The sequence below is a fragment of the Myotis myotis genome, unplaced genomic scaffold, assembly GCF_014108235.1.
Source record: "Myotis myotis isolate mMyoMyo1 unplaced genomic scaffold, mMyoMyo1.p scaffold_m19_p_6, whole genome shotgun sequence".
Lineage (NCBI taxonomy): Eukaryota > Metazoa > Chordata > Mammalia > Chiroptera > Vespertilionidae > Myotis > Myotis myotis.
The window spans coordinates 12861475-12933563 of record NW_023416368.1 but is presented as its reverse complement, the minus strand read 5'-3'; the positions used below and the strand labels follow the sequence as shown (position 1 = coordinate 12933563).

General features: G+C 36.7%; 1 protein-coding gene across 2 annotated transcripts; it reads left to right on the top strand.

Annotated features, from left to right (window-relative positions):
* The first annotated feature begins 17072 nt into the window (after positions 1-17072).
* On the top strand, positions 17073-67155 carry GABRA1 (gamma-aminobutyric acid type A receptor subunit alpha1). Of its 2 annotated transcripts, none has more exons than XM_036315498.1 (10): positions 17073-17798; positions 20191-20282; positions 24229-24341; positions 36471-36538; positions 43819-44039; positions 46062-46144; positions 48259-48402; positions 55123-55275; positions 59800-60002; positions 64795-67155. In XM_036315498.1, the coding sequence occupies exons 2-10, from the start codon at positions 20206-20208 to the stop codon at positions 65104-65106; spliced, it is 1374 nt and encodes a 457-aa protein (XP_036171391.1). In that variant the 5' UTR covers positions 17073-17798; positions 20191-20205; the 3' UTR covers positions 65107-67155. The 2 variants fall into 2 exon arrangements, with proteins under 2 accessions (XP_036171391.1, XP_036171392.1); XM_036315499.1 differs by lacking the exon at positions 17073-17798 and adding an exon at positions 17814-17924.
* Positions 67156-72089: the final 4934 nt, after the last annotated feature.

Genomic DNA, 72089 nt, shown 5'->3' with positions numbered 1-72089 from the left:
TTCATTCTGTGATGGAGCTCGTAACAAATTACTCGTATGTCAAATCAAAAAGTGAACAAGTGAGACACGTGATGCTGGGCTGATGTGGCGTTCATTGTGACATTCGCTGCGCCAATTAGCGATGGGGTATCTGAAGCTGGCTCATAACCCAAATTTTAGCTTGCAACTCAAAGCAAAAAATCGGCTGAGAGACGGCTCGTATCTCGAAAAACTCGTTAGTCGGGACACTCATAAGTCAAGCCCCACTGTATTAGTGTTTGAGTAGTAAGAGTAGTAATAGTGGTAGTTAATTGCAAATATACTTAGTTTTGTTCTCCAAAAGTTCCCAGGTAAAGGAATTTTTTTCTAGAAATCCATACACCTGAATTCTAGAGTGCAAATGTGTTCCTTATATTTAGAATACTCATAGCAGCAATAAACATTGTATTTTTAAAAAAAATTAATGTGGCAAGTGATCCAATTTAACGTCACAAAGGAAAAGAGACAGCATTTATCCCAGCTGACTATAGTCTATATTTTCCAATATGATCCGGCCCCTGCACTAACTGCTAAATTTATCCAGTATCACATTTCCCCTCACTCATTATATTCCAGCAACACTGCTTTTATTCCTCTCGTTCAAGCCTCTGCCTTTTCTCATTCTCTCTCTCCCTCTCCCCTCCTCCTCGCTCCTTCTTTCTCCTCCTCTAGTTCTCACTCTCTTTTTCTCCATCCTCCTGAAATGTTCTTTCCCCAAAACTACATGGCAGACCTCATACCATGTGTCAGTCCTTTAGGAAGGCCTTCCCTGACCTCCCCAATTAAAGATGCTTCCCCTAATCACATCATCCTTTCCATTCTGCTTCATAACATATATAACCATCTGAGAATGTATTTATTCACTTATTTATATTTGTCTCTGCTCATGAACAGGCATGGAGCCAGAAGGAAGGAACTTGTCACTCACAGTCAGTACTACATTCCTCGTACCTAGAACAATTCCCTGTCACATGGAAGGTGCTCAGTATATAAATAAAGGAATTAATGCTAAGTAAACCTTTATTAAACATGAAGGAGGAAAAGCACAGGCTACTGTTTACTCTTTTACCCCTCTAGAGCTCTTTTATATGCTCTATCTCTTTATTTCTCTAAGTTCTGTCAAAATCTATGAAGTGCCTAATACTTTACCTTACTTGCAAGCTAAGACTTTATTCTGCTGCAGTTTCATGGATGCTGGCAGACTTAAGACTCCTGGGCCAAACACAAAGGACTTTATTATTCAAGGCATAGCAAGCAGCATGAGTATTACGTTTGCATTGGAGCTGTGCACCCCGATTTCCACAGGGCCAGATGACACCCACATATGGAGTGGGTGCATCACAGGAGAGGAAGCCTGAACTCAGGGAACCCACATCTCTTATTGTGAGAAGCATGCCCACACTTCACAGCAGAACGAAACGCTATCTCCACCTTCCAAGGCTGTAAGGATACCTGCTCTTTCTCTGAAGACAGATGCTCTTTCTATCTTTTAAGGCTGTTTACTATAGAAATATCCCTAAAAAATAATCTGGAACAAAGCAATCATTGTCTCTGCTGATAAAATGGGCAGGAATGCTAGAAAGTAACAGTGAATCACCCTAGCCAGTTTTGTTCAGTGGATAGAGCATCAGCCTGCGGACTACAGGGTCCCGAGTTTGATTCCAGTCAAGGTCATGTACCTTGGTTGCAGACTCTTCCGTGGACTGGACCCTGGTCAAGGTGAGTGCAGGAGGCAATTAATTGATGTGTTTCTCTCTCATCGATGTTCCTGTCTTTCCCTCTTTCTAAAGATCAATAGAAAAATATCCTTGGGTGAGGATTAACTACCCCCCACTCCCCAAAAACAACAACAGTGAATTGTCTCCCAATAAGTCCTTCTAACTTACACTTCACCCCAATGTCTATTTTGTTCTTCTAGATTCTGCCTTAGATAAGACTTGTTCAACCCATTTGCTTGAACCGATGCTCCTGGATCTCAGGGAGCTCACAGTCTAATATTAGTGAGTAAGGAAGCCCCTGAGTGCAGCCTCCTAAATAGTTGCAGTGACGGCTACTGTTCCTCGGGCTCTCTCTCTAACCAGAGCAGGTAGCAGGTAGTCAAGCAATGCTTTCCAATGAGACTGGAGAGCTGGGTAACCTTTGAAGGACTTGGAAATAGTAAACCCAGCAGGGGAAGTGAAGGCATAATTGCACTGAGAAGAATCCCCTCATGTGAACCACTATTATTGGTATTGGTAATAATCATAATATCCCTGATCGGCATGGCTCTAATACTCTGAAGTTAGAAATGTACCTGTCATAGTTTGGAATGCAATGTCTGTATTTGTAGGAGCAAGATTAGGGGAGAAATTTTTTAAATTTAGTAAAAGCTTGCCCTGACCGGTTTGGCTCAGTGGATAGGGCGTCGGCCTGCGGACTCGAGGGTCCCGGGTTCGATTCCAGTCAAGGGCATGTACCTTGGTTGCGGGCACATCCCCAGTGGGGAGGTGCAGGAGGCAGCTGATAGATGTTTCTCTCTCATCGATGTTTCTAACTCTCTGTCCCTCTCCCTTCCTCTCTGTAAAAAAATCAATAAAATATATTTTTTAAAAATAAATAAATCCAATAAAAGTTTAGGCACCAATACATGAGCTGTCAAGTTCTTGAAAATGTTCAGTAAGATCTTTTGCCTTATACATAAGGGAACATATGGGCTGGCATATAGAGAAATAATTTTTTTGCTGAAGTACTGCAATAAGAGACATAGCCGTTAGTATTCAAAAAGGAGCGGAGAAGGTGACAGAGACATGCACAATTTGCAAAATGCAACATGGCCATTTTTAATCTATGTTTAGACTAGCGGAGCCAAGGAGAAGAAATCGGACGTGCTGGCTGATTTAACGTCAGTGCTCCTATGCCTTGGGTCTTTCTGAAGCTTTCTGACTGCAGGGTGCAGTCTTGAAGGCAAGATCACCTGAAGCTTGCAATGCCTGCTCATGCATCAGCATCACTTTTTCTAGAGACTTGAATTCATCCATTACATCCTAAACTGTGCAGTGCATACAGAGGGGCCTGAATTCCTGGATGTGTGACATTTACACAGTTATTTTGTGAATTCTCAAGTGACAGTGACACAGTGGTATTCCTTATATAAAAATGTTTTAATACCAGTGTCTTAAGTAATGCTACCTACAGTGACATTCCTCTTGTATTATTGACTTCAAACCTCACTATGAGAAAGAATATTGATTTCAATCTATAGATCCTACTGGGTCTCAGAAAGCATTTATTATGGTAGTGATAACAAATATTAATATGAATAGAAATAATAGCAATAACATTTTTAAAATGTTCATTGAGCGTTTATCATGTGCCAGGCATGGTGCTAAGCATTTTCTCTAATTTAGGTTTCATAAGAAAAAAAATGTGAAGTAGCTCTTATTCCCAATTTTCAGGTGAATAATCAGAGATATAGAAATTCAGGTAACTTGTGTCAGCTGAACTAGGTCCTGACCCATGTTTCCCTGAAACTGCTCTGCTAGGACATCGATGTCGTCAAGTTTCTTTTGAACAAAACCTCTCTGTCATCTTTATGGTCATCCCAAACTTGACATTTAGACCCTACCTCCAACCTCTCCTCTCACTTTATCTCACTACCCTCCTCTTTACAACCAGCCTGGAGGCTGATGCATGACATACTTCATATGATTGTCTGCTTAATCTTCACTTACTCTTCTGAAATGCAAACTTATTTAAGGTATGGGAGAAATAAGAATGCTAAACTCATCTGCCGTAACTCGATAATAAAATGCAATGATCAGAGTTTTTAAATTTAGAAGTGTTTCAACAAAATCCTGCAGATATATTTATCAAAGATTGAGCCTGATCTTTTCATCCTTTAGACTGAAAGCTGTGCTTTTAACTTATGGAAAATAGATGCCCAAATTGCAATGTATATTCAGACATGGAAAAATTGTTGTCTTTCCTCGTCCAAATGATGCAAATTATACTTTTTTCTTGATCAGAAGGGTTAACTGTGCTTTTTTTTTAATGCCTCCATATACAGTGAATGTATGATGGCATATTTTTTAGAGATGAAGACAGGGGAACTTGAGACATTTAAATTTAGTCCCTGTTTGTTTGTTTTTAAATCCTTACCCAAGGATATGTTTTTATTGACTAGAGAGAGTGAGAGAAACATTGATGTGAGACAAAAACATTGATCGGTTACCTCTGTATGTGCCCAAACCTGGGATCAAACCCACAACCTGGCTATGTACCCTGATTGGAAATTGAGCCTGAAACCTTTTGGTGGATGGGATGAAGTTCCAGCCAACTGAGCCACTTGGTGAGGGCTTAAATTTACTCCCCGTTTTAAAACTTATTCTCCTAGCTGAGGCCATGTGGAAGGAAACACAAACACAAACACACAGACACCAACCACAAGCTTCCAAATGAGAGAAAAGATCGTGCTTGATAGGGTCTTATAGCTGTTTGCTTACACAACTGTTGTATAAAACTGAAAAACAAAACTTAAGAGCAGATTCACTTAAAAATAGGCTATGAGAATTATATGATTGGTGAAGAGTTCCAAAGTCTATAGACAGAAAAGTAGGTGAGAAACTTTGGCTCCCATCAATGAGGTGCTAACATACTTAAACATATGCTCCCTAGGGTTTTTACCAAGCACAAAATGAATTCTGCCTGAAAGCACACACACACACACACACACACACGCACGCACACACACACACACACATAAAAAAAAGTGGCTGTAAGTCTTCACTCTGGATAATACTGTGAAAATGATCTGGTATTTGTAGCATGCACCAGGGAGTCTTTCATACTCAACCATGTCTGCTCAGTTGATTGAAAGCCTCTATTTTTCAATCATTTGTTATTGAGTTTATGGCAAACCTATATGCCCCTTGTTGGGAGCAGTGCCTAAGATTCTGAACTGAGTGTCTCATTTCTGAAGGGAAGTGTTACTCCTGGAGGACTTTATAATTAGGAAGATGGGGAAGGTGAGTATGAGCTTCTAGCACTATGCTGCCACTTCCTCCTCGACTTCCGAGAGAAGTGAATGAAATCTCAGCAATTCTGAGACTCCAGCTCTACCTGGGTGATAATTATAACAACAAACCTGGCTCTGTAAACCGAGAGTCAGACTTCTGAGGTTTTAGCTGAACTCCAGTGTCACTGATTCTTTTCTTCTATATCCAGGAATCAAAATAAAATCCTTTGCTTTTTTTTTTCTCTTTGTTACTGTTTTATAAACACTTTTACAAAAGAGGTGCAAACTCACTAAAAAATTATATTATATGGAAAGGATGAAATAGAAAGGTGTGATCTATGTTTAGGGGTGACTGGTTAATAAAATTATATAGGTTTCAAGTGTACAATTCTGTATTACATCATCTGTATCTTGTATTGTGGGCCCACTACCCAAAGTCAAATCTTCTTCCATTACCATATATTTGACTTCCATTATCCTTTACTGCCCCAACCCCCAAATAACAAAACATCATTTATGATTTTCATTATATTTCATAAATGAGTGAGATCATGTGATATTTGTCTTTCTCTGACTGGCTTATTTCGCTTAGCATAATGCTCTCCTGACTAACCAATGGACACAGACACCAGGAGGGTGAGGGCATGAGTGGGGGTGGGGTGGAGCAATGGGGGGATAAGGACATATGTAATACCTTAATCAATAAAGGAAAAAAACACACAAGAAAAACAGACAAACAAAACCTCACAGACACAGACAATAGTATGGTGGTTACCAGAGAGATCATACTGTTTACATGTTTGCTTTCTGATTGAGCAATACATTGCAAGTACCTTCTTGTGTCAATGGATATATTTTTAAAACACTACATACACATAATTATATGTGTAAGTATACCAAAATTTATTCAAATACTCTTCTAGTTTTGAACTTTTAAGATGCTTCTAATTTTAGAGGCATTTACAGATAGTTGATTCTACATTAAAACTTCAACTATATATACCCTTCCCTATTTGCATTAAAATATCTACAGAATGAACTCCTACAAATAGAATTACAAATTGAAATTTTGTATATATTTATCATTTGATATATACTAACAGATTGTTACCAATTTTATTACCAGAACCTGAGCTGAACATTAAATAAAATAAACTAACAAAATAGAAACAGAGGCATGGATACATGGAACAGATTGACAGTTGTCAGAGATGAAGGAGGATGGGGGACCTGATGAAAGAAGGTGAAGGGATTAAACAAAAAGACAGAGATAACAGTGTACTGATAGACAGAGGGAAAGAAGTGTGGCATTAGGTGGAGGTGGGCAAAGGGGGAGAAAATGGGGATGGAAAGAGACTTTGCTTGGGGCCATGGTGCACTGTGCAGAAGATGTTTTATTGAGTTGTACACTTGCAACCTATACATTCAATAAAAAGAAAATTCTTTATTTGATTACCATGACATTACATTGTCTTAGTTAGCATTTACTTGATCACAATTAGAGTTTAATGCCTGCTCTCATGTTTCTATTAGCAGAACCTCCTTATAAATGTACCATTTCATCCTCTTTACCCATTTTTCTGTGAGCTGTTTGTCTTTTAGTATTGAAATAGTTGATATATAGCAGTTTTAAAAGATTTCTTTCTTTACCAGGAATCCATTTTTATTTATATGTGGAAGTTCACTTCTAATTTTAAGGGTTTTTATTCATTTGTTTAGTTCTCTTTTAATGTACGACTCAATGTCCTGTTCCATGTATTAAATAAAAGTTACTTCACAATGATTTGGAATTCCACCTTTTCTTGTAAAATTTCTTATAGATGCATGGATCTGTTTCTGGGCTCTTCGTTGCTTTTATATCTGTACAGGTATTTCTGGACCAGAACTACTGAGTCTATTTATTATAGTTTCTTCATGTATATTTTTACATCTGGTAGAACAATCCTCATGCCTAGGTTCCCTCACCCCCATTTTTTTATGTCTTTGTTCACATTTCTTCCTTCAGAGGGACATCTGAATTGACGTAACCAGTTCTAAAAAATTAATCTGAGCACATTATTCACCATATTTATAAAGATTTTATATGAAATAAATTTTTGAAATTCCAAAGCAGAAATAAATACAGATATGAATTCTGCAAATGGGCATAGGAAAGTGAAACCCAAGGCTTGAGCATGGTGTGTCCCTGATAGAGTTAGAGAATGCTGTTAAATGAGAGAATCTCAAATTTGGATTTTGAATTGGAAATTGGACAGAAATAATGATCTGAACAAAGCATGGTTACTGAGGCCTCCTCAAATAACAGTGACAAGAACAAATAACTCCTTAATATTGTCCAAGAGTCATGTCTTTAGATTTCATAAAAAATTTTATTTTTCCATATTTGATGTGCTCAGCTGTGAAGAGTATACTTGACTTTATTTCTTAATCAATGTGTTTCAAAATGTAAGTGATTTTAGCAACTTTAGCCTAAGAATGATATTTCAAAGTGAAGAATGATAAAAAAAATTTGGGACTACAATTTCAAATCTTACACTTTCTCCTACCTCTGCCCATGCATTATAGTTCAGAAGTTACTGTAAGGTTTAAACAAATTTAGTCCTGAAATGTGTTTTTTTTTCTTCCCTTCTTACATTTTCCTGGTGCCTCATAAGCTCTTCTATTTTTATTTTTATTTTCTTTTGTTCTTATATGTCGCTCTGGGCCAAATTACACATTGATTTTAGGAGATGTGAGGAGAGGAGGCCACATTTTGTAATGGATTTTTTTTCATAATTTATGGGGCGTTCCAGAAACACATATATATATATATATATATATATATATATATATATATATATATATATATATGTATAATACTTATATAGGAGATAGATGCTGTTCTGTCTGAGAATAGGGCTTGTATTTGTGTCCCCCTTAAGCCAAGGCTTTCTGAACCTTGACTGACCTTCCCCAAACATGTTCTTTTTAAGCCACAGGGCAATTCTCCTGAATTTGCTGACTTGCTTGGGAGCCTGACAAAACTTTCTCCAGGCGCTGAAATCATGATTTAAACATATGGCTGTCAGACTAACTTAGGACAGTTCAATTCCTGAAATAGCTAGTTTTCCTAGAGGTATGGAGTCTCTCAAGGTCACCCAAAAAGTAACTATAGTATCTTAACATGGATCACAGCGCTAATAATGAAGGATGAGAACAGAACATTAGTATAGTTAAGCTGCTTTTCAGACACTGTTTCTAAATTATGGCTGTATTCCACTTTGATAGTGCAGAAGAAATGTAAGCACACTCAAATTGTTCTACTAAAGATTCATAAAACAAAACAGAATGTTTTGTATGATTTTCAATTTAATAAGAGCTGACATTTGTGTTTAATTTGCATTTCAGAACATTGGTATGATTCACTTGGTTCATCATGGAATGAACTTCCCTGCTACGGTATTCCCACACGAGTAAATAAAAGAAAAAGCACTGTATGAAAATGGATCTCCACAAGGCTTTTCCCTGATTTGTTCTCTGTCCAGGAAAAGTGGCTTTTCAATTTCAGAATTTGCTGAAACCGTAATAATGGCTTGTCTTTCAATGCTCCTCTTTAGAGTTTCTGAACTGCTTCCTTCTTTAGCAATATCTACTCCAATTGTCAGAAAGGGGTAAGACATAGCAAGAGTAGGTATTTTCCTTAAACTCTTATTTATTCATTAATTTTCATCCCATTTATTTTATATCCCACTTTGTCTGATCTTGTCCCAGCATCAAGAAGGGTTCAGGAATCTGGAGAAAGGCCGTGCGTAGATTTAATAGGAATCCAGAGGCTAATAAAGAATCAGAAGATGAAATATAATTTTGAAAGGCATTGGGGGTGAGAGGAGCTTAGCTAAAGGAGCTAAGATCCAAGATCTTAAGTTTAAGGTCTTAGGTTCTCTCTTTGTCCCCAGGACCCCATGCTTTTTATTAACACAACTTGTCCTGAGGCAAGGCAGAGATATACACTTCAAAGGGTTAGGGTTTAGTACAGAGTCCATTGTCAGAATGGGGGAATTAGCCTTCGGCTGTTCAGGTGTTTGGCCAGTAGGAGGCAATAACATATAGATTAAGATGCCTTTTAGCTGACTGGCAGCCACAATCAGTTTCCTATTCAGGTTTGGGGAAATGCCTTTAGCCATTCCCAACAGGTGATTACATGTGTGACTCAACCCTGTTGAGTCCCCAAGTCTCATCAACCTTTTGATGAAACTCTTGAAATTATGACATGCTGGAATTGGTCTATGGCAGTCTAATTTCAATATTAAGCTATCCTATATTTTCATTAAACATACTGTCTTAATGCCAAAATAGCTGAGCAGAAGTTGGATGGAGACAGAATTTCTTGCCTCTTATCATAGGGTTATGATTGAGCCTTGCAGTAGCTTCAGCCTTAAACATTTTATGTTTTATGTCCTACAACCTGCTAAGTTGAATTTCTATGAAATAATGAATTCACTTTCTTTGCAAAGGCCAAAGTTTTATTGATTAAGGCTATAACTATATGATCAAAAGAACCAAATGGTCAGCCTGATATATGATAAATTTTGGCTAAGTGAGTTGGTTCAACTGCAAAGCCACAACATAATTGGTTGTGATGTACAAAAACTTAATTTTAAAATTTGGAAAGCTAAGAAATGTTCTAGGAAAAGTTGTATGTTTTCATAGACCGTTACAACGTAAAGATTATATTAATAATTACCATAGTTATCAATTGATGGATATATTTTAATATATTATCTACTATGCAAGTAATAGCTCATTAATATCCTATGTAAAATTAAATTATTAGTCCTCTATGAAAAAATAATGAAACTGAAGCTCAGGACAGTGAGGTGGCCAAACAGTAAGTAATTGCCAGAAAAAGAAAATATCTGACTCCAAATTCTGTTTCTTAAATGTGTTACTCTGATTACCTATACCAGTGATGGCGAACCTTTTGAGCTCGGCAAATCAGCATTTGAAAAACCCTAACTTAACTCTGGTGCCATGTCACATATCGAATTTTTTGATATTTGCAACCATAGTAAAACTAAGACTTATATTTTTGATATTTATTTTATATATTTAAATGCCATTTAACAAAGAAAAATCAACCAAAAAAAATGAGTTCGCATGTCACCTCTGAAACGTGTGCCATAGGTTCGCCATCACTGACCTATACTAATCATTAAAAATTTTCTAATTCATAATAACTGCATTTCATTATGTAACTACTGTGACCAGAACTGTTTTCATCAGTCTCTCATGACAGTGCTTCTCCCACCCTACATGGGAGAGATTTACATTCATTGCCTTATAATCACAAGTTTTTGAAGCCACAAGATCTATGCCTAGGTTCAAATCAAGGCTGATTTATAAGCCGTGTGTCTCTGAGAAAATCTCTTATTTGTTTTGAACCTAGGTTCTCTATCTGTAAACAGCATTATTTTGAGAATGCAATTGCAAAAGTTATATAAAACACACACACACACTACAGTGTCTGGTATATTATAGGTGTCAAACAGGAGATAATCCCTTTTGTATGGGGAAGAAACAGTATTTTGGAGTTCATTCTCTCATCTCCTTAAATGAAAATTTAAAACTGTCTACTTTATGTTTAAATTCTAACACCAAATATGAGTAGTGACAAACAGTAAGCCCACTCAATTGCCTTCAAAATTACACTTCACATCTTCCCAAGGCAACTAAGCACTGTCATCTTAGAAGCATCAAAGTGTAGGACACCTAAATATATCTTTGTCATCTTGATTCTGTATGTTAAGTTGGTTCTGTGCTATATAGTTTTTTACATTGTACCAATTTACCCATCCATTGCAGTGCTTTCCGGCCCAGACCTTAAGTTCTCATGGGAGAAAGTCTATATTTCGAAGATTGGTACGGGCTTCTAGTTTCATAAATAAAATTACTCAAAAGTGATCATCACTCATCTTTAAAATTCTTCAGTTCCTCCCTACCCGTGCCTAATCTCACAGATGTAATTAAAATGGAGGCTGTAAAATTTTCTCTAATAAAAGTCTTAGTGAATGTTATTAAAATCAAAATTGGAAATGGGTTAGGTTGAGAGATTTTTTTTTAGCTTTAAATTATAGTTAAAAAATTGAATTAGTTCTATTTCCTATATTTAACACAAGGAAATTAGTCATATTTAAATATATTTATAAATAATCATAATAAAAATGCATTCACATCCACAAACTCATTTTCATTTTATTCCACAGAACACAATTATTGTAAACACCAAGAATTGGGAACTATTGAACAGATGGGGCATTAGTGTCTTAATTCTTGATCTTTGTTCTAGTAAATCCTTCCATTTCATATCCTTTCCACAAATACTACAGCCATTCAGGGAAGGCTGAATGATATTTTAAATGCTGCTTTACTGTTTGTGTCACTTTTTGTGTTTTACAAATTCAAACAAATATGTAAATGCAGCTGCCCAACAGGATAATGAGGCCACATTAAAATCCTCAATACAGTGGGGCCTTGACTTATGAGTGTCCCAACTAACGAGTTTTTCGAGATATGAGCCGTCTCTTGGCCGATTTTTTGCTTTGAGTTGCGAGCTAAAATTCGGGTTACGAGCCAGCTTCAGATACCCCACCGCTACTTGGCGCAGCAAACGTCACAGTGAACGCCACAACATCAGCCCAGCACCACGTGTCTCACTCGTTCACAATTGATTTGACATACGAGTAATTTGAGTTACAAGCTCCATCACGGAACGAATTAAACTCGTAAGTCAAGGCCCCACTGTATTCTAAACAAGGCATAGGCCTAATCATGCCAGAAGGCTCTGTATAAACTAAATGTAGTTTCTGAGTATCAACATGCCTATTTATTATTATTATTATTTCTGATAAGTAATCTCTCTAAGTTGAGTCCCCAACTCAGATCTTTATTTTTCAGTCTACATGTTAAACAATAAATGATACTGATTTAATATCTATTCATTATGTTCACCTTAATAAAGAAAAACAGGGGTAGATAAGGATTCTAATGGTTTAAAGGAGTTTAAACAGAGACTATGTATATATACATAGTATGTGTACACACACACACACACACACACACACACACACATATCCTGAATGTCTTCATTTCTCCACAAAAATAGAGTACATGCTTCCTCTGTTAACTTATATAGGATATAACATCTACAAATATTGAATCTAAAATTTTAACATTTTAATTAACAATATCTGCTTCCTTATGCCCTCCTGACTTACATTATACTCTTCAAGTTGCTAATGGTATCTACAGTCATTTTGGAAATTATTGATATTGTTATATTTTTATTGATTTCAGAGAAAAAGAGAGAGGACAAGAGATAGAAACATCAATGATGAGAGAAAATCACTGGTTGGCTGCCCCTGCATGCCTCCTACTGGGGCTCAAGCCTGCAACCCAAGGATGTGTTCTGGCCAGGAATCAAACCAGTGACCTCTTGGTTTATGGCTCAATGCTCAACCACTGATCCACACTGGCTGGGTAAAATTATTGATATTTTATATTTTATTTGATATTCTAAAATATACAATATCTTTCAACTATCAGCATATTATAATTCCTCTTAACTCTAAATAAATCTGTATTTTCCTGCTTGGGTTGATGGGTCTCGACAAAGTGAGAAGACTTTGAAGGAAATTGGGTGAATCTGGGTTACACAAGAGTTGCTAATAAATGAAAACTGCCACAGAAGAAAATTAAATAGTGTCCTATTTATATGACTATATGATTTTATATATATATATATATATTGGTTGGGTCCTTAGATCTTATGGAAAAATAATGTAAAATGTACTTTGGGCGAGTCCATGGCTGGCTGTAGTAGCTGTGGTGTGAACACATGCTGTGGTTGGATCTACCATGGAACAGAGGCTCCTCAAATCTCCCTGGTTTGGGGTATGTGTAAAATACTCAATGCCTAGGGCAGGTGTAGTGAAAAGTGTTCTTTTTCTTTGAATACCTTATAAATAAAAACACAGGCCTAGGATTAAAGTGGTGTGGGAGTTAGCTTGTCATAGAACCTTGTCTGATAACTGAATATTTTATGTTTCAGTTAAATCTTATGTAAAATATGGACAATATAATCACTATTATGAGTTACATGAGCATACTATTGACAATGCACCAAAATGCTAAAAAATAATGACTCTATGTTCAGATAAAAGAGAAGGAAAATGGCATTCATTGGATACCTCTAAGGAGTTATGCAAAAGGATTACTTTTTCCCATATTATGCCATAACCAGCTAAGGAGGTACTGTTACCTCATTTTAAATCTTCAGAAAATGAGCTTCAGAAAATGTCAGTAACATACTAGTACAGCTATTAGGTGTCAGTGACTTCAGACATATGTCCATAGATGAGCATTCACTGTGCCTGGCTAATCTGGGTGCTACCTCTGCAAAGATCACAGGAAAAACCACACAGTCTCTGTGCTCTGTCAGAGTGGTTGAGGCTAACTATGTCTAAGCCCCTTCAGAGGGCCAAACATTTAGGACTTAAGTATTTGGGGGAAAATCTAATTTTGTTTTCACGATACCATGCCTCTCATGATGCCGAGATGTTAAACTAGCCTTCCAGCCTGGACAAAAGAATTTGTCTAAGTAATCCAGATGAAAAAAGTGTCCAAGTTAAGGTTCAAAATTACTTAACTACTTACGTCATAGTCCTTTCCTTTCCCCAAACCAAACCTTTATTTCAATACCAATTATAGAGAGGGCTAGCCCTTTGGATATGCTAGAATAGTTCATTAACAAGAAGGTTTTTATTTTATAGTGGGAAATTAGAAAAAAAGGGCTAGTTTAGTGAATGTAAATATTCTATATAAAATCTAACTACATATACACAAATGTTGGGAAGTCATGTTTAATTGTAACCTGCATGCTTACAGTTGCAAACTGATAACCACGTTTCATAGTATGCTAACATTAAAATATAATTTCAGAGTATATAGCTGAGCCATGCAATTACATTGAAAATGGCCACTTCATTCTAGATTTCAGCTGAAGCTTATTTGATATTTTATCATTTTTACTTGTATCTTCTTTTCCCTCACTCCAATATATTTTGATAAAAAGCCATGCTGAATTAATGAGAACACTCTTACTATTTTTTTCTCATTTGGGTTCACATTTAGTTGAAAAAAGTAAAAACATCCCTGTTGAAAAGAATCAGTGCCACTTCTTCAATTAGGTCAGGGCTCCCTGCCATTTAAAATTGACAGAAAAAGCAAAATGTACCAGACTGCAACACTAGAAATAGAGCTATTAGGCCTCCCCAGGATCCCTGGTCCTAGGTCTGACCTCATATCCCTTCCACCCAGAACTAGTGCCTGTTTGGAAGGCCTGTGCAGCTGGCCCCATAAAGCAGGAGGAAAAGAGCAGAAGCCTCCGAAATAGTAAAGTAAGCCTATCACATTGCAGTTGGATGTACAAGGTCATTGAAATAAAAAGTCTCGGTGTGAAAAAATGTTTTTGAAAATACTCAGAGGAATATTTTATGTGACAGACATGAAGATGGTCAATGATAGACATAAGATAAATAAGGTAGATTTTTAACTTGAGCTCACTACCACAGAGTAAGGAAATAAAGTAACATAGACATGTGGTTAAGAGAATAAGTCTTGAAGTCAGAAGATCTGGGTTTGCATTCCAACATGAACATGCACCAGCTGTGGGACCTTGGCCACGTCTCATGCTCTCCATAATTCAAAATTTATTGAATAATTTGTAAAATGGGGATATTAAGAGTCTCTCTCACAGTCATGTTTTCAGAATTAAATGGCATGATGTATGCAAACTGATTAGCATATTATTTGGCACCAAGTAAACATTTTAAGAATATTGAACATTATGGTTATTGTTATTTCAAAACTTCAATCAAATTCACACACACTTTAAAGAGATTCATTCCGCTAGGTAAAAAGTAAAAATAATTTCAACAATTATCTAAAGGGTTAAATTAATAAGACAATATAAAGTAAATTATTTCCTTTCATTAATTTCTTATATTTTATTCTCTCTGGTATTATGTGCAAATGGTAATAATACCTTAGATGGGAAATAATAAACACAATCATAACTTATAGTTGCAATTGCTGTTTTTCAAATGGTCAAATTTTAAACACCCACAAGTTATTAAATTTACTTATTACAAATATATATATCCCAAAACAAATTACACATTAATCATCTAGTAAAAACTACCTTTGAGTTTTTGAAATAGAAAATAATAGTATGGACATTTTCATTTTCATATGTGTGTGACATTTTAAGATATACCCAATAGTTATTTATAAATACTTGTTTGAAAATATATTGAATTGCTATGCAATTGATTCCTGTTGGACAGTTACATGACTCTTACAGTCTGAAGCAAGATGTGATTGAATTTGTTCTGAGAGATTACTGTTCAAATGATCAAGTTTCAGTGGCTGTGTTCATAAAAACATAATCAGTATAGTGATTTGGTTGCATTCATTAGGTATAGGAAATAAAGTTATTCTCAATTTTCAGAGGAGAGTAAAAGAAGCTGCAACAATTCAACTAAGAGAAAAATACACTAAAAGATCACATTTTTAGGACTATCAGTCTTTGTTGAGTCAAAACAAAACTATGGAATTGCATTATATATTATCAGGTAGAAAACCCAATGTTTTCTTATTGCTAACCTCAGGATTCAAACCTTACTAAAGTGAGTTTTAGTCTCAGAACTGCTCAATAAATAACTAAATTAATGGACAAACAAATTAAATAAAAATTGAGTCATTTAACATAGGGCAGTTATGATGTTTCTTTAATGGGTATCTTTAAGAATATATTAACATTTGTTATGTCTCAACAGAGTAGGCAACTCCTGCCCAGAAATAGGGTATCATAAGCTGGTCTTCAATTCTCCCTTCCTCAAAGATATATTTCTGCAGTAATTTCCCGTTAACATTTCCCTTTGAAAACTCAGAAGATAACCAAACCCAACTGTGAATGTGGTTATATTCCTTGTCAGCTCAATCACCTGTCTTAAGTTTTCATCATGGAAGATGATTGTTGTTGCAGCACAAAACCAAGGAACACTTGTAGAATCAAAACCTATGCGTGGTATGGACTGGTGTTTCCTTTGCTTAGCCAAGCCCTGCCCCTATCAGAAGTATCTCCTCTGCTAGAAGTCCTCTTGGGGGAAAATGGCTAGGAGCTCACAAAAGTTACAAGTTCAGAGTTTATTTACCAGACGCCTTATGTGATGGCACTCATCTTTTCTACCTAGTTCTGGCCAAAGTGCTGAAGGAACAGCTCCTAGAGCTTTGGGTCCTTTCAGTAAGCATCCCAGGAAGACAGCACCCATCTCCTCTCTACTACAAACACCCATTCACAAAATCCAAGGAGAGAACTACAGCCTTCTCTGACTCCTTGGAAATTTAGTTAGACTGCTATTGAAACACACCCTCCTTCCCTAAATGCATAATTACTCGTGGGTGGAGAGCCACCAACCAGGGCGGGTAGCAGAAGAGGGCAGGGGTAAACAGCAGAAGCGGGCTTGGTCCTGACTTCTAAACATCTTTTTGTTCATCTCTCCTCCCCCTCTCCCGTTTGTTTTCCTAATCCCTAGAATGATGGAATTGGAGGCAAAGGGAAGATTCTGGGAATGGAGATAGGAATCTCAAACCTAGACAGGATCCGGGCGATGCATTTAAAGTTAAATACTCCTCGTCCTAGGGACCCAGCACAGTTCACATGTAAGAAGCCCGTGTTTGCTCCAATGACAAAGTAAACAAACACTTGCTTCCAAAGGTTAGAAACCTGGTCGGAGCGTGTTCTCGCTGTCCTCTAAGCTACAGATGGAGGTGGGTTGGAAAGCGCTCACAACCTGTGTAAGTGCGAACGATTCTCCAAGCCCCGTAGCCAGTTCCCCGCTGTCCAGAACTCTCCCGGCCATTCCTCCCCATTCGTGACTCTGCAAGACGGGCGCTCAGACATGTGTGTGGGAGTGCGTGTGCGGGAGATGGAGGCGCGGGCAGTGTGCGCCACATGTGCAGCCCGGCATCTCCCTGTTCCGCGGCTCGCATTCATTCATCTGCATGCACTGCTGACAATTTTGATCAAAGGCGAACAGTTGCCCTGATCAGCTTTGTTTTTAAAGGGCGCACATCAACATCGCGTGCTCCTAAATTGAAAGTGGGGAGGAAAAATATTCTGAATGTGGATCCTAGGTCTCTCCCCCTGTCTACCCTTCCCTCCCCCACCTGGACTCCCCTCAAACCGGGGAAGCTCGCAGCCATCGGGTGGTGGAAGGATCTGAGTCTGTAGCTCGGGGAAGGAGATTAGGGCCAAAGCGGTGCAAGTTAAATTGTGCTGCATATAAAAAAAAAAAAAAAAAAAAAAAATGGGCGGATTGGTCTCCAGATCCAGAGACTGGTACCACCTTCCTTTCTAAAATAAAATCTCTCTGGCATGAAGTCACTGCCTATTTCACATCCGGTTTGCCCTGGGACGTATTACTACTGTCTCGGTAAAGAGAAATCTTTTGTTGTAGAGCCGCGGATTGGATTTGGGGGAGCCAATCTGGGTGTGAAATCCTCGGCAGAGGAGCACGCAGAGTCCATGATGGCTCAGACCGAGTGAGTGAGAGGCTGGGCGCAGACGCCCCTCCGCTCGCCTCCGGACTCGCCCCTGACTCCCGCTGCTCCGGCTCCGCACGGTTTTCTCTCGCAGACACTTCGCCCGCCCGGGTCTGGAGCGATCGGTGCCCACAGGGGGCCCGAGGTAAGTGCTGCTTCCGACCACGACACGCAGAGCTCGGACCGCGGCTTTGCCTGGCGGGGGAGACTGGGCTGCTACCGACAGGCGCGGGAGCGAGGGGGACCAGGACCGAGCCCGCTCCCCCGGCAGGTAGAATAAAGGCATGTTTTTCTTTGGAGCTGAAAACCGCAGCGATATAGGGGCATTTTTTTTTTTTTTTACTCTGTTTCTCTTCTTTTCTTTCCCCCTTTCTTAAGCAGATTAGAATTTATTCCACAGGGTGGGTGGTGACCTGTTGTTTTGGTCGCGTTGTTGTTGTTGTTGTTGTTGGTTTTTTCCTTCCCACCCCCTTCTCCCCAAGAGGGAGTTGGGATGAGGTGGGGAGGGGCTTCGGTGGGCACAGCCTAAAGTTAAGAAGGCTGGGACCAAAATCCGGTCTCAATGGTCCATCCTAGCCGGGGAAGCCATCCTCTCATTCCAGCTGCAAAAATGCCTCTTCTCCCCTGTCCGTGGACACGCTGCTGAAATGCCCTCTGGCGTAGGGGTCTCTGGTATTCCTAACCCAAAACACTCAACTTATCGCTGGACAGACATGGGTGACATGGAATGTGGGTGTTTGGAGTGTGTGTTTGGTGGGGGGAGGTGGACGGTGGAGAAGGGGGAAGGAGGCAGCTTAACGCTGCTTTTAAACTATTATGCTTGTATTTGCAAGAAACTTTCTCACTGAACAACTCAAGTGCCATGGTAGGTTTGTTTTCCTCTCTCCAAAATGTTAGAGCACAGAAAGCTATGGTACTTTGCCTTGGGGTTTTGTTTGGACTCATTTACCCTTTCAGGAATTTTTTTAAAAATAAAAACCAACAAGTATTCATAGGGTAAGAGAAACTGTTTTTCCTTCAGAACAGATGCCAAAGATTCATAAAAGGGTGAATTATAATCGTGTAATTTAGATGCAATATTTTAACATAATACAATTTATCTAATATTTCCTGTCATATACAACTCATCTGTGTCAGAGCCAGGCAGTAAATTAAGTAAAAAAACTATGAAGCTCACAGTTCTTATCTCTAGACCATTTCACTCTAAACACATTATGTTGTATTGCTTACATGCCTGTTTGTAATGGTTTTTGCTGATATAAATGATCCCAGTGAGTGTGGAAAGCATTTGGTAGCTGTATTTAAAGGCATACTGCATTAAATTATAGAGTGCTTAGTGAAAAATGGGTTTTAAAAGATATGTTATACATTTAGGAAAGTGCTAACAAATACCTTGAACATTTCTCATATTATGACTGGGATGAATTATAGCACATTAAATCAAGTGTTGCCATATCTGCTCTTTAACTAGGTAGTGCAGTGATTTTTAAAAATTGACTCCACAAATAGCCTATACTTAAAAAAAAATATCTAAGCCTTCCGTACTCCATTTCTCTAGCATCCCACTACGAAGTCTAAATTCAACAATCAGATGGTGATTGATTACACTTTACCTACGAGAGAAAAAAGAGTTCCTTATTTATGCAAAGCAAAGCACTCAGCTTCCATCTGTTGGAGATGAAACATTTTCTAGCAGCAACCTGGCAGAATACGAGAGGGCTTGAAAGATATGTGTGGGCATGTTTGCGTGCACTGATGTGAGTGTGGTATGTGTGTGCGAGGGAGATCAGCACATGGTTTGACTGTAAAGTGTGTCCCTTAGCCTCGCCGAAGCATTGTGAGCATATTTAACAAGGCAATCACAGGCAGGAAATACAAGCACGACTTTGACATTCAACAGTGTGTTTCGTATGTTGGTTTTTTTGTGTTTTTTTTTTTTTTTTTTTTTTTTTTTTTTTTTTTTTAAAAGATAAGTACAGTTGCTTCTGAAATCAAGGCACATCCAGAATGCAAAGATGAATTCAGTCATGAAGACTTTTAACCTTCCCCATTCCGGTCCCCAAATATTCTCTCTCTGTGACAGACACCAGCTTAAACATTTCAATGCATAGTTCAGTTGCGGGAATGCGAATCAGAAAGGTCAGATTTCTCAGATGATAAACAAAACAAAACAAAACAAAACAAAACAAAACAAAACAAGAAGAGAGTAATGCAAACTCTAGAGGAAGTATAAAACCTAGAGAGAAAAAACAACCCACAGTTCTTATATTGGAAGCAATATTGGAACCTGAAAGCATTTCAACTTGTATTCTTTTACAGGAGAAATTAAGAGACTGATATATTTCTGAATGGAGAAATGGAAGGGACAGTGGAGAATGGAAGGTCCAGGTTTCCATTGCTTCCAATGAGGTGTCATAGCCCAGTGAGGTCATTTCCTGACTTCAAAGCATTCATCTGAACTGCCTCAGTCAGCCCTAGTGGTTATAACCTGATGTTTCTTACAAGAGACATTGATCTCTACTTGTTCTACTTTCCAGCTGCACCAGCCCGCGATGAAGAAGAACAGCCTGCGTCTCCTTGACTGTCTTTGGGCCTGGACACTCCTTCTGGGCACACTGACTGGGAGAAGGTGGGGACGCTTTATTTTCCATCTGCATGAGAATTTCCGTAACTTTTCATTTTATTCTTTTAGTGCAGCGGTTCTCAACCTGTGGGTCGCGACCCTTTTGGGGGTCAAACGACCCTTTCACAGGGGTCACCTAAGACCATCGGAAAACACATATTGAATATATAATTACATATTGTTTTTGTGAATAATAACTATGCTTTAATTCTGTTCAATTTGTAACAATGAAAATACATCCTGCATATCAGATATTTACATGACGATTCATAACAGTAACAAAATTACAGTTATGAAGTAGCAATGAAAATAATTTTATGGTTGGGGGTCACCACAACATGAGGAACTGTATTAAAGGGCCGCAGCATTAGGAATGTTGAGAACCACTGTTTTTAGTGGGAAGAAAAATTGCCCTTGGATGAATTCATGACTAAGGGAATTCAAAAAACTTAACTGCAATAAAATTCCAGTTAAGCAGAAAGAAGAGCAGTATGAAAAAATAATCACCTTATTTGTATGTTAGTTAGAATACACTTATGCTTTTATTGAGGAAAGTATTAATTCAACATTTAAGTCTTAAATTGAACTTTTTTTCACAGTTCATCTGTAACTGAACAAAACCAGCGGTTTCTTATTCATAGAAAAGTTACCTCAGTTAATGTCTGCATACTATGTGAGTTGATTTTTTTTAACAAGAAAATTTTTAACCAGTTGTAAAATCATAGAGAAACTTACGACTATATGGTAGTGAAAAGTTCAAAATAATATTTGCAATTTGAAAGTCATAGTCTCTATAAAAGCATATACATATGTTTTGAAAACATTACTTATATAACCAGTAGAGGTAAAATATGCCAGAAAAGTATTTGAGAATAGCAGATAAAATTGAAATTCTTAATTTAAGCATAACTACTATGGAGACAAGTTATAAGACAAATTTAATAATATGCTTAACCATATTCAAAATGTTTGCTAATGACCTAACCGAGCATATAAAGATATTATAATAGCAATGATATAAATAACCAAATATTTCAGATTATTCTTTATCTACTTTTATATTTCTCATATAGTCTATTCCTGTGGCCCATAAGAAAGTCTTAGATGTATTATAAAAATCTCAGATTCTTCAAAATGTAATGGAAAGTGAGCCCTTATGAGTAAGGCAGAGGGAGAGCATAGCCTGGGAAGATATAAATTTAGGAGGATTTTTAAAATTGAGAAGTTGCTTTTATTTTCGCTATTGTGTGTGGTAAATAATGACTACCAGATGAACAGGAAATGCTTTATTGCCAGATACTCAATCTGAGGAGTTAACTGTTCTTCACTGCTTTTGAAAATTTACATGAAGTGTTACTATTGTAATGACCTGTAGATGGAGGTAGTGCACAGTGTTTTATTATATAGTGGCTCATATGGCATCAAAATCAGGTACTGTAACTGACATTTCTCACCAAATTATATATTTAGTTTAGGAAACATTACACAGGCGTGAGTGTTTAATAGCAAATCAATTATACTTATCCCAGGGCTATTCTCTGACAATTATAATGGGGCACAGTAAATTAGAAATAAAGAAAGAATACCTGTTTATAAAATCACATTTAAAAATTAGGTTACCATTTCAATTGTGATAAAAGAACTGGTTTTCTGGGAGTGTGGGGATACATATCTTTTGGCATTTGTATTCCAATGCAAAAAAAATTGGTGAATACATTTACAGGTTAATACAAGGGGGGGGGAGGCATTGCCTGAATGTGATATAAGCTGTAAAAAAAGAAAAAAGGAATACAGGTAAAAGTAATGGATAACTAACTCCATATTCTAAGAATCCTGGTAAAAATCTAATTGTGCCCTGTCATGTCACCCATCTCATCTTTCCCCCTTCTCATTTTATTGCTTTCTTCCTTTAATTACTTGATCTGGCCCTCTCACAACGTAAGGTGTGCTAACATTTCTTTTCCATCTTTATCAGGATGACCTTCTAATATCCTTGAAAGATACATTTGACAGTTGGTTTTTGTGACAGAGTTTTTGTAAATAATTGCAGTCAGAAAACTATTTTTGCTTTACTGCTATCATCGACTAATGAGACATGCTGGAAGACACTCATTAAAAAGTTGATTTCAAAAACTACTAAGATGTTTAATTTTACCAAAGGAGAGTAAACCCTTAATCTGCATGATATTGATGTTGAATTTAGGAGAACTAAAGATCATTTAATAGAGGTATACTCTATGCATTGACTATTGTGGATAGCATTTAGTTATTATAACTTTATCAAATTAAAATTTATCAGAAAAAATAGCCACTGCATTTTGCTGATATAAATGTAATTAGCTCATCAATCATGTTTGTTTTTGGAACGATATTTTGGTTATACATCTTGCTCCTGTAAAATAAGTGGATCCTAGTTTCCTATGTTACTACTTGCTTTTTAGATTGATCAGTAATATGAACACAAGATTCAAGCCAAAGCATGTCAAACAGGAAATATGAAGGTGTTATTCTGTGGAAGTTTCCTCCTTTATACTCTAATTCACATTTGTTTTTACTCAAGGTCAGAGCTATCACTGAAATGTATCAGTGACTGTGATCCATCTTAAATTAGAAGACTTCTCTCTCACAGGATTTTGGAGGTGTCATCCTAATCATTACATAAAATATGATTCAGGGAGCACAGATAATATAATAATGTGATTGATGTAGTAATACACAATATTTGAATTGCAGTCACTATGTGGTTGAAACCCAAAGGCTAGCAATGGTAAAGAATAATTACACCTTCAACTATAAAGATTTAAGTATAAACAAGTACTATAATATAGAAGAATAGAAATAAAGTTTTAGACTACAATGTGAAGAAAACTGGGTCCTATTTCAAGCTCTGCTCACAACTAGCTGTGTTTTCTTAAATAAAACACCAATCCTACACTACAGTTTAGTAAACCATAAATTAAGAATATTGGACTATATCTTTTTCAAGGTACTTTTTTTACTTATAAGACCAGAAATGACAAAAAGTCAATTAATTAGAGGTTTGAATAAACAAATTATAAAACTACCTAAATAGGTTCATAAACCTTCAGGTGAATGGAAACTACTCAATGATGTAAAAATATAATTATAATAAGAAACACATTTTCTAGTTTTCTCATCTGTATTATCTTGAAAGAACATCAAAAAAGCAAAACACAGCCCCAGCCAGTTTGGCTCAGTGGATAGAGCATCCGCCTGCAGACCAAAGGGTCCCAGGTTTGATTCGGGTTCGATTCAGGTTAGGGCGCATACCTCAGTTGCAGGCCCCTTCTGGGCCCCGGCCCTGGCTAGGATGAGTGCAGGAGGCAACCAATTGATGTGTCTTTCCCTCTCTCTTCCACTCTCTCTGAAAATCAATGGAAAAATATCTTCGGGTGAGGATAAAAAATAAAAAGAAAAAAAGAAAAATACACATGTATGTACATGAAGTAGATAAAAGAAAGGGATGTTAGGAGGTGAAATTTTAACTTATGTTCCATGTTAAATAAATGAAAATAAAACTATTAATTATCTCGGTAGCTCATAAATATATATATTTTTTTTATTTGGGAAGAAGTCTCCCAAAATTTCTCCCCCGATATGCATTAACCTTCTTGTATGCCCAGAAAAAAACACATTAGCGCATTGCGTTTACATGCTGAGAATTATGAATGTAAAGAGAAGGAACTCATTTCCTGATAATTTTCCTTCCATGGTTAGAAATATTAGAATAAAGAGCTTATCACCCATGAGAACGAGTATGAGAAAATGGTAGGAATTAAAATAAGATTTTTTTTTTCACTGCACTAGAAGGAATTTTCATATTAAGATTCAATGGAAGGAAGTAGGAAAATCTGGGGAAGGTTTTATTTGAGAAAAGGTTTTAGTAGAAATGTTATCATTTAGTTATCATTTCCTGTTATGCTTTATTCAGCTATGGACAACCCTCAATACAAGATGAACTTAAAGACAATACCACTGTCTTCACCAGGATTTTGGACCGACTCCTAGATGGTTATGACAATCGCCTAAGACCAGGATTGGGAGGTGGGTCACATGATTGTTTTAATTTTAGAGAACAACATTAGACCTTTACTTTTAAAGCAGGGCTTTCCATCTAAATGGAAAAGTAATAAAAATGGTAGCATGTAGTTAAATGACTAGCCCTATTTTTAATAGATTGCTCAATATTGAATTTACCAGGGTAGTTCCATGTACATATGCATCTGTAGTAAAAGGCACATACAAACTTATAATAACATTAAAGATACGTTACTTTTACTAGACATGGGGAAAATGGGGGTTAATATTCTTTCTTCCAGCCTGAAGAGTGCAGCTACTTCATTCGGCATTGCTGTGCATGCACTGAATTCAAGTAGAATATCTCTGAATCTATTGCTCTGAACATTACTTTTGGAATATTACTCATTGATCCATTACTTTGCATTAGATTAGCACCACCTCTGAGATAAAAGGTGACTAAGATAGATGGTAGCGATTTTTATAAACCACGCATTCAAAACTTAAACCCTTATTTTCTGAAGTAAAAGTGTATTTTTCTTTGTATTGGTGTTGCTATTTGGTTATATTAATAGATTTTTATTATAACCAATTATATTTAATTCCTTATACAAATAAAATTTTGCTTAGGAAGAAGACTTAATAACACAATATTTATAACAATAAAAATAAATAGCATTAGACATTACACACTTACTTGAATAACCCTTGAGTAAGATAATCAACCTATCTTTTTTAGTTAAACAAAGACTAACGAAGCCAAAACAAAATATTGATCTCAGAGTAAAACAAGTGAAGCAAAGAAATAAATTAACATCCAAAGTCGCACAAGAAACCTAGGTTAGAATCTAGGATTCCCAACTACTACTGATGCTGTACCTTCTCCGAAGAATTTATAGAAACTATTTAATAACAATATTAAAATTAAATAGAAATATTAAGAAAGTCATCTCTTCTTCATTTAGACAGTAAAGATATGAAAACAATAAGGAGCTTAAGAATTCAAAATGTGATTTTAAAACTGAAAGGCAGCATGGATTTAGACTTCATTTTTAAAATACTTTGGGTTGTGTCATCACCTGAATGTGGATCATGGGTCTGTTTTGACGCTGCCAAATGCCATTAATGTCTCAGGGGTAGGAGGGAAACTGCTTTGTCAAAGACACAAGTCAATATATGTCACAGACCTTAACCAGGGATCCTTTCTTACCAATTCCAAACGTTCATTCTAGAACAAATTCCTTGGGGTTTGTATTCCACCAAGTTTTCCTTCACTATGTCCTTGGAAAAAAATCTTATGGGACAAAATGTATATGGGTCACAACTTGGAGTGTATAATGGTGTATGCGATGTATTACTGTAATGTCTGTGTGTATCTAAGCATCTGAATTGGTTACAGGAAAACTATTTCCTGATTCATAAAATTTGAAATAAATTAGAAAGACTGCAGGTAGGGAAGGAAAGTACAAAAAGCAGAAACACTCAGGATAGTGACATAACTTTTAAAAAGCAAGACTTTTTAACGTGCTGATGGGCATGCATCTAATTTCTTTACCGATTCTCCTTCCAGTTCTATGATTTCAATCCTTACAAAATCAGGAGAATTTTTAAAAGCCATCTAGAAAACCAGGTCTTTATTCTAGTTAAAGAAACCCCATTTAATATTTTTACATGTGAATGAGTATTCTTTCTAAGCTCTGTGCAACGTATTCGGTTTGTTAAAGAATTTACACACACACACACACACATTCACACATCCCTTCTGTTAGCAAAAACAATATTAATCCATACAGCAACAATACTATTTTGATAGAATTTACTTTTATTATCTATTAATCCCCCCAAATAAAACAAAAACAGATCCAGAGACGGAGAAGCATCGATCAGACTGTCAAACCTCAGAGGGAAGGTAGGGGAGGGTGGGGGTAAGGGGGAGAGATCGACCAAAGGACATGTATGCATGCATGCATACAAGCCTAATCAATGGACACAGATACCAAGGGGGTGAGGGCATGAGTGGGGGTGGGGTGTGGGGAGGCAATGTGGGGATAAGGACACATATGTAATACCTTAATCAATAAAGAAAAATAAAATAAAGAAGAGAAATAGGTAGTTGACTATTGTCAAGGTATATTCTACTTAATTAAAATGGATAAAATTTGCTGTTGTAACAGCAAATTCAAGGACTTGGGAAAATTGAAAAGAATAATGTCATTTAATCTTTGCTAAAGATAATTTCTCTGATATTTATGTTTCCTTAAAAGTTATTTCGAGGATATAATAAACATTTAAAAAATTAAAAAGTAGCTCAAATATTTTCCTCTATTTCTATTTTATGTATCATCCTGTAAGGTATTGAAATTCAATCTAATGGATATGACACTTTGGAAAAAACTTCAATAATAATGACTAACTTATTTTTTGTAATTTTTTTGGAGTGCAATTTTTAGCCTTAAAGGATGTAATGGTATATGTTTATTACAAAAATTCCCAGAGTCGAGTCATTAAAAATTTTAAGTACATTTTGAGAATGTCTGTCTTTTGAAAACTATTCTTCATAATATTAAATACAGACTGTAGATTTTTTTAAAAAAACATAATCAGCTACAGAATTAGAGAAAAAAATGTTAACTCCATGTGTCTGGATGCCATAAACTGAAATGATCTAATATATATTTCTCTGTAAAATTATTTAATTTAATTTCTTTACCATTGACTTCTGGTAGGTTATGTATTCCAGTAGATTTCCATTACAAAAATGGTTAAAAAAATATTATCCATGGGGGAAAGGGGGGAACATATGTAATACTTTCAACAATGAAGAATTATTTTTAAAAAATCCATTTGCTTTCAGATGAAAATATGCAGAGGAAATATTTGAAAGACTGTCCTTGACTTATAAGGGAGTAAAAGAATCCTCTTAGTAGGTTTATTATCACAGCTGGGGTAATCTACTCTTGCAAGAAAAAGGGGCTCACTCTCTTCATTATTATGGCAAAAGTCTGGTTTTATAAAAATAATAACACATTGTGCAGAAAGCAGGGATATTTTGTTCCGAATGCCCTCAGAAAATATAAAAATGTGACAAGCTGAGACTTGAGACTAATATAAGAAACTCTGTGTGTGCAAATTCATCATGACCTGTTTTTTCTTCCAGAAACACACACTGCATCAGAAGGTTTAGCATTACTCTGTGGCGCTATATACCCAGGGTCCAATAGCTAAGAAACAAAATAGTTAACTTAGTGCATCCCGATGACAGAAATCAGTCTGCAGATATTATAACACTATTTAACAAGGCTGCCTTTTCAAGGCCAAGAGCAATGATGAGAAAATGAAAATAAAAGGATAACATGTAGACAAGATATACTGGAAGGGGCTTTGTGTTTGAGATAAAAGAGATAAAGAGTTAAATGTGTGGAATTCTAATGATTTAATATATTCTATTTAGGAACACAAAGAGAAAACTAAGTTGAATTTGTTCATATTTTAAGTACAAAATAAATGAAGAAAACTCTAAGTGAACCTGAATTGAAATACAACCAGTAGCCAGAAAATACAAATCAAAATTGTCAGTAATTGTGGAATTTGTTCTCATTTAAAATCCCTGTCTTTGAGGGGAGGGTGTGGAGGTCTGCTTCCCTCTTGCACCAGGGCCTGAACAATGTTTCTGAAAGGCTCTTGACCTTCTGTACTGACCTAAAGCATGGTCAGTATAGAAGAATACAATGGTTGGGGAAAGGGCAAAGGCAAAAGCCAGAAAGAATGGTGAGACAGGAAAGTACAGGTTAGAGAAGAAAGGAGAGCAAAAAAGGGTATTAAAAATAAGGAGACAGTAGAGAGAGAAGTGAGGGGGTAGAGAAGGGGAAGGAGAGCAACATGAAGACACGGTAAAGGAGAAGGATCTGCATTCTGAGGAGTTCCCGGATGAGTCAGGATTCCTCTGTTCATTTCAAATCAGGACCAAACTACACACTTTTCTGATATTCATTTTCCCAAGTTTCTCCTTATTGACTGTGATTATAATAAACTAAAGAAACCTGAATTCTCTCCAACTTTCTAAAAAAATTAAATAATGCTCCCTCTGAATTGTACCCATCTGGCTGCAGTTCAGCCACCATCAGGGTGGCCCCTGGCACTCTGGTAAGGGGGTTGCAGAAAGAACCCATAACATAGATCCAAACTTTAATTCAGAAGAAAGATTTTTGGGTTTTTAATGACAAGCAATGCATTTCCAGTGACATCTTTACCTTCCCTTTTGCCCCACCATATATACAGGTGACACTTTATTGATGATATGACAAAATCCCTGTGTGAGCCAGGTTAATGACATCCAGTTTAGTATCTAGGGCAGTGATAGCGAACCTATGACACGCGTGTCAGAGGTGACAAGCAAACTCATTTTTTTGGTTGATTTTTCTTTGTTAAATGGCATTTAAATATATAAAATAAATATCAAAAATATAAGCCTTTGTTTTACTATGGTTGCAAATATCAAAAAATTTCTATATGTGACACGGCACCAGAGTTAAGTTAGGGTTTTTCAAAATGCTGACACGCCGAGCTCAAAAGGTTCGCCATCACTGGTCTAGTGCTTGCCACCAGGCTGCGGGTTGACCTTCCTCCTGCTCACCGGTTCATTCTCACACAAAAGACCTTTGCTTCTATAAACAATTTTATTTCACTCCTTAGAAAACAGATTAGGGCAAAAGCCATTTTTAAATGGAACTCAACCAGGATAGAGCCAAAGAAGTGAGATCTTGGTTGAGTCACATGTTAAAGGAATTGCAGAACTTTTCACCCCCTCCCTTCCTACTAATGGTATTTCCTAAAGATATTGTTGTAATTTCTCAATACTGCCTTAAGTTTAATCTCAATAAATAATGCATAGGATTATGGATACCTCTCAAAGATTTCATCATCAAACCATATAGATAAAGAAGGAAAAGAAAAGAGAGGCACCGTCAGGTGACAAACCCAGATGGATGGGAGTAGATAGAAGTGAACTAGTGGGCAGGAATATAGGTAAAAGAACAGGATTTATTTCTCCCTACTTAACAGATATTCAGTTAATATTTTCTTCTTTTTCCTGTGTCATAGATTTTAGGTTTTGCTTTGTTTTATATTTTATTTAATTGGCGGTATCAGTTAGATAAGTATTGGCAAACAGAGTACAACGAGTTTTCTCTTAAGATATTTTAGCATTAACGTGTTATTTAACAAACAATCTATGCCACAAAGCAGACTTTCTCCTTATTTACATAATTTCCCTCATTTTGGATTTTTTATGCCAGTATAAACCTTTCAGACTTTGTTTAGCCCAATTATTATAAGAGTCTTCTGCTTTAAGATTTAAACATCTCCAACTACGTAAGTTGACTGGGTTGGATATGCGTGCAGCTGGCCAGGTGGCATTGGACCCTTGGGGAATTGGCTTGTGATCTTGGCTTATATATGTGTCTTTATGTCAAAATATGTGAAGTTGGAAAACTAAATGCTCTGGGGAAAAATTGGATTAACTTCAATTTAAAATTGTATGCAACTTCGTGAAATTTAGATTACTAAGGGATAGAGAAAGCAGTACAGTTTAATACATTATAAAAATTTCAGCCTGGTTCTATCTCAAGATTATAAGATATCTGATATCCATGTGATCTTTTATTATTTTTCACACCCTGTGTAATGTTGAGATTAGAGGCAACCATTTTATTCATGTTCAACTAAAGTTAAAACATGTGTTTTATATTTATATGAAAAAGCTAGAATTCCAAAAGGTTAGAGGACAAAATATATTTCTGTCACAATGGAATAGTTTCTGATAAAATAAAATATTCTAAAATACTGACAATACCAAAAAAAAATTTAAAAAACTTAGATTTATCCAATATTTGTTATTGTTATTATATTTACTGTCCCAGATAATGGCCTTGAGTGTTATCTTTTGAAATTCTGTTCTTGAATTCTTCGTTTTGAACTTGCTGTAGTTTTATCTGGTGCTTTTAATGCAAGGTGTGTAGCAGATGCTCAGACTTTGGCATAATGCAATCTATTTCCACAGAAATCGTATATCTAGACATCCCATAATTCAGTTGAATTTCAGTGAAAAAGCAGTTACCAAAACCCAAGAGGAACTGTTAAAATGAACAGAGAGCACCTCTTAGCCTTTGCAGGCTGACATTGCCAGTCAGCTCATGAAGCCTGCTCGTCTAATGAATCCAACCAAATACCCAAAGGGGTGTGCCAGTATGTTTCGGAACTTTCTACTCTCTCATCTTTTCCTGGTTGTAGAAACCGTCTACCAGTGCAGTGCCAAGAATTTCCTAAGATAAAATGTAGCCACCAAGGCTCTGCTCTCCTTGTAAAGGCCAGATGACTAGTACAAGGATGCAGCTGATTTTTTTGTGCAGTTATTTTGACCTTTCATTTAGTTTTCATTTCCCATCTTCTTTCTAGAAACAATATTGAATTTTTTTAAGAAAAAATCTTTTCTATAGATGATTCATTTTTTTTCAGGTAAAATCTGAATTCTTTATTTGAAAAATAACGTGGGAGCGCTTGAGATGACAATCTCATTATTAATCGTCACGAATGCTGCCACTTTGGAAAACATCAGAGGACAAAGTCCTAAGTGGATGCTGTCTCCCTCCAAGATTGTTATATTATTATTCTCATATAACTAAAATAGGAAAAAAGAAGTATCTTACCTCAAAGTGACTGCAGGTTACACAACCAAGACTAACATAGAGGGAAAGAAACCCATTCCTCCAACACAGCAGCCATACTTTTTTCCAACAGCCCTCTCTAGAGAAACTGACCATAATGTAAGGAGCGAAGGAGGAAATTTCTCAGTGGAACTGAGATAAATGTCGGCCACAGTAAAATTTATTTTTGTTCCCCCAACTCTGGGAGTTGCTTGTATCACCCGAGTTCTTGAAATGCAAAGGCAACAAAGGATCAGGAACTATTTAGACACCTTGAAGTGGGAGTCTCTACCCTCTCTGCATCTTTAGCAGCTAAACACAAAATTAAGTAGCACTACATACCAACTAGGGAAAGCTGCCAACTATTCTAACACATTAAAGGGATGAAAATGAAGGATGTTCCAGAAAGATTGACAGGGAGCAGAAACATTGTCCAGTCCAGGAGCATACATTGATATTTATGTAGGGAGTCCAGGATATTTTCAATTTCCAAACAGGACCATTTCAAAGTAAAATTTAAACATATACTTTATTCTGATGATTAATGTAAGTCCATGTAGTCTCCATACAGACTGCCTCCGTGGACTAATAGATCACCAAGAAGCTTAGAGGGGGCAGTAGACCCCCTTCATAAGGTACAAGTCCTTGGCACTCGACTGAGTGAATACTCTGGTGCCGCAGGAGACAGCATTTCCAGTGAGACTATGGCCAATGCCTTCGTAAATAAGTTGTTGTGATAGGCATTTCTAATAAAACATCACCTATAATTTTTCACTGTTGATTGTCTTCCCAACCCTCTGTGAACACTCTTACAATGCATTATTCACACAGTATTAGCCATCTTCTTAAACTGCAACTGACATAATTTCACTTCATTACCCAAAGGCTTCTTTTTACATTAGAATAAAGGTCAACTGCTTAGTGAAATGCACAAACACCTTTAGGTGTGGGCCTACTTGCCACTAGAGTGTCATCTTATATCATGATCATCAGCAACACCAGGCTCCAGACATATTAACCTTTGTGGGTTTTTTTTTTTTCCAATTGATTTTTTTAGAGAGAGAGGAAGGAAGAAGGGGACGGGGAGAGAGAAACATCAAGAAAAATGTCCATCAGTTGCCTCCCCCATACACCCAGATTAGGGATCAAACCCGCAACCTGGGTATGTGCCCTGACCTGGAATCAAACCAGGATCACTTAGGTGCCTGGACTACGCTCAACCCACTGAGTAGACCAGCCAGGGCAAACTTTTTGTTTCTTAAACATAACACACTTACTTTGAATTTTGTTCTTTCCTCTCCTTGAAATGTCTTTCCCTGGATCTGCATCTCCCTGACATTTTCTCATCTTTCAAGTCTCAGTTTACAGTCATCTCTTCAAAAGACATTCTTTCAGAGAATTCCCAGTAATCTGAAATTTATTAGTATAATTTGTGTAATTGTACATAATGATATATATAATACCTATTTATCTAATCTGTTTCTAATCTATATAAAACGTATTTTCTCAAAGACTATGATATATGCTACAGAAGAACAAGAACATTTGCACTTTTGCTCACCAATGTGTTACTGTTACCTGCCTGACGCAGAAAAGGCTACACACACATTTGCTGACGAATTTAATATACCCAGCAAATACATCTCACAGTGTTTTTGGCATCACAATCTTATTTAACCCTCACTCCAATGCAATGCAGCCAACTGTGCAGGTATTAGTTCTTGAGATGAGAATCTCATTATTAATAGTCATGGATGCTCAGAGGGATTAAAGGATAGTGGCTAAAATCATGCGGTTGGTTCTCCAGGAAAATCAGAGTTAAAATCTGAGTCTTTTGACTCATAATCCACGGTGCTTACTGCTTACTATACTCCGCGGCTTTTCTCCTGTCTGCCTCAAGCACCAATCATCTTTTTGAATCATCACTACAAAACATCTGCTATTTCCATTCTTATCAGCGGGTTACCAACATTGTAAGACATCCCAAGTAAGAACAGGTCTACTGTGGTCTAATAGTTAGAGTATATAATATAATATTTTATATATATATATGTATATATATATCTTTGCAGTGTGTGCTTGCTAAAAGGCTTATTTGAATTGATTTATTTATCAACAAAATCTTCATTTACATTGATGAACTACTTGAAGATATTCCCCAATCATTGTAAGAAGAGCAATCATCATCATCATAATTCTATTTTACATAACTCTATTCCATGTTATTCCTTGAAAACTTGAACATGTGTGTGCATTTAAAGAATCTTTTGGGTTTTTTTTTTTTTACATTGGACAGTGAAGGATTATTATGAAAAAAATATTTGATTGAAAAACATGCTGAATAATCTGTTTTTTCAACATGTCATCCAAACAAGTTATTTTAAATAAATTTCATTTTCAGACTATTTCCTAGTTACGTAAAGGGGCTCATTTATGTTTAACTTTGGCTAGGTGTATAAATGTTCTAGTTGACCTTCATTAGAAGTTCCTGACTCATGTTGCATGCTCTTCAATAGATTATTTTGATGGATAAAAATTTCTTGTCTTTTCCTCATGTGATCCAAAGAAAGGCTTTGAGTATTTCTAATAACACTTTAGAATCTAGTGCTAAGTCAATAAAGTCTGGCATTAAAGCAGATCACTTAGATTCTAATGTCCTAGTATTCCTTAAATAATAAATAATTTACATAGATAGATTCCCTTCTCCCACCCCGTGGCGATTTCAACCGGAAGGGGAGAGGAAAACATGACTAAATTTTCCCGATTTGGGGAAAAGAATGTTCCTCAACCATTCCCCTAGATCTCAAATAGCATGCATATGAGCACATCTTCCATTGAAGCCTGATCCTGAACCTGAAGAGGTCTTGATTCTAGACCACTCTTTCTTTGCCAAAAAGCAAGTAAACCACTAAAATTAAAATTAAAATTTGGCTGAAGTTGATTCACAACAATCCTCTGGCTATCTTAAAACTTTGCACTCCTGATTATTCTGCCTTAAAGAAGAATCACTTCAGGAGCCACTTAAGGCCTTTCTGGTGAGCTACAGTGAGAGACATACTTGTGGTCAAAGGTGTCTATCCTTTGTTTAACGAAACTGAACTCAACTGAGTGAGAATGAGATTTAAGGATAATCATTAAGCACATATTTGAATAGAAAAAATATAAGGGAATAAATCAAGATATTAATAGTGGATTTATGTGGATGGTGGTACTCTATGATAGTGCATGGTGAAAAGGTCATTTGAGAGACGAGGTGAGGCTCTTGGTCAGGTATCTGCCTTACAATGGTAAAGTGATGAGTTTTGGGAAACCTCAGAGGGAGACGGCTGGTAGAAAATAAGAAGTACTGGAAGATCATGAACTGCTATGGTAAATACACTTAGGGGCAAGGATAGATAAAATAATAAAGAAACAGACTTTAAAATGTGGTTATCTCCATTGATGTGACCTGTTTTCCATTTATGCCTAATCCCTGCATGCACAGTAACAATGATGTCTGGCAATAAATGTAGGCAAATTTAACCATGTTTTATGTTCTATTTGAATGCCACAGTGATCTTTACAAATAGGCTTCTGGGCCTTTATAATTTGTCACTTATGTAGCACAGTTACCTACTAGAAAGCTAAAAACATCAGAGGGAAACAGCACATATATTTGGCAAGTGTATATCTCACTGCTTAAGAGCATTTTATCATGCTAGATAAAACAGATTGGTTGCTCCTAAAACATCTGGTAAGATAATTTTTGTAAAGCTAGCTACCTTGGGGAAATACCTTACAGAGCAGAAATGTTACCCTCCCTGTACTCATGACGTAGGTAATCACGATAAAGGAGTGCAGGAGAACTGCCTCACGCCGCCCAGCATTGCCCAGTGCAGAAGGCATTCATATATTTCTCAAATTACCATGCATTTAATGGTAGATCCCTGCTACAAATATAAAAATAAAAGTGAATATAATTTTCATGCCATAAATGTCACTCAGATTTGTAAAATGTTCACCATAAATCTCATAGTTTATAATCAGGAGAGAACCTAAACTCAACCTTGGAAACAAATGACTGCTGGAAGGGGCGTACCAGCATGGGAACCCATAGAAGGGGCAAATGGTTAATACAGCCAAGACTTATTGCTGACAGCTGTTCTTTCCTCTAAAGCTGCACAGTTGGTGCAGAATATTAAAACTGAGGTCCCAAGTGAGTTCTAAAAACACAACTCTATTTTCTGCCTCAGACTATATCCTCCAATTTGAAATTTTTAAAAGGTAAACCCCAGATAATTCTTGTGTCAAGCATTTCTTTATGCATTTTGGGACAAATGAAATTGTTTGCAAAAACAAACCAACAAAAACAAGCCAAAAATATTGTATTGGTTATTGAAGGGGCTATCTCTACCTTCAAATTATTTTATATTGTGAGGTACACATTATGTGTATTGTATAACATGACTTCCTTGAGAGAAATATGCTCAGAGAGTATTAACTGTGTACAAGTGAATTGCTGAGGGATAAAATTGATATTCAAAAAATTTATTATCACATATATTGGATCTCCATTTTAATGTCCTATGCCAGAGATACATGTCCCAATAAATAAAATAAATTGCTTAATATACTGGGGTGTTATTTCTCAGAGCTAAAGCTGAAAATTACGAAGTCATATGTTTTTCATTCTCACCTCTCAACAAATTGTTTCCTTTTATGAAAGAAACATTTTTCTATTTTTTGTGCAAGTGAATGTATTTCCTTAAAAATGTCTGTATTGAGTTGTTAGAAAACTACAATAAATATGTTTTATTGGTTGATATATATGCCTCAGAGACCAATACAATAAAATCATATTGAACTTGAAATGGAATCTATTAAATGAACTTTTCTGTGCCATAAGATGTTCTTCCTATCCTCAAAATTGAAGATATTTATATGAGTTGTCAGGTTTTTCCAGGGAGTAATTTGGGTAATTCAGTTATGATTTAGTGACAGAAAGCAATAATTTATAAAGCGTACCCCTGAGTCCATAAAGAGTTAATAAAGCTTGCTACCGTACAGTATATATTTCCCAAGAGTAGCTAAATACCTAACGGATCTGGCAAGGTTTGTAAGAATATAGACGCTTAAACCATAGCCATATGCTAACTTCTTTTTATTACAATGTGAAATGGCCTTGTATCATTTAGGAAAGTGTATCCATTCTTGAAGAATTCATTAAGCAGTAGCTGACTTCTTCATAAGGTTTCCACCTCCCAAAGTAGCATATTTAGGCTCTGTTCTCCACTGAAAAATATTAACTGTGAAATTTCATGTGTAAGCAGTAAATTATCAGGACTACACAGTGGACCAATTTTAGAAATAGCTAATCAAAGCCAATAAATTTCCCATTTGGGTGTAAATGTGTAGCGGTGAGATCTAATAAGGGCTGTTGATAGACATTCACTGTCCCAATTTTCTGCTTCATCAGAGCGCGTAACTGAAGTGAAGACTGACATCTTCGTCACCAGTTTCGGACCCGTTTCAGACCATGATATGGTGAGTGACACTGCATTTTTTTTGCTCTCTTGGGATGTTTTCTAAATTTACTTTTGAAAGAAAAAATACATACTAAGTATATAGGGAACAACTTCAAATAGCTTGACTATAGCTTTGTGTCTATGTGCATAATATATAATATAAAATGTATACATAATATTTATATAATAGAAAATACCCATTTACTTCTCTGGCCAAGACTATTTATGGTTATCAATCACTACAGTCTTCTTTATTTCCATCCCTGAAGTGACAGATTTGCCTTGGTTTATGTTCTGTAATCCAAATAGTGTGTGTGTAAGTTATCTTCCATTTCAGTTAGGAGGATTCTAGGATTCTGAGTAGCCAGCAATATTACAGAATAGCCATAAATATTGCGATTTCTGAATTTTTTGGCTAAAAAGTGGAAATGAATATAAAATCTTAATGAATATTTGACCAGAATTATACAGAGAAATAGTTAAAATATATTAGTAAGAAATATTTAGTTTCACTACAAAAGGCATTCATTAAATAGTTATCAAGAGTGTGAATAAAACGAATGCATACCTGTTCTTTCTTTTCCCAACCCCAATGAATAACATGCATTTCTCTTGCATCTGATGGGAACTGGTGCACCAGTAGAGCTCTGCAGGTATTAAATAATGTTTCCAAAGTCATAACAGCCAAGCTCCTATATAAGCAAAAAAATCACAAAGAGGCCATGAAGATACATCATTGTGAACATTTCAAAGATCTACTAATTGAATATTATTTTTGAAATGCCATATTAATGTAAAAGTCCTGATTTCATAGTAGCTCAGATGACTCCAAATAAAAGTTATAGAGAATATCAACTGAGACCAGCATTTCCCAAAGTGTGAAATTTACAGCGCACCCACCTTGGCAGAGTAAAAGCTCTGACAAGTCCTGCAATAAGGAAACTGCTTAACGTCATATAATCTAGTGTCTTCCGATTGTATTTATCCAACATCCCTTTTCTTCATGTAATACCTGTTGACATGCTATAGACCTAATGCTCTGTGAGTCAAACATTGGGAGATGCTGGCTCAGGATAATTTAGATCTTAAAACAGGTTATGAAATGTACCAACTATTGCAAATTAGGGTCAGCAGAGCACATGAGAGACAGCAGAGTGGTGGGTAACAATACAGATTTCCAAACCAGAATGTCTGGGTTTATGATCCCAGCTCCTCCATTTATAAGGATACTTCCTTGGGTAATATCTTTCTGCCTCAGTTTCTTCATGTGTAAGATGGAAGGAATAATGGTAATACCTCATGAGGTTATCACAAGTGTTAAGTGAATTAATACATGAAAATCACTTAAAATTCTTGGCATATAATAGGCACTAAAGAAATGTCAGCCATTATTACTCTGGAAGAAATAGAAATATAAAAGCCATAATTGCGGATTTATTACTCCGGCAAAACATTTTGCCACTGTGGTCAGTCTGTAGACACTTATTGAAATACTGTGTGATACCACAGTTGTTGCTATATTGATTGCTCTCTGAGGGCCTTCACACAACACCATTCTCTCATGCTACTTTTCTAATTAAGAAGATTTCATAGATCCCAGTCACGTTTAAGGTCAAATTTAAACTCCTCTGATTGTATTCCATTCAATCCATAAATGATTTTACTAATGTGTCCTTATTTGTTCTAAATATTGACTAGTTAATCATTTGTGTGAGACAAATACAACCTGGGGGTGAGCAGGACTGGCTCTAGGATTCAGGCTGGCTGAATGCAAATCTCACTAGCAGCAGCATGACCTTGGGCAAATCACTTAAGCTTATAGTGGGGATGTCAGTATCATTACCTATTATTATAAGATTGTTAGGAATTTTAAATGAGATATGCAACTGAAGTGTCTACTGATAGTGCTCAATAAATAATAGTTATAATTTTTGCCTCTGAACTCCTTATGTACCCTTCATGGAAATTTCCTCTATTCCACATCCATCTAAGTCCTGTATTTAAACAAAGGCCCAAATCAAGACCCAAATGCTTTATGAAAAAAATGTTTTAATCTAATATAAAAATAATTTTCCTTTTCAGCATTCTAATTACATTTACTGACTGTAAAATACAATTTAACCTCACATAGAGAACTGCTTTGTAAAGTTATTTTTTCTTATAAAAAATGTCTTATTGCCGAAACCGGTTTGGCTCAGTGGATAGAGCGTCAGCCTGCGGACTGAGAGGTCCCGGGTTCGATTCCGGTCAAGGGCATGTACCTGGGTTGCGGGCACATCCCCGGTGGGGGATGTGCAAGAGGCAGCTGATCGATGTTTCTCTCTCATCGATGTTTCTAACTCTCTCTATCTCTCTCCCTTCCTCTCTGTGAAAAATCAATAAAATATATTTTAAAAAAAATGTCTTATTTTCCTAAAGTGATGCCCAAAAATATTAAAGATACATTTTCACATTCCTCACAGTATCAGTGCGCTGCTAGCTTACCGTGTTGAATTATTACTTAATTGGAATAGATGTAAGAGTATATATTTTCTTTAAAAATTAAGGTCTCAAGGAACTCAATAAATAACACCATTTTCCCAACTTGAGTTCTGAACCTTTTGAGAAATAAGACAATGAGTAAGGGATACGAAATATGACAAAATCACCTTTATTACTAATAATGGTATTGCAGAAAGCGGTTTATATCTGCAGAAAAGTGGGTTTTCTGAGAGTAAACCCCAGGATCAGCCAGATTAACCCACCTAGTCAACAGGCAGTGTTGGCCTCCCTCTGCTAGGGTATAGAGTAGACTGTCCATGTGAACCTTCTAGCATAGAGGTACACAGAAAACTGAGTCTTATGAAGAGCCAGCATCCAAAATGGAAAAGTCAAGAGGAAGAGGCTAAGATTGGCAAGACTGATTTCTCCTTCCAAATTCACCCATCAAATTAAATTAGTTCTCCTTCCTCCCCTCCCTAAATAGAACAGTACAGTGGGGCCTTGACTTACGAGTGTCCCAACTAACGAGTTTTTTGAGATACCAGCTGTCTCTCGGCCGATTTTTTGCATTGAGTTGATAGAGTAATTTGAGTTAACGAACTCCTTAACGAGCTCCTTAACAAGCTCGGTCTCAGAACGAATTAAACTCGTAAGTCAAGGCCCCACTGTATTAGGGAATGGAGAGCATTCAAATGACTTATACTGGATCTGCGCTCTTCTAATCAATGGAAACATCAAGAGAGAAAGTGAAACATTACAGACATCATACTCTTGCAATAATTAATAATTAATAATAATAATAATAATAATAAATGGCTATTCTTTTTCCAGCTCCTAGTATGATGCCTCACAAAGAGTAGATGCCCAATAGGTGTTGTAAAGAGATAGTAATGAATAAAGCCCTAGGCAATCAAAACCTTTCATCCTGAAAAATAGTTGGCACGCCTTTGAGTGATTGCTTCAGATTAACTGTGACTTAAGGAAACAATGATATCTATTTTTTGGTCTTGGACCAGAGGTACATAGTAGGATTTTTAATAAACCATTAACCCTATGATTATCATGAATTCCTTTTCATGCATGGCCTTTGTTCAAATATTAGATAGGAAGAAGGGGCAGAGTGTCTCCGTCACTGATACTCCCTATCGCCTAAATATCCAGAGCCGGACAACATTTGAATTGTTCTGTAATCACACTAGCCATAGGTCTGCAACTGATCTGCTAAGTGGCTAGTGGAGATGGTACCTGACCACTTTGAGAAGATTAATCATGTAAACCACATTATAGTAGAATTATGCATAAGATAGAAGCAGGATTTAGAAACTGTGAGAACTAGAAGGCAGAATGACAAAGCTATTTTTTTAAGACAGGAAAAGCTTCCTAGTTTTTAAAGTGGGAACTAATAAAGTATCTAATTAATAATAGCCATTATGACACTCAACATTATTGGATACATACGATACGGTAGGCACCATGCTAAGGGTTTTATAGACCATATTTCAACTAATCCTAATACCCAATATTTTAGCTAAGTATTCTTATTATCCACATTTTCCAAAGGAGGAAAGTGACCCAGCTAGGTAGCAACTTGACCTCAGACTGTCTGTCCCTAGAGGCTCCACAGCTCCCTAAGCATCTGACTTCAACTGGAATAGAAAACAAAATTAGGACAACTCCTTAACTTTGTTTTAAAAACCATTAATTAGCAATCAAACAGCACATTCTCAGGGCAGTAGGTTCTGACAGAAATATCCAGGCAGCACAGCCACAGAGCCCTGCTTTCCATGGTGCTTGCAATGTAGTAAGCCAACGCACACACAGATGGTAATAAATGGTGCAAGCCGGAACACTTCATTACAATACTTATTTAGGAACATAAGACGTTTTGTCCCAGTCTTCAGAACAAGCCTTACATTTTCGAGGGACCTACTCTGTTGAACAAGGTAACTTAGAGAGACTTTTCACCTGAGTGTGGGGGCTGGAATGTGATCCCTGAACAAATTCTTCACCACTGCTTCCTATTTGTTCAGACAACCTTCTGTAGAGTCCTCTCTTTTGCCTCTGTCTTCACTTTGCTTGGTTATGATTACCTTCTTGTTTTCCTCAGGTTTTCTGCCCTAACACCATTTCAAAGAAATAGCAATTTTTCATTCCCAGCTACATAAAAATCCATTATAAATATATGTTCATAAAAAATAATAAAAATAGGAGATGTATAATAACCTCTAACATTTACTGAGAGCTTTCTAGGATCCAGACAAACTATTTACTTATAGTAACTAACTTATCAAAAGAGGCAAGTGAAAATAAGTGCTGCTATCATCCCCGTTATCAATTGGGAAACCAAGGTTTAGAGAAGGTAGGAAAATGGCCTAAGGCCTTTCAGCAGGCACAGACAATTCAGCTCTAGTTAGCAGGTTTAGAATTTATTTCTGTAACCATTATAGTATGGCTCTGCCCTCTCCTCCGTCTTGTTACAACTTCCGGAAGAAGGGGCTTTGGCCTAACTTGACCTGATGAACCGTTACTGGGGGCAAGGTCATGCTCTACAAGGTGCTGCTGGCAGCCCCCTGCTGCTACCATGACACTATTGCAGGGGCAGTTCTTAGGACATGGGAGACCAAATATTAGGAGCTGATCTTTATCAACTCCTTTTATTTCAATTTTCATTTCCACATCTAACAGAGGAGAGATGGAAATGAAAACGTATCCAATTAGTTTTGCTACGTGGATGTGTGTGTGACCAGTACAACATTTGAAAAGAGAATATCTTAAATGAACTTGAGGATTTCATTGTCTGTTATTAGCACAGGTAGGTAAAGTTGGCGGTAAACATGATATCCATGTAAATGTGAGAATTTTTTCAAGACGTATTTTTAAAATCACTGACTTTGGTATAGATCTTGTCAAAGATTTTATAACCAAGCAGCACAGCCACAGAGCCCTGTTCTGAAAAAATATATTTTCAGTCTATTCTGAATTAACATTTATCTTCAGAAATATCCTTGGAGCAAGCAAACAAATGAACCCAATTTTTAGATTCATGAGGACTTGGACAGTTTAGATATCACATCCTTGGAACTTTCATTTACAAGTGGCCATTCCCTCTACTGTTGACCAGGCTAAAGTAGTTCAGCTGGACAGAGAAGAGAGTGCATGTGGCAGTTTACTGAGTAATGGCAATATCATCATGATCTCATAAACTGGCCTGTTGTCCAGAGAAGAGGACATGCACAACCCAGAGTAAATGCACCCACAGCTTCCGGGGCTAGCACTGCTACTTTGGATCACTTCCTGATGGGATCTGCAGGCTCCCTCCCCATTTCTCTCCTTACCAAAGAGACCATTCTATGCCCACCCTATTCCTCCAAGAGTTTTTCTTACAGCATGCAAATCAAACCACCTCTCCCTCTGCTGAATTTAACAGATGCTTAAACAAATGTTTCCTGGTGAGTAAATTCCTATCTCATGCATCTTAGTGCCTTCTTCTGATATTGCCAGACACAGAAAAACCTAGCCATCAAACAAGGTAACTTCCCTGCCTACAAAGATAGACTAGCATCATGTTACACTTTTTGTTTCAATCAGAATTTCACACTATGCTTAGTGCATTATAAACTACCAATATAAATTGATCAGTAAAGGCCCAGCAGAGCCAATGGTGTGCCAAGAATGAACCTTTAGGCTTTACCCAATCTTGCTTAAAGTCTAAGAAAGAGACAGGTAGTTAAATTCATGCACAAAATGCCTAGACACAGACATTAGTTTGCAAGTTGAAAAGTTGCTATGGATGTGATTTAAAAAAAAAACTACAGAAGCAGCTTTCTGATGCATGATGCATCAGAGTTAAGTAAATGTAGGATGATGTCTTCAAGTTAGCCTTCCGTCTAGTTTGGAGCATGCTAAGATTAATGGAGAATGCAGTAATCGTTATTTCAAACCATTGAGTTCCAAATTTACTGTCAGTGTAGCAAATCCTGCAAGGAAGATGGATATTACCGTTTTCAATTTTAGGAGCCAGTAAGTCACATTGCTTGTATTCAGATTAGCAGATGTTTGTCTCTGGGTATTGCCATAAGGAATGCTGGTTTATTCAAATAAACAGAGTCCCTGGCTGTGAATGGTGATGAGCTTCACACATTTCTCATGTGTCCTATACACACACACACACACACACACACACACACACACACACACACACATTCTATAGTCTTTGTTTCTTTGGAAAAGATCCAAATTATCAGCAAAATAGATTCCTGATTTTCAGATTCATCTTCATTGCATAGAGTTGAAAGTCTACATACATTATGATAAAAAATGTTCAATTTAGCAAAAAAAAAAAAATGGAGATAGGATTATCGCACTCACATTGGAATCATGAATGATTTGGAATTGGGTGTGAGGTCTTCAGAGACCAAGAAGGGCTCTCCAAAACACTATGCTTTATCTTTATAATTGGAATTGTCTCATTAAAAATTGTTCTTATATGTAATAACTTCTAACATGACTTCCATTTTTATTTGTAAGATATTCTATCTCTTCAGGTGCTGGTGTAGTGGAGGTGGGCTGGGGGCAGGGTGTTATTTTCATTTATCTGAGGAGATAACTAGATCCAAGAAATATTTCAGAAAATGATTATGCCAACCAGTGATTCACCTGACATTGACATGTACAGGCCACCACAAGTTTACTTCTAGAAACATCACCGAGCTCATATTTTACTTTTAAAGTTGCAAAAATTATGCATTGTCTGTGTAAGCTATTTGCATTGCAAATTACAGCACCGTAAACTCTTTGTCACTTTCCATAATTACCTAGGAATATACAATAGATGTATTTTTCCGTCAAAGCTGGAAGGATGAAAGGTTAAAATTTAAAGGACCCATGACAGTTCTCCGGTTAAATAACCTAATGGCAAGCAAGATCTGGACTCCAGATACCTTTTTTCACAATGGAAAGAAGTCAGTGGCACACAACATGACCATGCCCAACAAACTCCTGAGGATCACAGAAGATGGTACCTTGCTGTACACCATGAGGTAAGGAGGACCATGTCCCTTTGTGAATCTTTCTGTCCTTCCTTTTATCCGTGGCTAGGTGATCATCAAGCTGATAGGCAATGGTAGGACATCTGGTTTCATTTTTTCCCTATTATTCAACTTCAATAATTACTACTGTGAAAAATAAGCTAGCTAAACTATTACACACATATTAAGTGTTATATACAATGACTAGATAAAATTAAAAAAGTGTTTACAATATATATTAAGTAATTCAATGTATTTCTCCCACATGCTCTAGTGCAATATGAGTAACTTCCTTTCCCTAGAATTAACTTCATACATTCCTGCATTTCAATAAGGTCAAGATCAAATTTCTAAAAGCTACCTCAAGGTGTCTATATGGAAATCTTTCTAATTAAAAAGAAGGGAAAAAACACAAAGGAAGGTTCAAAATTCTTAGAAATGATAGGTTCATGTGGAAGTATACATTTTGAAGGGGTATATGAATTCACAATGATATTGTAAACTAGATTAAGAATATAGATATTTTAAATGTTGATTAAATTGAAGACTAGTATATATTTATGCTTTATAAACATTCTCCATAATTTGAGATTACCGGAGAGCCTAGCATCTAGATACCAATCATTTATTTATGTCTGAATGAAGGAAACATGACTTAAATAAAACTTTGAATATTTTTAAGAAAATAGAGATATTTTAAAATATTTATATATGTTTATGGCTCATTTTTAAGGGAAACAGCTATTTCATACCCAGTTGACTTGTTAAAATGTTCTTTTTGTAGATCTGGCCAGCACTTGGTAATTCAGACCATACAGTTATTCCTTTGGTATGGAACGACAATGAAGGCAAAAATCCTAGACTTGAAGGATTCTGTTTAGCATGGAAATAGAATGATATTTTGCCTTTGGAGAGAGCTCCCAGAAATCCTAACTTATTTTAAATATTCAAATAAATATTAAATATTCAAATAAAGTATTCAAATAAAAAAGACAAAAAATGCTTTAAGAACCACTTTAGATGTTGAACTCAACTAGTATAACAGGACTTAAAAATGAAAAATCAAAAAAGGGAGAAAATAGAGGATCAGTATACAGGTGTGTTGAGACCTTTCCAGATCATCCAAGCAGGATCTATTGATATTTGAAATGTGAAATAATCTTACCTTGTAGCTGCCCAGATGGCAATGTCTATAATGTCTGGCCGTCCTTTTGCTCATTTCCTAGTATTAATAACTAGCTAATTACAACAGTATCAATATGGATCAATATATTTTCTAAAGATCATGTGAGGAATTGGGGCACAAATTCTCTCGAAATTCCACCAAGGGAGAGCAAAATTATTTCAGCAAACTCCTTTCTTAAGTACTCTTTTAAAACGTGGGTGGAATTCACATTCCCAGAAGATATGGACTACAGGAAGCACAACATAATCCTGGCTTCAATTAGGCAGTGGATTCTTAAATAAAACAATGGTTGTGATATAGTGAGATCACGTGTTCACTCTAAAGGACACTTATGTTAATCTCAGTTACACAAAGCCTGAGGACACAGTTCCTTTGATTTATACATTTGATGCTATTTTAGAGGCAGAGGTAGGGAGAACTGCTCATAGGAAAGGAGAAATTCTCTTTTTTTCCTTTCCGTGAATTTTTATTAACTAAGGATGAATTGGTAATTTTGCAAGTATTTATTTGCTTACATCCAGTGTCATCCTTGAAGGATTTACTGTTGCTAGGTGGATTATTGATGATACTTGTTTTGGAAAACATTAGCAATGCTTGCCCATCATACAAAATCAGGTGTCACCTACTTTCTCAAAACAAACAAAAAATGGATAAAATCATCATAATTGTAAATAATTCTTTTTAGATCATTTGATTACTAACAGCTCAATATGGTGCTATAGTTTGTGCCTGTCTCCCTGCTTTGTTAATATATTTGCTATAGGCAATAATGTCACATTTGTATGTATCAGCAAGCATCTAACCTATAGGACTCTTCTTTGTGCCCCATGTTTTTCTGAAATGATAAGGCTGACAGTGAGAGCTGAATGTCCAATGCATCTGGAGGACTTCCCTATGGATGCCCATGCCTGCCCACTAAAATTTGGAAGCTGTGAGTAAATTTATTTTCATGTAAAAATTTTTTTTATGAAAGGCCTAAGTCTTTAAGCAAGAGATCTCTAATTAGTTAAGCTTGTTAGATCTATAAAGAGCATCAAGAAACTTTAAATAGTGAATTGCTGCAAGTGCTTTCTAAAAGTAATAATCTTTTTTTATATTTTTATTAATTTCAGGGAGGGAGAGGGAGGGAGAGATAGAAACATCAATGATGAGAGAGAATGATTGATCAGCTGCCTCCTGTACTCCCGCACTGGGGATCAAGCCCACAACCCGGGCATGTACTCTGACAGGCAATTGCACCTTGACTTCTGGGTTCATAGGCCAATGCTCAACCACTGAGCCACACCTATAAGTAATAATCTTTGACTGCACTTTTTAATATTATTTTAGGAAGGACTTACTTTCTATCTACTGGACTGGAAAGAATGGATTTAACTATTTAGAGGAAAATTCTATTTCTGTTGAAGTTGTATTCACAGAAAAGCAACTGGAGTATGGATGCTTGAACCAAATAGATAACATTTTCTTTCTGATAAATGGAGATTATTGTGTTTCTTTTCTATCATTACTGACATTTGTTTGACCTTAAGAATAAATCAGCTTGTTTATCATATGGAAATACTGGTAGTTGGCAAAGGACAACAATTAGCTGTTTCCTAATAATTAAGCTTACACCTAAAAGATGCAGCCAGGAAAAAAAAAAATTTACTCTGATCAAAGTCTTTGGGATGTTATAGATCCGTTTGCACACTGCATAAAACTCATGTATATATTAATGCTTTTGAAGGTCTCTTAGATCAATGCTTTTCATAATAATTTTCTGGGTTTCTGCTACTAAATCTGAGGGAACATATTAGAGGAGCCAAGAGAACAGTGGCCCCAGAGCCAGGTTCTCTGGTCTTCCTCTGCCCTTCTGCTTTTGACCAGTGTGCGTGCAGAAAGTGTGAGGGAATAATGCATTCCTGGTTTCCTGCAGGGGAGGTATATACAAGGACTGAGTCAACTCCTGGACTAACCAGCTCTCTGTTCTCTCTAGAGGAGCAGTCTAAGCAATCATTTCAGTGAAGGTATATGATTCATAGAAGAAAATGGTGGTAGTGCAGGAAGACAGCAAGCCAAAAAAATAGCAAAGGGCCTTCAGGCTCCTAACAGCACTAGTCATGGAGAGACAAATTTCTTTGTTTGTAAGTCTCATTCTAAACTGAAACCTAAGGTTATACCACTTCACAAGCTGTCAGGTAAATAGAACTTTGGTGATCAATCCCTCTCCCCCATTCTTTTCCCATTTTAATGAATGTTTTATGTCAAGAACTATTATGTTTTCTCCTGATTACCTGCTTCATTTTTAACAATGGTATTATGTGTTATGTGTTGTATGCCAGGCAGTACAATAAGCATTTGTATATGCATCAGCTCATCTAATCCACAAATTATCCTCATAGGTAGGAATATCATACATCATAGTAGCCTGACATAGTTAGGATGCAGGCTACTGCCTTCCCCTTATTTCATCTCTCATGCACTTCACTCCAGCCACATTGGTCTTCCTTCTGTTCTCACACATGCCACACTTTTGCCTGCCCTGGAGGAAGAACCTTGTTAGTTTGCCTATCCAGAGAACTCTTCACCATGACTTAAGATGACTCATTCTCTAATGCCTTTATGTAAATGTCACTTCTTCAGTGACCCTCTCTGAGTCCCTAAAACAGACCCTACCCCCTTCATTTTCTATCCTCTTACCTGTTGTGTATGGCATCATTGCATTTAACACTATATGAAAGTATACATTGATTAGCTTATCCGTGTTGCCCCCACCACCGCAATGCCCATTCTCTAAGATCAGGGAACCTTGCTACTGCTCACTACTATATCCTCAGGTGCTTTGTCCTCTGCAGATGCTTAGTGACCATTTGTGATGAGAGTGAACAGGTAACTGAATGAATCAGGGACATGTGTTTCAGTGTTCCTAAACTAAGGGACATGGGCTCTCTGTTCCTAGCCTGCCCCTGGAACCATGAACTAGAAAATGTGAAGCTGAGAGAACCAACTTATTAGAAGAAGCAAAGTGGCATGACACATGGACTGTTTTCCATTCTTTCCTTTTAGATGCTTATACCAGAGCAGAAGTTGTTTATGAGTGGACCAGGGAGCCAGCACGCTCAGTGGTGGTAGCAGAAGATGGGTCACGCCTCAACCAGTACGATCTTCTTGGACAAACCGTAGACTCTGGAATTGTTCAGTCCAGCACAGGTAAGTGCCATTTGGCAACTCCAGATATGGAGGAGGGAGCATAAAAGATTTTTTGTGTGTGTGTGAGAATGTGGTTATTCAGTAAGTGTTTCAAAATCACAATAAGAGAAAGAGAAAAAACTGCACTAAACTGGGGTACGGTTGAGCTGAAAACTAGTGTAATCTCCATAGACCTGTCATCTTAGTCTTTTCATTTAATACCCTTTGTCCTGTGTTTATCTGCAAAATAAATAACTGATTCTATGTGATCAGCATGGCACAATATTTAGGTATGTGAACTCTTAAGGAAGACTGTTTGGGTTAAATCCTTACTCATCTACCTTGCCAATTGTTTGTGGTCACCTCACAAGGTAGTTGGAAAGAAAAAATTACATCCATTAAAAATACGTATCACAGTTCCTGGCACATAAAAAGCTCTCAATGGGCCCTGGGTGGATAGCTAGGTGGTGAGAACATTGTCCCATTATGCCAAGGTTGTGGGTTTGATCCCAGGTCAGGGCACATACAAGAATCAGAAAATGAATGCATAAGTAGGTGGAATAATAGGTCGATTTTTCTCTCTCTCTAAAAATCAATAAATAATTTAAAAAACTCTTAGTAAATGTTAGGTATTAATGTCATCTAGTCCCCACTTACTGCCATGATTCAATGAATCTTGGTGAAATTATAGCAGTGATCATTGCACATGGGACATCAAAAAACAATTCATTCTACAAATCCATTTGTATCTCTAGCCAAGAATCTTCCTTAGCTAAATCCTATAGAAATATAATCACATTACTGATCACTCCATTTGGGAATTTAAAGTGGGTGACGTGCCACCCTTCTTAGAGTTATAACTACCTTACCAATGCAATACTCAGAAATCTATACTAATAAAGAGCTAATATGCTAATGGTCAATATGCTGTAACAGTAATGACCAGATTATTAGCATATTAGCTGGGGCATTGCTCTGGAGACTGGGCGGAAGCGGGGAGGCGCCTGGAGGAGGCGGGACCATCCTGTGCCTGGGAAGGCAGAGGTGAGACGCCATAGCGCCCCCCTCACCAGTCCTTCGCCACCCACCACTCGCACTCTGGGTGCCCCGCGGCCCACCTGCCAGGGGAAGGAGCACAGCGCAGCAGGTGGGAGGCTTCCACGCTCTCCTCCGTGCCATGACTGGGAGGAGCTGCCGCACTGCTCAGGAGAAGGGGCAGAAGTGGGGAGGCGCCCAGAGAAGGCGGGACCAGCCCCAGGCAACTCCAGGGACTGAGGGTGGGGCATGAAGCAGCCAGAGAAGACCTGAGGGTTTGGGGGCTGGGCCAGGCGCCCTGGAGCTCTGTGTGGACAGGTTCCCATGTCAAGGCAGGGCTGCAGGTGGATGGGCGGCGCTGAGCAATTTCAAATCGCGTGCTGGGCTCCTAGTAGATCAAATAATAATAAATAACTGGATCCAAAGTTTTAAACTTGTATCAAGAAATAAGATAAGAGTTTAATTATGCAAGTATACATTTTGTGACTAACTTAATTGTGATCCTAAGGGCATATAATTATAAATAAAATTTGGGTTCTAACAATTAGTAAAACTTACCTCCTCCAATCCCAATATTTTTAACTACGTTCAATTACTGAAAGCGTAGCAAGACTCAACAATTACTTTTATGGATGTTTTTAAAATTTTAAATTAATTTCTTCATTTTGATTTGTAATTTCTAAAGAAAGACAACTTAGTAATAAGGAAGGGTGGGACTGGTTTTTTTTTTCTTCCTCAAACTTTTTTTCTTAGATTTCAGACTTTATATTGGGACCCTGATCATTCGAACATGTTTACGAAATAGGTCAATATTTCTTACTGTGATTATAGGATAATCCCTGCTTAACAGAATTTGTGTTTTGCTTACTTTAAAGTATCTATGGCTACTCTAAAAGCTCAAATATTTGTGTTTCTTGTTTTGAAAAATGGAGAAGGCTGTTTCTCAGCTTTACAAACATTAAAATTGCATGTAGAAGTAATTTCAAATTTAAAAAATAATGAATTAAAAAATGTATATAGCATAGTGGAGAGGTCTTAGGTTTTGTAGTGAGAATGAAGTGGACTGGATTTCTAGTCCTGTCCCTTAGAAGAAGCTTTGTGACTTTGTGAAAGTCATATATCCAATTATAAACTTTGATCTCGTCTAAGAATGGGGATTCTATAATTTTGCATTAAAGAGGAGATAATATAAAACATTGATTACAATGTTATATAATGAATGCTCAAAATGATATGTGGTATTTGTTGCTATAGTCCTAAAAATATCACAGAATGTGGAAAATACTGAAATTTTTTCTCCTCACATGTTATGTTGGAAAATATATTAAAATGAGTAGTGTTGACTTTTTAGAAATGGAATACTATTATAGGCTAGATATTGTGGCAGGCAATAGGGATTCGATGATAGACAAGGCAGAAATCTTGTCATGAAGTCTAAGGGAAGACAAAGACATACATTATAACTATCAAAATGAGTGGTGAGTGCCATGATTAACATTTTTGTGAGAGCAGGGACCACATCTGTTTTTTTGTGTCCCTAGCATTTACCATAGTAGCTGAAATATAGGAGGCAATAAGTAAATAAAAAGGAAATGAATCCAGCCTAGAATAATCAAGGAAGGATTACTGCAGGATTTGACTTTCATTTTGTTAATCTGTATTAGTTGGGAGCCAAATAATCACTCTTCTAGAGTCATTTAGAATAATAGACATAAAACTTCTCCGCAAGAAACTCCCCATCTATTATCATTAGAATGGAAGATGGAGGATGTCAGGGAAATAGTATTTCAAGTGCAGCAGCAAACATGCAATAGAAGTATATACAAGCCACAGACATTACTCAGCAGGAGTGCCTTCATTCTAGTCCCAGCACCAGTGACTGACTTGTCATGGTATCCCTTCTCTATGCCCCAGTTCTCATGTCTGCAAATTGATGTCTCAGTCTAATTAACCTGGAGACCACTTTCATCTCTGGCTTCCTAAGGATTCAGCCTAGCTCATTCTAGTTACTCAGAAAAGATGCACAGTCACAAAGAGGGGCAATAGTTGAGAGACAGTGGCTAACTCATCAACCCCAAGCTGTCTGGACCTCATATATTGGGTCTATTAAAGGTCATCATTCTGTGCTAGAGGGGCAAGTTTATCTGTATAAAATTGGAGCTTTTTCTTGTCATTCCATAATGAATATTGGTGGTGATGGTGAGGAGAATAATGATCAACTTCTCAAATGCAGGAGTCTAGTACAATGCACATATTCAACTCCACAACATGACACTCAAGTGTAGTTACACCTCCTCTGGGTCTATTTTGCACATCAAAAATCCACCTGGATGCCCTAGCCGGTTTGGCTCAATGGATAGAGCATCAGCCTGCAGACCAAAAGGTCCCAGGTTTGATTCTGGTCAAGGGCATGTACCTTGGTTGCAGGCTCCTCCCAGGCCCAGGCCCTGGTTGGGGCTCATGCAGGAGGCAACCAATCAATGTGTTTCTCTGACATCGATGTTTCTTTCTGTCTTCCCCTCTCTCTTCCACTCTCCCTTAAAATCAATGGAAAAAGATCCTGGGGTGAGGATTAACAACAAAAAAATCCACCTTGATAGACTCATGTGGGAAGAAACAAAGATCTTTTGTAAGGTCTGCAATCCTATATTTCACATCTCCTAGTGGAGACCTGAAAACATCAAGATAAATGACATTCGGTGCTATTACCTCCCCGGTTCTGCCAGAAGACTAGGAATGATGGCAGGAAAGAACACACATCTTGACAATGATTAAATAAAGAACATCTTTTTCCACCTTAAAATCTCTGTGGGGAGAGAATCAATTCAGATCATCTTGTAGAAGGTTAGAAGGTGTGGTTCCACTTGCCTGCAATCAACACTCATGTGGGAACAAACTCACACACACACTACCAGTGACCTCTTGTAGGTCAAAATACCCAATTCTGTATCACAGGAGCAAAATATATGAGGCTCAATCCAATCTCGGGTTTTTTAGAGGTGCAATCGCTTCCTTGGAGTCTGCCATCATATTTTAGGGAAGAAAATGAGTCAGAGACATTGTTTTAAATGCACTTACTCAACTGGCAGAGCAAAACCTTTAAAGGCACATAATTATCTTTCAAACCCAATACAATTATCTGTTATTCATTTATTCTCTTATTCCTTTATTTATTTTCTCATGTGCTGTGCTTAGTCCTGGAGAAGGACATATAGTTCCTATTCTCAAGAAGCTCATAGTTGAGTGATGGAGACATTATTATTATCCCCCACATTTACAGATGGGACATAATTGAGGCTCAGAGAGGCTTAACTATTTCTCTACAGCTAACGGCAGGGGATCTGAACCTGGGTAGTCTAGTTGCAAATTATGTGCTGTCAACCACATACTCCGGCACACCAGTAACAGGCAAGACAGGCATGTGTGGAGATGTAACAATGTGATGAAGCACAGAGTTTAAGAGTGTGGAATCCGAAGTTATACCATGAGGGTTTAAAGGCTGTTTTTATCTTATTAACTGTGTGACCTTTGGCAAGACCTTTCTCTATTTATCTTTTGTACTATTTGGAGATAATAAGAGATTGTACATCACTAGCTACTATGAGACTGAAATGAAAAAAAAATGCATGCAGACTGATTAGTAGAGTATCTGACATGTAAAACTTATATAATAAATGTTAGCTATTACTATTAATGATAGAGTTAGTCTAAGAGAGCTACCTGATGACATAAAGAAGAAGAGTTTTTTTCTGCTTTATGCATTGGAAAGGCAGTTTGGAATAGATGCCAGGCATTGCCCCTGTCCCACTCTACTATACCACAGTATGCTTCCTAAGTAATTATTTAAGGAGAATCCATGTAAAAATTATAAAAAGTGATTGAAGAACATACAGAGAAGTAAAATAATTAAATTGCAATTAGTCATAAGAATAACTTCATGGCCAGAGAGAATAAGAATGAAATAATATGTAATCCTTTTTTTAAAAACACATAATGGCTACAAAGTCTTCATACTTACCTAAGTCAACACACAGATTTGATCAAAGAAAATGTAGATTGGTTTTGCCGAACAGAAATGTCTTTTCTTCATGAATGACTATTGTTTATCCTTATAACAGATGACCAAGAGAAACTGTGGGGTCCTCTTTCCAGTTTCCTGTGGATGAGTTGATTTAAGGATGCATTGAGCTAGGGTTACACAGTCAAAATAAATGAGGAACTGAACTATCTTCCCTGACCGGGGAGCAACAACGGTGATTAACATTCATCAAAGGAACCTGAGGGCCACTCACACAGCCTAGTGCATGATATTCAGAGAAATAATTATAACCATAAAATGTGAAAATTAGGGGGTGAGGAAGGGAAACTTCTATAGTTACCTGGTCAACCTACTCATAGCTCAGATAACAAGATGGGTCCAAAAAGGCTAATTGGCCTAAAACTATAATCACCAACCACTCTGCCAATGATATTTTTAATATCTCATTCCTCTTAAAAAGGTAGTATTTTCAGAAAATACTAACTTTTGAATACTTGGAAGAAAAAATGATAGCTGTACATGGAATCAATGCTCACTACAATTTTGTTGAAAAGTGAATGGTTTATCTCTTGAGCTAGAGAGAATGCATTTCTAATCTTTTATCTTTACACTGTAAATCTTCAAGTGACTCCCACTGTTTAAAAAATACTCTCACTTCCATCATTTAATTTTATCCTCACAGCATCTTAGGAATAATGAAGTAAACACTATCATTTTAATTGACCAAATGAGAAAAAGTCAAAGAGGTTAAGCAAGGTATTTACCCTTCAAGTAACTAACAGTTGAGAAAGCAAAGAATGGAGGCCAGGTCTACACAAACACTCGATTCTGCTTTACAAAATTAAATCCCTGCTTCTATTTTTCTACTCCCCTTAATTTTGTATTGTAATGTAACAGAAATATTATCACATCTAACTTACAAGCTTCCCTCAGGGTTACATGATGTACAAGAATATTTGAATTACAATTCTTCTAGACTGTTGAGTTAGAGGAAAAGAATTTGATATGCTTAGTGCATAAACACTTAATATATAGACATATTGTTTTAATCCAATTTAGGAGACCATTTTTGTTGTTGTTTTTCCTTCCTTTTTAAATTATTACAACATGATTTTGATTTGGCTGCCTTCTTTTTTCCTTTTTCAAATATTTCATGCCAAAACCTAGATTTTGTTTAATTTAGGAAGATGATTTTAAAAGATCTGAAATTCTCCTATTCTAATTTTTTAGTAAGGAAGTTGTTTATAAAACAAATATAATGTCAAATAATTGCTCTTCAGAACACCAAAATCATATTCTTTGAAGAATTTTCCCAAAATGGCATACTGTGCACAACAAAAGATGATAATGAAGTATATGTAAAGACACATATCATTTTTCTGATATTATAAGAAAGATATGTCTTAGATGTATGTACCAGGATAAGGATGTAAGACTATAGGTGACATCCTTGGCATATCAATCTCATCCTCAGAGCCATTTTGTCATGTTATTAAAGTGTCTTTTTTTCTCTTTCCTGGATAAAGGCTTTCCTCTTCAGGAACTAGGTATCACCTGGAGAAAGGATGTGTCTAACCTCCAGGTCTTTGTTGCTGATGGAAAACCTCAGAAATTAACTTTTTTTCAAGGTCAAATTGTTCAAAGTTACTGTCTGTTTCACCCTCTAGGAGAATATGTTGTTATGACCACTCATTTCCACCTGAAAAGAAAGATTGGCTATTTTGTTATTCAAACATACCTGCCATGCATAATGACCGTCATTCTGTCCCAAGTCTCCTTCTGGCTCAACAGAGAGTCTGTACCAGCAAGGACCGTCTTTGGTAAGTAACAAGCAAAACATGCATGCAAGGGTTTGGAGGGCAAGTTATTTGGGTGATAGTGCAAATAGAATGAAAAAATAATTGTATGTTAAAATAAGAAGTTAGTACAATATAAACTGTTTATTAATTAAAAAGTATTGCCCTAAATAGCAAGCTGCTTCAGTGCATGTAAATCGATGGGATTAATAAACATTTGATCTGATATTTTGGGAGACCAACTGGAATGAAGCAGGCATAAAGTCATTCATACTAGATGAAAACACACACGCGTGCGCGCACACACATACACACATGCACAGAAACGTTAATATTTAAAGCCTACTTTCAGATTACATAATCATATACCTGTGTATTTTTTATAATGTAAAAAAATACCTGCAGAAGTATTTCTTTACATATATGAAAGCAGGGTTTCCTTACATAGGTAGAGAGCATTAATAACCGTATCATATGAGAGTACAGGAACACTTCATTTACCTATAAGTGCACTTCTGAAGTTACAAATATGCATTTTTTCTATCAAAATGCCCTAGATGCTTCAAGTTAAGGCAAGCTAATGGAAAACTGCTTAAAGGGTAATAACCTTTTACTAATAGGAAAAGTCATTCCCTAATTTATTATTTAAGAAATTTGCACTTCATAAAAAGTGTTATACTACCTTAATTATACTTTTTAGACTGATGTAAGCAAAATATTCCATAACCATGAACTTATTGATTCATTCCTTCACTCCTTCACTCAGTAATTTTTATTTGAAGTCTACTATGTGCTAGACATAGAATACAGCAGTGACCTTAACATAAACCACTCCCCTCATGAAGGTTATAACTTGGAGCTTAAAATTTGAATAATAATAGAATCATAATCATTATTTACTGGGTGTTTTTATTGCAGACTCTATTCTATGGAAAAAAAAATCCCTACACTATCTTATTTAACACTAAAAAGTAAAGCCTGTGTACTATTATTATCCTTGTGTTAGAAATAAGAAAGCTAAGAAACTGGAGATTAAGTCACCTGCTCAAGGTCAGAAGCTATGAGGTGAAGGAGTGTGGAGAAAGACACACACCCTTAGATCCCCAGTCTGTGCCCTTAATGACATGCTGTACCCCCACCAGTGGGATACCCTGTTGCAATGACAAGACATGGGATGGGGTTCTTGTGGGCAACATCATTTGTTTGTAAATAACAACCATATATTCATTGGTGAAAGGTGTGGGTACCAAGGTTCATTCCAGAAATATCAGCTAGGCACAATGCTATATTTAAGACCCTTAACTACAGAATAAAAGCCTTAAGAAGCTTAAAATCTAAATTGGGGATCATTCATATGCAAAGATCCTCCAATAATATGCAAGGTATGAGAAAGTCAGTTATCTCAGAAAAGAAGCAAGACTCTACTCCAAGTGCCCAGAAAAGACTATTCCCTTCTGAATGGTGCAAGGTGCTTCTAGGTTGGAAACCACCAAATCTTTGTTCTGCCAATAACCTAAGAACACAACTAAATCAAGATCCAGAAAGAGTCAGCTACCAAGCAAAGGCGATCACTCCAAACATTCCTTATCACCATTTGTCAATATTAACCAGCTTTGACACTACTTGTTAGAAATGAAGACACTAGCTTCTGTGTGCATATGTAATTTGAGCCCCTTTTTTCCCACAAGAATTTTTTTTAATTAGAACACATAAGATATTTCATTATATTTTATGTAGAATGAATCCAGCATTACAGTAAAAAATACGTTTTTTAATGTCATTTTCCCTTTACCCCAACATATCTGATCCTTCCAGTTTGGAAACTTTCTAAAACATTTTGGACTGTTTTATAAATGAAAAACTTTGCTTTTTTTAAAAAAAATACTTATCCATTTATTTTTAAAAACCTTGCTTTTAACACTTTCAACAACTCATGACTTTTTGCTGAACATAACTACCTATGTATAACCTTAGTTGTGGCAAGTATTTCTGTCTATCAAGTTTTATATTTCTAATGTTTCAAGTTCAATAAAATCATAAATACAATTTTCTAAGACCTTTAGCCTCTTAACATTTATTTAGTACACATGTTTCTATTCCTTTTTTGTCTGAACTCAGCATATTTCTCTGAGCTGTGTAAGATGCCTGAGAGGGTCATGGGTATTTAAAGAAATACAAGAATAAAAATAAAAAAAGTTGTAATTTATAACAACTAAAAGGCAACCCAGACTATATAACAAAGCTGAAGCCTGTTTTATGTCTTAAAATATCAATATCATATTTTTGACCTTCCATGCTCACATTTGGAGGAAATGTGGTCATGGAATTTTGCTGCCAGACAGAGTCAAGTTTTAATTTTAATCTGTTTTTCTAAGCTTCAGTTGCCAATAAAATGTGAATACAATTAATGTCAAATTATACTGTTTAAAAGATTAAGTGATAAAAATAAAATACGTAAATTGTCTGGCTTAGTACTTGGAACTTAAGAGATGCTCAAAACACTTTTGTTCTTTTCCCCTCCCCTATAGCAGGAATTATAAGAACACACACACACACACACACACACACACACACACACACACACACCTCTTTATGCTATTCTTCACTGCTTTTAATTTATGCATGCATTTGATTTAAGAACACCTACTCCTGAATTCCTTATGCTGCTTACATAAACCAAAACTCACAAAATTAAAGAAATGAATTCACTATAGCATGAATTTATCCAAAAGGACTGTATTTGTCAATAATGATAAGTAATTAATCTTGCCCTAAGTAAATATCAGGCTAAGTGCTAAACACTTTACTACTGTATTGTATTTAATAGTCACACATTCCTCTGAGTTAGACTTATTGAAATTAATTTGCAAAGAAATAATTATTTTTAAAGAATGAGGCAGAAGCTCTGAATTGTGAGGCAATTTTCCCAAGGTCACCCAGCAATTATAGAACTGAGATTTAAAACTGGGTTGCTCTGTTTCCTAGTTACTGGTATTTAAGTTACCTTGCTATTTTCTCAAGTTAATATCAACATGTACATTTGAGGGCTGTTTTCCAGCCAATATTCTTTAAACCATTTGTTGGTTAGGTAATATAGACAAGGCCCCAGAACTTTCTGTAACACCATCAAAGTTCAAAGTAATAACTATGACTTGATAAAAGTCTCAGTGTTCCTTCTTAATCCTATCACTTTCTAAAATAGTTGCCAAGATTATGTACCTTGACATTCATGGAAAACTAGGAAATACTGGATGGTTTAAAGCAGTTCACAAAAATTAGCCACCCCCATCTCTGTAGTCCTACCAATTCTCTGAAAAGTCATCAAATGGGGGGAATTATAGGTATTAATTTTAGACCCATTGGAAGATAGCATCTTCTATGGCAATAATTTATTTACATCTTTAAAATGTTTGTACATATTACTACATTTTATCCTCAAATAATCTTGTGAATGATTGTGTGGAAATTTTCCTCTCAGAACTTCAACGATGATATAGACAGTCAAGGAATGAAGTTTCAGTCATGCCTCCACAGACATGAAGACTGAGGTCCCTAGGAGTTAATTCACTTACTCAGGTCATGGAGCTAAGTGGTCAGGTTGAGAGTAGTCATTGGAACAGGTCATGATTTTTCCACATCATGCAGCCTGAGTCATCCTTACTGGATTATGTGAATTTTTAAATACTTCTCAAATGGTTTATACTGAACCTTGCAACAGACTAACTATACAGTGCGTTATATTTAGTAGGCTGGTAATATTAATTTGTTAAATGAACATTAATGGATATCATTATTCACATACCAACTCATATAATTATATAAATTAACTAAAAACAACTGACTTAAAGACGGCATTGGGGCAGCAGTAACAGGAAAGAAAAGATTGCGGACATTTAAATCTCAAAATGTGTTTACATTTTGGCTTTGCTCCTTCTGAAATGTATTACCTCAGGCAAGTTAATGCAACTTATTTCAGGAATTTCTTCAAAAGAGTGGCTACTTCAAAATCAGCACAAAAAATAGTATAAAAACAGAAGAGTTAATAATGTAACAAAGTATTATCTGAAGATAATTTAGGTATCTATCACTTATCAATCATCAATACACTGTTATCTTCTCGGTTTATAGATTTGGGGTACACAGGGAGAATACCAAACAGAGCTGAGGATTCAGAGCTTTCTTGTGGATCAGAGATAGTGATCTATGCTTTCTATTTCAAAGAGTTGGAGAAAGTGAGAGAATGTTATTTCCTTTTCTAACCAGGACATCACATTCAAGATGCCCATTTTAAAAAGTTCGCTATTTTATTAACAGCTCAACAGCAAAGTAGTTTATCCCTAGAAGAGATCCCCTTCAAATTGCCATTCCATCAACTGCAAACTACACTGGGATTAAATTAAAACTCATCCATTCCAGACCAAAATGTGATGAACAAGAAAACTTATACTCTGGGGTACTGTGGCTCTCCCTCTGTATAAGTAGCATGACATCCAGTGATGCCATTGTGTAGTAGCAATTGACAAATTCACTTAATTTCTTTCTTTACAGGAGTAACAACTGTGCTCACCATGACAACTTTGAGCATCAGTGCCAGGAATTCACTCCCTAAGGTGGCTTATGCAACTGCTATGGATTGGTTTATCGCAGTGTGCTATGCCTTTGTGTTCTCCGCTCTGATTGAATTCGCCACAGTAAACTATTTCACCAAGAGAGGTTATGCCTGGGATGGCAAAAGCGTGGTTCCAGAAAAGGTAAATGCATTAATATCCCCTGTGGTATAGCACTAATATGTCTTTTTAAACATATTAGATGGCATGTTTGGACTTGTGGAAATGGATGAAGAATGCAGAGAGTGGTTAATGAGGATTGCAATTCTTATATCATCAATGATTAAGTGCTATGATAATTTAATTCTTGTTAAAGAAAGTTGAATGGACAGATGTGCAGAGTAGATGCAGAAGATAAAGGAGACAAAAATTAATATTTCTACTCAAATATGCTTTTCTATTGCTTCAATTGATCTTAGAAGAGTTTTAACAAGCCTGACATTAGGAGCAAATAAACTTACACATAGCATTATACTTTTTATAACTTGAAAATCATAGGATTTTGGTTACTTTTTAAACCTAATCCCTTTGGTTATAAACATAATTACTATACTGCCTCAATTTAACTGTGTTTGAAAAATGCATTATTTCCAATTATCAGTGAAGCAAAGGGCAGGAAACATTTTCTCTTTCCAAAATAGAGGCTTGCTTTACGGGTCATAACACAGAGAAATCACAGAAAAATGTAGAAAACTATCAAGTCAAGAATATCACTCAGCCCTAGCCAGTTTGGCTCAGTGGATAGAACATTGGCCTGTAGACCAAACGGCTCCAGGTTCGATTCTGGTCAAGGGCATGTACCTTGGTTGCAGGCTCTTCCCTGGCCTGGGCCCTGGTTGGAGCTCGTGCAGAAAGGAACCAATTGATATGTTTCTCTCACATCAATGTTTCTCTCTATCTTTCCCCCTCTCTCTTCTACTCTCCATAAAAACCAATGGAAAAATACCCTGAGGTGAGGATTAACCAAAACAAAACAAAACAAAACAAAACAAAACAAAACAAAACAAAACAAAACAAAACAAAAATAAAAGAAAGAAAAGAAAGAAAGAAAAAGAGAGACAGAGAATATCACTCAGAACCTATTTGAGAGTGGATTTGAAAACAGAGAGGCTATTTCTACTTCTAATTTTTGAAGGAAAAAATATATCAAAATGCAAGTGAGTCTGGGGACAGTAGGAAGAAGGGCAAGTCAGAGACAGAGGCTGTAAGACCTCTAGAATAATCTAGGAGGATTCACTCTTCAGCAGTTTCCCCCGAATTCCACTCCATTGAATGCTATCTCCTTGTGATGGTTCCTGAAAATACAGCTCTATGATCAAATACAACTGAAAGAAAATATGCTGTTAAGGTAAAATTCTTTTAGATTTACCCCTCAGCAACAGATGAGTCAGTTCAACATCCCAGTGCGCTACATAAGTAAAAGCAAAAGGGTTCTGCCCAGGATGTACTATCATAGCCAAAGTGGACCAGAAGCAGGCCCTGAAAATCCAGCCTGCCTTGAAACCTTCTTGCCCAGTATAAACATTCTTTGAATTTGCAAACCAAGAACTTTGACTCAGGTTGAGTAGAGAGAAGAGACAAGATACAGGGACTGCATATGTCAGCTGGAGAGAGGGCCAAGAAGGTGGAGACAAAGTTAAGTCAAATATGTGCCTTTGTCATCCATGGCTCCCTTTGTCCTAGACCAGAAGGGCAGCCTGAAGGAGAGAGAGCCAACCCAGGAGACAGGTTATCCTAAAACACTGAGAATTGTAAGACATAGCCCAGAGACAGAGCTGTGAAACATTTTTAAATGTACATCTTAGAATTACTGACATATTCTACTGAAATTATTCAGGATGAGTGATATGCAAACATGGGTGACATACAGTGAAAGTGAGGTGCAAGCATTAGGAAAGTTGCTTTTCTAGCGTATTACTTTCTTTGCATGCTGTGAGAGGCCAACATCTTTCCGATTCTGGCTCCTAAGTATCAGCTGTTACTGACTAGTGGTTAGATGAATGGGAATTTTTATGGAGACCACGGAATTTTGGTTGAGGCATTGGTGAGCTCATAGTTCTGATTGTTATTTATCCCATTCTGACCCCTATATTAGTCTTTCAAGTGCTATGTCTCAAAGAAAATATTTTAATCTCTATCAATCTTTAGTCCATACTAGTGAGTATATATGTATGTACTGCAATACATCTATATGTAATAATACATCTACATTTACATCAATCATCCTCATTAAATAGACAATATTTTCTATAAGTTATTTATGCTTCTGTAAAAATCTTCCCGCAGGCTCTGACAGTTTGATTTGCTTATTCTAATCTAGGTCTCATCTTGACATTCAGAGATGAAGAAGAATATATTTTTTCTGATACTAGGTTAATGTTTCCAGGAGAGTTAAATTTCCAGCCCTTAACAAGGTGCAATTTAAAATTCAAAAGAACTTTCCCACAGGGTCATCACATTATCCAATGAGCATACAGCAGCCTGCTTATAACCCATCCTTCTATGGTTAATTGCTGGAAGAAATGCCAACTTCTTAAAGAACGTGGGGGAGCTCAATATTTTCAGAAATTAGTATTTCCTGATAAACCAAACAGTTATTTCTAAATATTCTATTCAACATGATGTTGCAAAAATGCAACAACAACACTTAATTTGAGAATTTTTAGTAGTGGAGTTATGATAAATTGAAGCAGGAAAAGATGACATCTCCATGAACTTTTTCTTTAGAAGATTATTTCTTTCAGTTTGCCTAATAGGATGTCTGTCACTCAACAAGTTTTGGTTACACAGGAACCCTTGGCCTCTCTTCAACACCAGAGTACATTATACATGTTATCTAAAGGGCATAACAAGCTGTTTAATGTATCTATAATATTAAAACTCTCATTTTTAAAGAAATGAACTCAACATAAGGTCAATTTGGCTCTTTAACGATGTTGAAATAAATCATAATCTCTTCCTGACCTGTAGTCATTTGGACTACATTCAGAGAGAATCACTTCCACTTAATTATGGAAATTTCTGTTCTTCCTCATAAAGCTTAAGCAACTCAGCCTTCACTGAAAAATGAGTGTATATTTGGAGAAAGTGGCCTTATTTTAATGGAGTAACACTGGAAAAAATCATAATATATTTGTTTTTAAGTCTCAAAATAGCTTAAGGATTTGGAGAGGAAAAAAAAAGTAGCATACAGGGCACATAGCTGGAAAATAAATTAATTTACCTGTTAAAATTCCTAACTATTGTGTCTAGTGAAAAGCATCAGGTCTTCTAGAAGTAATAATTTATTCTGATTGAATAATTTAAAAATAAAAATTATTCAGAGAGTACTGCATCTGGTGGTTCAAGTTTAGGTTCTCATCGATGGCTAAGTTTTTGCGACATCAATAACCAGGCTCAAATCTTGAGAAATCCTAATCAAAATATGAGACTGTGTCCAAGCCACTGCACTTTAAAAAAAAATGTTACTAGTAAATTACTGTACAAAAAAGAATGAAAACCATTCTTTTAGACTATCGCTGTCCAGCAGAAATATAAGTACGTTGCAAACATCAGCTGGATATGTACTTTGAAATTTTCTAGTAGCTTTATTTTTTAGGTATAAGCCAGTGGAATTAAGTTTAATAATATACTTTAGCCCATATATAAAAATATTATCTTTACAACATGGAAACTATACAAGATTATTGAGATAGATTTCATTCTTTCTTTCACACTAGGTCTTCAAAATACTATGTGATTTTATACTCTCAGCATGTATCTAATCAGACTAGCTACATTTTATTGCTCAGTAGCCACATGTGGCTATTGGCAATTGTATTGGGCCACTCAGCTATAGTCAAGGATCTACTCAATTTTTTGGCAATGTCTACATGACAGAAACCCTAAGAAATGCTGCACTTGTCAATTGTTGCATAGACGTCATTGATGAGCAACTAACATTGCACAAGAATTGAATTCTGGATATATTCTCAATAATTCTGCTTTATCATTTGCCCACCTGAAGCCTGGGGAGAAGGAGCAAGTAATACTAACTGGCTCAGCAACTTATTGCTGCAAAACAAACCACCTGGCAGTGGCAAGGTATAGATCCTAAAATAACAACCAAGCATTTGGGGCTGAGAACAGCCCGGGGGTAATCCCATTAGTCTAACCTGGGCTCACTCACAGGGTTGCAGTTAACTGCAGGCTCCACCAGGGCGAGAAGACCCACAGTGGCCTCTCTCACAGGTCTGGGGCCTGATGCTGGCTGTGTCTCTCACCTGGTCTCTGTCACTCAGTAGTCTGGTCCAGGCTTCTTCATGCGGCAGTGGCATGTTTGTAGAAGGTCAAGGCTGAGGTTGCAAAGCCTCTGGAAGTTAGGCTCCTACAGTGCAACAGCATCACTCTGTCCAAAGTCACAAGTCCATTCTAGACTCAACGGGTGCGGAAATAGAGCACGGCTCTTGACAGGAAAGTCTGGAAAATATTGTGTCAGCATTTTTCCAGCTTTACCAAGATATAATTAATTGACACATGTCATTGGGTAAGTTTAAGGTGTACAGTGGGATTGCTTTGATACATATAGATATTGTGAATTGATTACCACCGTAGCATTAGTTATCATCTCCACTCATTGTATAGTTACCATTTCATTCTGTAGTGAAAGCATTTAACATCTATTCTCTTAGTAACATTCAAATATATGATACAGTCTTATAAGCTATAATCACCATGCTGCACATTATATCTCCCAAATTGTCAATCTTATGACTGGATACGGGTATCTGCAATTTTAATTTACCTCAAAAATACAGTCATAAATTACAGTTCTTAGATTTTTAAATAAAGCACAGATTTAGGATCCAAAATGAAGGTCACTTTTACTCAGCAACTTATAAGCATGCTTATCTCACAGTTTACCGAACAAACTGTTTTTACTCTTTCTTTTTTATAGCCAAAGAAAGTGAAGGATCCTCTTATGAAGAAAAACAACACTTACGCTCCGACAGCAACCAGCTACACCCCTAACATGGCCAGGGGTGACCCTGGTTTAGCTACCATTGCTAAGAGCGCGACCATAGAACCAAAAGAAGCCAAACCAGAAGTCAAACCTCCAGAACCCAAGAAAACCTTTAACAGTGTCAGCAAAATTGACCGCCTGTCAAGAATAGCCTTCCCGCTGCTATTTGGAATCTTCAACTTGGTTTACTGGGCTACCTATTTAAACAGAGAGCCTCAGCTCAAAGCCCCCACCCCGCATAAGTAGGTCCTTTTATTCACATTCTGCTGTTCAGTCCTCTGCAACGGAAATTGCTTTCTGTTCTCAACGCGGTAATTCCCATCTGCTTTATTGCCTCTGTCTTAAAGAATTTGAGGGTTCCCTTATTTCCATAATTCCTACAAGAACACACCCCTGTCCAGCAGTGCAGAGCAGAGCAGAGAATACAGCTGAGAGACAGGATTCTGAGAGTGAGAACGAGAGAGCAAAAACAATCACAATGGAAGGAGACAGAACGAAAGGGAGAGGGAAGAAGGGGGACACAGTTCCCAAGATAGGAGGTAAAGTAGAAGAAAAATAAAACAACTATAACTCTAGATAATTTGTAGATATATATTTCCAAATATTCTAAACAAAGAAGATACTATATATGTCAAAAATATTTTTATGTGAAGGTGTTTAAAAGAAAAGAAAATTATAAATGTTTAATGAAGAAAATTTTCAAAGAATCTATATCTTTATTGCACAAACTATGGTATGCTTACATTTTTGTTTTGGTTTTTAAACCGATGGATAACTTCAATATTTTTGTTTCCAAAGCTAAGTTCCCCCATTCTTTCTCCTGTTATAAATGCCTAACATGCTATTTTGTTGCTAAGTGCTATTTTAAAATTCATAGAGGAGCAGTTCCTCCTTGTAGAGCACATTTTGTCCAAAGGAGAGAAATGTTCTACACAGGCTATTTTCACTATCACCTCCACTTTTATCTCTGGACTTGATGAAGAATCATTTTAACAAAAACATTAATACTCAATAACAGCCCCAAAATTTGAAAATTAAATAAAATAATTAAAAAATATTCCCTTTCTCATCATGCCTATTTACAGATAGCACATGTGTTCCATAAAACACTTCATTCCCTTTATAAAGATGTTTTAGAGGGGCAAAAATATTTTGCAAGCTCTAGAATTGTTGAATGTATTTTATATACCATACATTAAAAGCTTTAGATTGAAATTTATGACTAGTGAACAAAAATAGAATATATAAATTATCTATGTACATATACAGCATGAGATTGTACATTTTTTACTTTTTTTTTTAAGGTTGTGTTCTTAAAATAGTGTGTAAGACTCACCGCTCTTAGCTGTTAGAATGTTGTTAAGTGCTATGGAAATACCTTTAGAGCCTGCATTTAAGATTAGAACAGCTTGCAGGAATCAGGTGGAACTTCAAATATATGGGCATAAAGTTCATTTACGTAGAGAAAGCTTATAATTGCAAACTGCTGTCTGGCGTACAGTAGTAAATCAGTTGCTATCTGCTCCAGTACTGCCACAGTTCCCTAAATTACACTCTTGTAATACAGAAACAAAATGGAAAAGCATTAGTGAGAGCGAGAAAATCAACTGTATATTACCGCTATCTTTGCTGATATCAACTATTTCAATGTGCTGTACCATATGTAGCACCAACTATAAAAATTCATGAAAGAATGTACAGGAAATAGCTTTTATTGAGTAATGTTATTTCATTTATACTGTAGCAATATATTTGTAGGTATACTATGTAAGGGCTTTAACGACAAGAGGTCCATTAATACTCCCTATGAAAGTTCTAGGCGGTTTCATTACTTCCCAGATGTTTTAGAGATAAATATTTATGCAGAAGGTATTTTTGAAGTCTCCTTTTTGTCCGATAGGGTTTCAGATATATTTAAAATTAGCATCCAGAATCCACAGTTCATGGTCTAAGCAACACATTTAGGGTACCACAACATAAGCCTGTCAGCCGAATTGCCAAATGAGACAGTCGGGTCCATACCCAGGGTTGGAGCTATGTCTTTCTCAAAAAGCTGCTATCCAATGATGTAGGAAAATACACTGTGTTTTCCTAAACAAACTCTGGTTTTCTTTTTAAATGTGCTTTATTGTTTGATTTGGTCCTGCCGAAATTCCATGAGCTAGGCCAATAAAGGCTGAAGCAAGGGTGTTCATCCTCTGGTATCGTGTGTAGATATCATGTATAGAAAATAAAGTAAAATATGGCTCTAACTTCTATGTTACTGTTTATCTTGTTATTTTTCTGTGTCAATCTAATGTGTTTATTAAGAGTATTTTATCTTCCAGACTCGTCATGACTAACGTTTGGTCTGTAGTTTGCTCATTAGATGTGAATATTTCTTATTAGTCAGCTTCCTGCTATGCAATGATGGCATTTCTCTCATTTCTTAGTTTGTTAGTATATGTGGATAATATTCTATTGTATTAATTGATTACATAATTTATGGAAGACAAATAATTCTATGTAGCTTTTCTACAGTGCTTTGCTAAACCATGTAATACTAGGTAAGTCTTCCTTGAATATAAAGTTATGCTCTTAAAGAGGACAGTTCCTGTTTATTACCAGGAATGTTTTTAAAGATGACACTGAATGTTTATTGCACATTAGTGCAGTGAAGTGGCAATAAAACCTAAGATGAATTGAGGTTGTTTATCGCAGATGCATGTATTGCTTTACAGCGTTTAGCAAAAGCTCTTAATTTTATGTCATACTGTATTCTATTATAATAATAAAGCTAACATTATTAAATAACAAGATGGAATGCCTGACTGTTTTTTCATATTATCAACAGGACATGCTGTTTCCCTATTTTAAGACATTTTCAGGTAGGAGTACCTAAAAGTGCCAAGTGTTAGTAGGGTTCTAGGCTATATAGAGAAGGTTTTTGAAGATGTATCAGTAGTATAATCCCAAACTATCATTTAAAAAATATATAATTTTATCAATGCCAGAGAGGAAGGAAGAGGGGGAGAGAGACAGAACCATTGATGATGAGAGAGAATCATTGATTGGCTGTCTCCTGCACACCCCCCACTGGGGATTGAGCCCGCAACCCTAGCATTTGCCCTGATCTGGAATACAACCGTGACCTCTTCATTCATAGGTCCACACCCAACCACTGAGCCACACCGGCAGAGCTACCTATCATTTTTAATGAATCACTTTAAAAAAGAAAAATTATTAAACACTTGGTATCTGGTGTTACTAGTAGCACTTCAACTCAAATTGTATAAAACATACACAGAACAGCATAAAAAAATGCTTAAATGAGAGTAGAGTCTGGTCATATCTATTGTTAATACCGAAAATCTGTTATTGTTGTTTTTTAAATCTACTCTAAAGAGACTCTGGTTTAATTGTTTTTGGGGAGGAATCTGAGTATTGTAGTTTTATTTAAAAGCTCCCCAGGAGCTGTTACATTCCTTAATGTTTCTTTAACCACAAAGCCAGACGGAAGTACAGAATACTTATAATTACTTGAAAGACAATAGAAAAGTCATTTAAATGACAGGCATAAAATTGTACCTGGTTTCTACAGATAAGACCATGTGAGGCAAAATCTTTCTATTTCAATGATGGCCAGGGGAAAACAAAGTATATCGTACTTCTACAGATAAAGCATGCGTCTTCCTAAAAAGTTATTCATGACTTATTAGCAAAATTAATACTTTTAAGATCCTCCAACTCACTTGACTGATTCAACCAACATAAAACAGCCCATTATAAACTAACTAAACCATCACATTCATTGACTTCTTGGCTCTCCTAAAAATGAACCTAGTGAACGATGAATATGTTGGCTATCCAACTCCACCCATGCCGGGGCTCACCATAATTACCTAAGGAGTGGAAACAAGGATGGACTTGGCATGATTGCTGGCCATCTGTTTGAATTTCACTATACCTGTTTGTTGAGACCTTCTGTTGGATGTTTCTAAAATCTATCCAGCCCTTGTGAACAGCAAGAACAATTATCTCACTTGATTACATTATAGCCACAATTCGGTCAAATACATTGACTCCAAATGTGAATGTAGTTTAACTACTAGTAAACTAAATTCTACCAATATTGCTGAATCCCTACCCTGTGTTAAGCATAGTGCTAGAATATAGGGATGTAGAGACAAGAATTTCATGGCCTTTTTCAGTAAGGATATCACAGTTCTGATGGGAAAGAAAGAGAATCAGGCAAAGACAATATAAATATTGTGAGAAAAGTACAGGATAAGAGACACATAACAGGGGTTCTTTGCTATTCTGCATAAGGTTACATAATAGAATATGTAGGAACTAATAATATCAAAATGAAATAAAATATAAGAGGTGAAATGGCCCTGGACCACAAGTCGGGGACTTGGATATCGCACCAGCCCTAGGAGTTTCTAGCCCTTTAATCCCTGACTAACATTTGAGACCCTTAGATCCTTCAGCTAATGTGGTAGGTCCTGAGATGACAGAGATAAAGATGACAGTATGCTTGGAAAACTCATAATTTCATGGGGGAATCCAAGTGAACCTGAAGTTACAACACTTTACACTAGATGTACAACTACCAATAAATAGGGGTTTATCCTTGCCTAGTGGTATGAGGAAAGTCTTCAACTGAAAGTGTTAGCTGAGCTATGTTTTCAAGGATGATTCAGCATTTACCAGGCTCTTGAGTGTTGGGGTTTTTGCTGGTGATAAGGGACAGACCTTGCATTCAAATATAATACATTAAAACTTAACTCAGAGAGTCACGAAGATCTCACTCATTTGTGGATTATAATAAACAATATAAACTGATGAACAAAAACAGACCCAGAGACAGAGAAGCATCGATCAGATGCTCAAACCTCGGAGGGAACTAGACCCAAAAGGACACTAAAGGAAGCGTTGGGGATTGTGGAAAACAGTGCCACCTGTCCCTGCAGCCTCAGGTCCAGGTACCTGGTGCCACGAGGAGAAAGAAGCTGTGTATCATTACACTAGTATATTCTAATGTTACAGAAAAACATTTGATATTGAAATTCTTTCTGACTCTAATTTTAAAAGAACTCTATCAAGCATAATATATGAATTGGTTGAAAGTAGCTAATTCAACTGATTAGCGATCTCTGTTTTCAGAATGTCTATGCAGATTCACACATTCATGTGATCATCATTAACTGATCAGCTATGTTTGGTGGTAGGGTTATTTCAGAGAAAGGTAAAGTGGTCCTCCTCATTGTTAGTTAGCAAGCTTAAAAGTGATATTTAAAACAATGCTAATTATCTACATTTTCAAAAGTCACATTATTTGTCAATAAAACATAGTATAAAGAGAAGTCAAAGTTTCCATAAAGTTGTAAAATATGAAGGTTCATTTTGGTTTTGTTAATAATTCACCTTTCTCAAACTCTAACAGGTCGAAAGGATGATTTCCTCATTAGTAGTCTATCAAAGTATAATGCATATTACTTTTTTTTTATTCTTACCATAGACAGTGCAATTACAAAAGGAGAAATTCATATAGGTCTGTTGATTTGCCTAAAACACTGAAAGGGCCCTAGCCGGTTTGGCTCGGTGAATAGAGCATCGGCCCACAGACTGAAGGGTCACGGGTTCGATTCTGGTCAAGGGCACATACCTCAGTTGCAGGATCCATCCTGCCCTGGTCAGAGCATGTGCGAGAGGCAACCAATTGATGTGTCTCTCTCACATCGATGTTTCTCTCTCTGTGTCTCTCCCTTTTCCTTCTACTCTCTTCAAAAATCAATGGAAAAATAGCCTCAGGCGAGGATTACCAAAAACAAACAAACAAACAAAAGAACACAGAAAGTGATGTTGCCCGATTTTTTAAAATGTGCTCCTTATAAAGATGATATTTTCAAAACTCATCTTTTATTTGAAAATGAACTAATGCTTTATTTGAAAAAGTAATAATCTTATAAGATATGACATACAATATGAAAAGAATAGACATTTCATATTGAAAAGAACAGTCATCGGAGTAAGGAAAAGTCATCCTAAATAAGCTAGAGATGATGAGGTGGGCCGTGAAGGGCACTGTGGTATTCTCTGATACTCTTTGGTATATTGATATTCTGCCATTGTAGCAGAAAGAGCAAGGCCACTAGAATCAGAGATCTCGTTCTATATACTGACTTGGCCTACTGAGCAGTTCCTTCTGAACTTCAATAATAATGTGGACTTTCTAGAATGACAGAATAAAGACCTGAGCAAATCCACTCCCCAAAAGCAAAGACTTGACAGGTTTTCTAAAGCAGTAATTCCAGGATTAGAGAAATCAACCAAAGCCATTCAACAAAGTAAGCAGTGTTTATTCAAAAAGCACTACTGAAACTTTTGTGAGAATATTCATATGAAATGTTTTAACCTGGGATTTTACTCAGGACCCTTTTTGCTCCATTTTTGCAATAATGCTACCAGGGAAGGACAAGCTGTACAGGCAAAAACCTTCACCACCGAGGGCTTCTTACTTCATTTGGGGCCAAGTAGGCACCAGTTCCATACCCATGGAAACTGGTGGAAACAGTAGCAATTTACCTACAAATGAACAGGAAGGCCAATACTGAAGGTAAGTGCCGGGGTCCGACCCCAGCAGGTCCAGGGGTCCCCAAAGGTGTGGACGGAGTCGGCAAAGAGGGAAAGACTCGGAGGCAGCGTTCAGTTGATCAGCAGCCTAGCCAGGATCTCTAGCCAAGTTCTGGTTAGGATCTCCAGCCAAGTTCTGGTTAGGATCTCCAGCCAGGTTCTGTGTCCATGTTCTCTTGCTAGGTTCTCCAGCCAGGTTCTCCAGGTTCTTCAGCCAGGTTCTGTAGCCATGTTCCCTCGCTAGGTTCTCCAGCCAGGTTCTGTCCAGGTTCTCCAGCCAAGTTCAGTCACCAGGTTCTAGTCAGGTTCTCTTGCCATGTTCTATCCAGGTTCTGTAGCCAGGTTCTGTCTCTAGGTTCTTCAGCCATGTTCTCTCGCTAGGTTCTGTCTCTAGGTTCTGTGGCCAGTTTCTGTCCAGGATCTTTTGCCATGTTTTCTCCAGCGAAGTTCTTCTGTCTCTAGGTTCTGTGTAGGTTCTGTCTTCTAAGTTCTGTCTTTTTACATCTGTATTTATACCAGTTGATTCCAATCCTATCAATCTCTATTCCAAAGGTTAGGGCGTTTCTTATCTCCATTCCAGGGAGTAAAGATTATGTGGCTTAAGCATGATT

Excerpts from the sequence above, each read along its gene's own strand:
- GABRA1 (XM_036315498.1), top strand. The coding sequence starts at position 20,206 with ATGAAGAAGAACAGCCTGCGTCTCCTTGACTGTCTTTGGGCCTGGACA. Across the intron at positions 55,276-59,799 it reads ACCAGCAAGGACCGTCTTTG|GAGTAACAACTGTGCTCACC; the intron begins GTAAGTAACAAG and ends CTTTCTTTACAG. Across the intron at positions 60,003-64,794 it reads AAAGCGTGGTTCCAGAAAAG|CCAAAGAAAGTGAAGGATCC; the intron begins GTAAATGCATTA and ends TCTTTTTTATAG.